The sequence below is a fragment of the Pimephales promelas genome, chromosome 1 (assembly GCF_988280905.1).
Source record: "Pimephales promelas chromosome 1, fPimPro1.hap1.1, whole genome shotgun sequence".
Taxonomy (NCBI): Eukaryota; Metazoa; Chordata; class Actinopteri; order Cypriniformes; family Leuciscidae; genus Pimephales; species Pimephales promelas.
The window spans coordinates 11,645,113-11,717,201 of NC_142769.1; the positions used below are offsets into that span (position 1 = coordinate 11,645,113).

The 72,089-nt window shown below is 39.8% G+C and overlaps 2 protein-coding genes across 2 annotated transcripts in view; both read left to right on the plus strand.

The window, feature by feature from the left end:
- The window catches only part of LOC148998345 (uncharacterized), a 3,655-nt gene extending 205 nt beyond the window's left edge, over nucleotides 1-3,450 (plus strand). The window contains exons 1-2 of the mRNA XM_089131869.1: nucleotides 1-247; nucleotides 524-3,450. The exon at nucleotides 1-247 is cut by the window's left edge and continues 205 nt beyond it. Of these exons, the coding sequence (XP_088987995.1) occupies nucleotides 1,507-3,450 (1,944 nt within the window). The 5' untranslated portion in view covers nucleotides 1-247; nucleotides 524-1,506. The remainder of the gene's footprint in view (nucleotides 248-523) is intronic.
- An 8,976-nt stretch (nucleotides 3,451-12,426) lies between these two features.
- LOC148998346 (uncharacterized) lies at nucleotides 12,427-15,159 on the plus strand. The gene is made up of 2 exons (XM_089127093.1): nucleotides 12,427-14,481; nucleotides 14,758-15,159. Exon 1 carries the CDS (start codon nucleotides 12,595-12,597, stop codon nucleotides 14,167-14,169), a length of 1,575 nt encoding a protein of 524 aa, XP_088983219.1. The 5' UTR covers nucleotides 12,427-12,594; the 3' UTR covers nucleotides 14,170-14,481; nucleotides 14,758-15,159.
- The last annotated feature ends 56,930 nt before the right edge of the window (nucleotides 15,160-72,089 follow it).

Sequence of the window (72,089 nt, forward strand, 5' to 3'; positions counted from 1 at the left end):
ATGGGCTCTTTAAGAGCTAGCAGCAGAGGAAGTGCGGGAGTGCGCTAAGCCCCGCCCATCTGTACTAGCGGGCGAGTGAGATGAGGCAGCTACACGGAGCGATCTTCAAGACCCCTTCATGAGCTGATGCCAGAGTAAGAGGCGGATGAGACGGAGGCTAGTGAAACAGATCGATGCAGATGGATGGAACATCAATGTGCCACAAATGAACTTCCTTGTAGGAAATATATATAAATTCATCGCCTTGGTGAGTTAAAACCCAAGCATTAACTTGACATTTATATAAAAATGTGCTGCGGATCTGATAGAGATTCAAAACAGTGTCATATAGACTGTGCGAGCCGAAGTGGATAGCACATGGGCTAAAGCTGACGCACGTGTGAGAATGCTAATGAGCTAATGAAGTACGCTATTAAGTGTTAAAGTGTTATGTTTAATGTGTTGATTGAAGTGCATACATGTGTTTTGACGATGATATTGTTTAACTGTGGATTAATTATTGTTCTGCCTTGTGTTTTACAAGGCTGGGTTTTTTTGTGAGATTCAAGTTCTCCTGTGATGGTTCCCTGATTCGTGCTGGACGCACGAGGTGCAGATTGTAAATGGCGAGCCACCGGAACCATATTTTCTGTTGAACTGTGTTTTTTGAGCCATCAAACTGGTAGGAGAATTCTTTCTTTTACTATTGGACAAACGGGACTTGGACTCATTGAGATCATCTTGCTTCCATTTTTTCCTTTTGATTTTCCAACAAAAGACATTGATTGTAATTCTGATTCATTCTAAAAGAATCAACAGTTCTCTGAACCCATCGACCGAGTTACGAACTCTGGTTAACCGAATCTGATTGTCAAATCTTGAGTCTCTGATTCACATTGGACAGACTATTAAGTTTAAAGAGAAAGTAATTTGTTTGTAACTGAAAGTGAAATTTCTGAATTTCATTCTGTGAACTGAATCAAACTGATTGTTCATTTGATTTGATTTTGAAGTATTTGAACTACTGATTGCAATACTTTGTGTGGAAGCATTATCCATTGTTATTTACTTTTATTGTATTACAAGGAATTTGACACAGAGGTTTATTTTATTTCTTTTATTGTTTTTCATCAATATGTGAGAGTCTGGTTCAATAGAGTACTGTCCAAAACTGAGTCCACGTATCTGGAAAAAAACAAGAGTGTGAATATTGTCATTTACCATATTTGATTTGTTATCTTTGTAATCCACACATTTTATGTAAAAGTATATTTCCTCTTAATACAAAACCCAAACTGAATCATAAAGAAGTCTTTGTATTGATTGTTCACTCACCTGTTGTGCTGTCTTCCTCTCTCCAGTAGTCGCACTTTTCTTCTGATCATTTGGCCTATTGAATGTTACGCTAGTAAGACGCGCTAACCACGTGTCACACGCTACAGTTTGGCGAGCCAGCCAGGAGAGAGGACGCAGTTTCTGCTGAGGTGAATAATCAATTTAAATAGCGCATACAGTGAATCAGACAAAATGGATGTTGTAGAACGAGAAAATGTCAATGTGCAAAATGCAGTAATTGTCAGTGGCATAACACTAACTGAACTAGATGAGGCTCTTGAGGCTTATTTGCAGAAGTTTGGCTCTATTCGACAAAACGTACTAATTGATGATGCATGCTCTGAGTTTCATCATAATGCAGTAATAGAGTTCTCATCCAATTCCGCCATGTCCAACCTCAAGCCTCAGCTACCCGCAACCATCGTAAGTCCCACTGATGCGGACACAGTGTTTCATGTGCGCGCCTTGAGTAGCGTATACACCCCTACCGCTACTAGCGCCACCGCAGGATATTTGGCGAAGTTACAGGCAATAGCAAATGCCAGTGGAGAATCCCTTCAGGACGTGCTCCAACGAGAATTGAATAAGATAAGTGAGATTAGAACTCCAGTTGACGCGTCGTCCAGAACAGAGCCTGAAATAGAGCACCATCCTGGTAAATCGAGTTTTCCGACACATGCCACCAGCACTCCTCAGCATCCAGTGTGTGAATCGCTACCTCTACGGAGAACGGAATTCGCTGCGGAGACATTGACTTGCCCTTTGAAGAATGATGAACTCAAAAACCCAGTCAAGGAAGCCATGAGCGCTACATCACCGCATTGCTCAAGAGATCTCGACGACAGCACTACTGAGACGGTATCACTGAAACTCCCTATGACTGCTGTACACCCTCCAGGTATCCAGAAAGTGGTGATGGAACACATTGTAAGAACGAGTGACTCCTTGTCCCCACACAATACTCCGTTTCGCCTAAGAGCTTTCTCTGGGAGGAGCCCCCGCCCAAGCAATGAGCCTGATTTTGACACCTGGCGAGCAAGTGTTGACTACCTGTTGAACGATCCATCCCTTCCAGAGTCACACAAGACACGGAGAATTCTAGATAGCCTGTTACCACCAGCTTCCGACATCATTAAACATGTGAATCCAACAGCTCCATCGTCAGAGTGCCTTAAGCTGCTAGAGTCCGTCTATGGTTCGGTGGAGGATGGAGACGAATTATTGGCTAAGTTCATCAGCACCCTGCAAAATCCAGGTGAGAAATCATCTGCCTACCTCCACAGATTGCATGTGATCCTGAGTGCTACCATCAGACGTGAAGGTGTTGCGGAAGGTGAACGAGACCGTTGTTTGTTGAAGCAGTTCTGCCGTGGCTGTTGGGACAACACCCTTATAGCTGACCTGGAGCTTGAAAAGAGGAAGGTAGACCCACCTCCTTTTGCTGAATTAGCGACACTCATTCGCACAGCTGAGGACAAACAGGCCTCTAAGGAGGAGAGAATGAGGAAGCACTTGGGTGTGAGCAAGTATCCATCAGCTCCCCTCAAACTGAGAACGGCTTCGCACCAACAGTCTGTTTACCCATTCAGCACATTTTTAGAGGATGTTGCAGAGACCTCAGATCCTAAAAATGCAGAGCAGAAGGCACCTAAGCAGAAAGGCAAAGTCCAGTGTCCTGACGTGTCGGAAGTGAGTATCTTAAGGAAAGAAATTGCCGGCCTTCAAAGGCAAATCGCCGCCATGAAAGCAGACACTAAGAAGAAAGAAGGGGCATGTACTGAGACAAATGAGTTTGAAGAGTTGAAAAGCCAGATAAAGGAGCTTAAAGTTCAGGTTGCTGCCTCTAGTACACAGACGAACCAACCTGTAAGATTCCCTCACCTCGGAAGTAGTCTCAGCAGATCGAAGTCCAGTGAAGTCAGCAGAAAGGAGAATGAAGGACCGAAGTACACTGAGATGAGATCCAATCGTCCTCGACCATGGTACTGTTTTCGCTGTGGAGATGATGGTCACCGAGCTGCTGATTGTGAGAACGCACCCAACCCACCTAGAGTTGAGGAGAAGAGGCGGAAGCTGAAGGAGAGACAAGCTGAGTGGGACTTTCAAAATGGAACCGTGACGGCGCCTTTAAACTAAAATCAGTCTCTGTCGCAGGGCGGATGGGGACTAGAAGTCAGAAACAAAGCCCTAAGCAGCAACCAGTGACTAATGTCGACACCGGAAATTCTTTGAAGCTACCAGATGGATTAATAGGAATGAGGTGCACAGCGCAAGTCCGAGTCGAAGGGAAGGAAGTAAACTGCCTGTTAGATACAGGGTCTCAGGTCACGACAATCCCTCTGTCCTTCTACAACAGTTACTTGTCGCACCACCCCCTGCAGCCATTGAATCGCCTGTTGGAAGTCGAAGGGGCAAACGGCCAGGCTGTTCCTTACCTGGGATACGTTGAATTAGCTCTGAAGTTTCCTCAAGAGTTCTTAGGAGCAGAAGCTGAAGTTCCAACATTGGCCTTAGTAGTTCCAGACCTGACACATGTGCCCCAGATCCTCATTGGCACTAACACTCTGGATGTCTTATATGCTGATTACCTGCAAGAAACTACACACAAAGCCAAGTCATGCTACCATGGATATCGAGCTGTTATAAGAATCTGTTACAACCCCTTGGCTCAAGGAGCAGCAACATGAATGGAGAGGCCATACAACGTAATCAAATTTGCACAAATTTGATATTTAATCAAAACAAGAACATTAAAGTATACCATAAAACATAAAGTTAACAAACAACATCATCAAGCCTTGGACTGGAGAGGGTGAGCAAGTCAGGACAACCAAGCAGCAAGACCAAACTCCAAGCCGCCCCAGCAGCTATCCTCCAGCTTCTTATGAGCAGCATGGTAAATCACCATCAATTCTCCACACCTGTTTCACAGCAATTAACCTGAGGACACAAAAAGTGTTACCCAGAGACACCTACTGGAAAAATAAAGTAGTACACCCCATGATCCATCACACCTCCCTCCTAAAAACAGAGGCCCTTTTACAAAAAGGTACTCTGTAAACAATACATAAAAACACATACAAAGAACAGATTTCACCAGAAACATTTTTTCCAGATTTAGAAATTCTACAAAATTATGGGTTAGACTCACCCTCTCCTTCACCACCTACCCCCTTATTTCTTCACCTCCTAATGCTCTCAGGCGCCTTGAGAACATGGAGATGAGGTGAAAGAAAGGAAAAACCCACAAAAATGTAATACAGCACTAGTTCGGTGGAGCTCGTGACAAGGTATCCGCCATAATATTATCTACCCCTCTAATATGGCGAATATCCAGGCTGTAAGACTGCAAGAATAAAGCCCAGCGAATAAGTCGTTGATTTGGACTATGCAAGGACTGCAAGAAAGATAGTGGATTGTGGTCTGTAAATACTACCAAAGAGACCGAACCACCCCCCACATAAACATCGAAATGTTGTAAAGCCCAGATCAATGCCAGTAACTCCTTTTCAATGGTTGAATAATTTCTCTGACAAAAATTAAACTTCTTAGAAAAGAAGCCAATTGGTCGATCAATGCCGTTGTCATCCTTCTGCAATAATGCAGCTCCAGCACCCAGCCCACTCGCATCCACCTTTAAATGGAAAGGACGGTTCCAACGAGGTGCCGTTAACACGGGAGCAGAACTCAGCAAAAGTTTGGCATTATCAAAAGCATTTTGACAATCTGAGGACCATTCATATTTCCGTTTGCCTTTTAACAAATCTGTTAAAGGGGCAACCACTGTTGAGAAATTTTCACAGAATTTTCGATAATACCCAATCATTCCTAGAAATCTCATTAGCTCTTTCTTCGTAGAAGGAACTGGGAAATTATCAATGGCCTGGACTTTTGCCCTAACAGGACACACTTTACCTTGTCCTACCACATTTCCCAAATAAACCACAGTGGCACGTGCAAATTCGCATTTCGCTAAATTTATCGTCAACTTTGCTGCCTCAAGACGAATAAATAAAGCGCGCAATTGGCAAAGATGTTCCTCCTGGCTATACACCACCACATCATCTAGATAGACAGCACATCCCTCAAGCCCAGAGATTACCAAATTCATCAGGCGCTGGAATGTAGCGGGAGCGTTTCGAAGACCAAAACTCATACGTTTATAAGAATATAATCCCGAAGACGTAGTGAAAGCACAAACTTCCTGAGCACGAGAAGTTAGAGGTACCTGATAATATCCCTGAAGTAAATCAATCTTCGTAACAAACTCAGCTGACCCCACCGAATCAATGCAGTCTTCTATTCGTGGAAGTGGAAAAGAGTCAGATTTAGTAACAGAGTTCAACTTTCTATAATCGGTACAAAACCGAAAGGTTCCATCTGGTTTCGTAACTAGAAGACAAGGAGAAGCCCAACTGGAACTAGATCGTTCCGCAAGTCCATTCTCCAAAAGATACTTAACCTCTGATTCCAAAAGTTTTTGTTTTTCAGGAGACACACGATAGAATCGCTGTCGAATAGGCTGGGAGTCACCGACATCAATATCATGCTGAATCATGTCAGTGCACGAAGGTGTATCAGAAAAAAGCACTTGAAACTGTTATCAGATGTATTAATTCCTTCCCCTCATCTTGAGATAAATGCCCAAGCATAATCTCCAATCTCTTCAACTGTTCAGAAAGCTGTTCAAGCACAGTGTACGGTCCCGAAAATCTTGCAGCAAAAGTGGAACCAGTCATTGGAAGCATCACCAAAACCTGATCTCCCGAATTGAATTCCCTCTTTTCTGCCTTTTGATCAAACCAGGCTTTCATTTTAGATTGTGCCTTACCCAAATTTTCACGGGCTATTCTACCGGCCCTATACAACCTATATCGGAACCCGTTTACATAATCCAAAAGATTTACCGGCGGTTCAGTTTCCAACAAATCATCACACAAAAGTGCAAGCGGTCCCCTTACTTTATGTCCAAATACTAGATCATTTGGACTGAAACCCAAACTTTCTTGAGTGACCTCGCGAGCAGCAAGCATCAGCCAAGGTAGTCCCTCCTCCCAGTCTTTCATCAACTCAGTACAGTAAGTTCTCAATAACTGTTTTAGAGTTTGGTGAAAACGCTCGAGGGCACCTTGACTCTCAGGATGGTAAGCGCTGCTTTTTTGATGATCTACACGCAGCTGTTTTAAAATTTGGGCAAACATACGAGATGTGAAATTTGTTCCCCTGTCAGACTGAATAACTAGAGGAATTCCAAATATGGAAATAAATTGAGACAACGCTTTCACTACAGACTTGGTAGTAATATTTCGCAACGGATACGCAGCGGGGTATCGCGTAGTTTGGCACATTACTGTCAATATATAGATGGAACCCGTTCTAGAAGGAGGTAATGGTCCCACACAATCAATAGTTAGATGCTCAAAGGGATTTTTCACCACAGGTATAGGACACAACGGAGCGGGAGAGATCACTTCGTTCGGCTTTCCAACCAGCTGACAGACATGACAAGTTTTTATAAAAGCAGCCACATCTCGCTTTAATCTGGGCCAAAAAAAATAACGCATCACGCTGTGATAGGTTTTCTTCACTCCAAAATGACCAGCTATGTCACCGTGAGCAGTTTTCAAAACTAACTCCCGCAATCCCTTCGGTATCACTATTTGAAACACCGGTTGCCCCAGAAGCTTATCATAACACGGCGTCCATTTACGAAGTAGTAATCCGTTCTGTGTGAAATATCCACTAGCCAAACTTTTCATCTCATGTTCTGTTTTAACAGATTCAAACAATGTGTTTAGCTGCGCATCATTTTTTTGCTCTACTATCAAATCCTGTCGGGAAATAGATGGAACAAGCAAAGACAAATTCTTAGAAAGATCATTAGAAGATCCCTCTGGATCTTTATGCTCATCAATATCATTGTTCTTACTCATCGCTCGTGTTACGGCACAGGAACAGAAAACTTCAGGCAGTTCTTGCAAGCATTTGTCTGTCTCTACCGAGCAGCTCGGAGTGGTTTTAACAACGGGAAACACTTCCGTCCCCCAAATTTTTCTCCCAGCCAAATTATTTCCCAAATTCAAATCCACCCCCTCGATAGGCAAGACTGATCTTAATGCAATTTCTACCTCTCCTTTCACAATCTCCGAATCCAGTTGTACTCGATGCAAAGGAGCCGAAAAAATGTCTAATCCTATACCTTGAATTAGAACACTTTTACCCGTGTTGGTTTCGGTAGAAAACGGCAGTTTCGAATCCAATAAGAAGGATTCTGAAGATCCTGTATCACGTAATATCTTGACAGGTACCTTGCTCAAATCTTTCAAAGACACAGTCCCCATAGTTATAAACGGTTCGTATCCTGCCTGCAAAAGATCCTTCCTTCCGCAAGTCTTTATTTCTCCTGCATCTGATTTTAAACTCAATCCGGTAGTAGAGACGAGACCAACAGCTTTTGGAACCCCGGACTTGAACTTATTTCTTAATACAGGGCACTCTTTTTTCCAGTGACCCTTCTCCAAACAATACCTGCAACTCGACTCTGGATCCACTTTCCTAACATGTTCTGATTTGTTAGAACTCATCCTCACTGCATTTCCGCTGTTATTTGGCTTTTTATACAAATAGTCACTGGCGCTTTTATGAATTAGTACATATTCGTCCGCAAGAATGTCAGCCTCAGCAGCCGTTGTCACCTTATGTTCATTTACATACATCGCGACACGCTCTGGGATAATGTTTTTAAACTGCTCCAATACTATTAGATCAGAAAGCTGTTCAAATGTACTAACACACAATGATGTACGCCAACGATTAAAAAGGCTGGTCAATTCCCTTGCTACTTCAACGTGTGTTTTACGCTCATCCTTTTTCCATCCCCTAAAACGTCTCCGATACGCCTCCGGGACAAGTTCATATGCTTTTAACACCGCCTCTTTTACTACCTTATAGTTTTTCCGATTTTCAGAAGAAAGTGAGATGAAGGCTTCTTGAGCTTTACCTTCCAAAACACTTTGTAGTAAGAGCGTACATTCAGCATCGTTCCAACCCCTATCCTCAGCCAAGCCTTCGAACAGAGAAAAAAACACATCCGGATCCCGGTCATTAAATTTAGGCAAGAGTTTAATCATCTGCAGTAAACTGGTCATACGATTTCCACTCGCCCCCGCAAGTTCCTGCTCATCCAAGGAATCAACATTACCACCATAAAGCCTTCCTTGTCCGATCAATTTTAACCGTTCTGCATCCTGTTCTAATTTAGCTTCTTCCATTTTTTGTTGCATTCTAAAAGTCTCAAATTTTCGTTCTTGTTCTCGCTCTTGGATTTTCAATTTCTGCAATTCAAATTGTCTATCTAATTCACGTTCTTTATTTTGTATACTAAGGATTTCCAACTGTTGTTCAAATGTTAACTTGGTAGGCTCTAACAACGGCCGAGGTGTCGAATTTCCTGCAGGTGTCAACTCTTCGTCAGGTTGTGTCTCTGAAGTTAACATCAATATCTCCCTCAACTTCTCCTCTACAGCCTCTCGAAGAGGTTGAATCTTTGTACTTTTTGTTAAAGCTAATTCAAGATCAAAATGTTCAGCTACTTTAAATAATTGCGCTTTTGAAAGACGCTCTAATTTTCCCATCGTAGGAGCAGTTAAAAAATCCTGTAACAAGTCCATTTTTTTCTTAGTTTGTTGTTACTAAAACTTTTGAACAACCAAATAAATAGACAACTCACCAAATCCGACTGATCACACTTCCACTGCAAGAGGAAAAGCCACCCCGTATCTAACTAATACATAAACAACTAATTATCTCAACCCTAGTCTTCAGTACGTCCACATGCAGCTCAACTGCTAACCAGTCTACCCGCGTCCGACGTACCAAACACAACAAACTAAAATAAAAAAAAGCGTTAAGCGCTCTTCAGCCTAACACGGGGTTATATGGCTTATTGCAGTCTAAACCGCAACCTCCAAGCAAGTCAGTGCGACTATAAGTTGGTTTTTCTCTCTCTCCAGTCCAAAACCACTAATCAAAATAAACAAACAAAACTTTTTGTATGACACTCTCCAACTTGTTTGTCCAAAAAAAATAATCCAATCCAATTTCCTCAAACCAAATATTCTATTTAAAGAATTTACCAAACCATAATTCTAAAAGAATTAACCAATCATAATTCCACTTAAAGAATTAACCAAAACATAATCCTAATTCAAGAATTAACCAAATCAAGGACGAGCCCCCATATGTTACAACCCCTTGGCTCAAGGAGCAGCAACATGAATGGAGAGGCCATACAACGTAATCAAATTTGCACAAATTTGATATTTAATCAAAACAAGAACATTAAAGTATACCATAAAACATAAAGTTAACAAACAACATCATCAAGCCTTGGACTGGAGAGGGTGAGCAAGTCAGGACAACCAAGCAGCAAGACCAAACTCCAAGCCGCCCCAGCAGCTATCCTCCAGCTTCTTATGAGCAGCATGGTAAATCACCATCAATTCTCCACACCTGTTTCACAGCAATTAACCTGAGGACACAAAAAGTGTTACCCAGAGACACCTACTGGAAAAATAAAGTAGTACACCCCGTGATCCATCACAAATCCTAGAAGCAAGACGGCAACAAGCTGGTGTGAGTGTCTTAGGCCAAGTGAAAGTGAAAGGAGAAATGCCTGAAGTGGTTGCTGCTGGAAGCACAGTGGTTCTAAACGGCTGTGTCAATATTGTCGGGCCAGTGTCAGAGACTTGGGTAACCGTGGAGCCATCAGCATCATCGTCTTTGCCTGGCGGACTGTTAGTGGCTAGTTGTTTGCATTCCCTACCTCCAAAGCGCAACATCCAGGTTCCAGTAGTGTTGAAAAATGAGACTCAGGTTGACTTAACAATTCCTCCTAGAGCAGTATTGGCTGAAGTGCACACTGTCCAAAGTGTGATTGAGGGAAGAAACCCTGTGAATTCTCCTGTGTGTGAAGTTGTGAGACCTGCACAAGCAAAGATTGTCCCTGACTTTGGAGACTCTCCTTTATCAAGTGAATGGAGGGAAAGAATAACTGATCTAGTCAGCTCCATGTCAGATGTATTCGCACTGCACGATTTGGATTACGGTCGGACCGATAAGGTGAAACACCACATCAATCTCAGTGACAATACACCCTTTAAGCAAAGGTCTAGGCCTATCCATCCTCAAGATGTCGATGCAGTGAGAAGGCATCTCAAAGAACTCCTCGATGCAGGTGTCATTCGAGAATCGGAATCACCCTTTGCCTCTCCGATAGTAGTGGTAAAGAAGAAGAACAATGATGTACGTCTCTGCATTGACTTTAGGAAATTGAATTCACAGACCATAAAGGACGCGTACGCTCTGCCAAATTTGGAAGAAGCCTTCTCAGCTCTAACTGGCTCCAAATGGTTTTCAGTTCTCGACTTGAAATCAGGCTTCTATCAGATTGAGATGGAAGAGGCGGATAAACACAAAACGGCATTCGTCTGTCCTTTAGGCTTCTATGAATTCAACCGAATGCCACAAGGGGTCACGAATGCGCCGAGCTCATTTCAAAGACTAATGGAGCGGTGCATGGGCGATCTTAACAGGAGGGAAGTGTTGGTCTTCGTTGACGACCTCATAGTTTTCTCTAAAACTTTAGAGGAGCACGAAACCAGACTCTTGCAAGTATTGAAGCGGTTGAGAGAGTATGGACTGAAACTTTCGCCCACGAAATGCAAGTTCTTTCAGACGTCAGTCCGATATCTAGGCCATATAGTATCTCAGAACGGAGTCGAGACGGATCCGGCCAAGACTGAGGCTCTCAAGACCTGGCCAAGGCCCAGAAATCTCAAAGAACTCAAATGTTTTCTTGGGTTTGCGGGATATTACCGAAGGTTCGTTAAAGACTTCTCTAAGATCATAAGACCTCTTAATGACCTTACCATTGGATATCCCCCTCTGCAGAAAAACCAAAGGCAAGACCCAAAGAAAAGTGTGCAGTACCGGGATCCCAAGGAGCAGTTTGGGGACCGGTGGACCCATGCATGCCAGCAGGCGTTTGATAGCATCATAGAGAACCTGACTTCAGCGCCAGTCCTTGGATTTGCTGATCCCAGACTTCCGTACGTGTTGACTACTGATGCAAGTATGACAGGACTTGGGGCTGCCCTATATCAAGAGCAGGAGGGTCAAATGAGAGTTATTGCTTTTGCGAGCAGGGGCCTAACCAAGAGTGAGACAAAGTACCCTGCGCACAAATTGGAGTTCCTCGCGCTCAAGTGGGCGGTCACTCAAAAATTCAGTGACTATCTGTATGGAGGAGAGTTTGTTGTAGCAACGGACAGCAACCCGCTCACCTACATCCTAACATCTGCCAAACTTGACGCGACCAGTTATAGGTGGTTGTCCGCCCTGTCTACCTTCAATTTCAAGATCCAATATCGTGCAGGCAAACAAAACTTGGACGCTGATGGACTCTCCAGACGTCCTCATGGAAGGCCCGTGGATGACCTTACCTCCCAAAAAGAGCGTGAAAGAATTAAACAATTCACTCTTCACCATTTAGCGGAATCGGAGCAGCCAACAATTCTCCCAGCAGCAGTGAAAGCCCTCTGTGAGAGACACCAAGTCTATCAGAACTGTGATGATCCTGACTTGTCATGTTTCCAACCCACTGTGTTTGAGTCACTGTGTATTAATACTAATGCAGTACCACTGGAGTTCCAGCAAGAAGATACCCACGGCCTTCCGATCCTTTCCCAAATGTCTGAAGAAGAGTTGAGAGAACGTCAAAGGGCTGATCCAGAACTCAAAGAAGTCATTAAGTACCTTGAATGCGGGCAAAAATCTGAAGGAAAGCTTGTACCTGTAAAGATAGCCTTATGGCTGAGAGAGTGGAACAGATTGGAGTTCAGGAATGGTGTGTTATTTAGAAGGAGACAAGATCGAGGAGATGTGCTGTATCAGTTGGCGTTACCTGTGGATCTGCGGGAGACGGTCTTGACAAGCCTGCACAACGACATGGGCCATCTCGGAATTGAAAGGACTCTGGATCTGGCTAGGTCCCGTTTTTACTGGCCAAGGATGGCAATGACTGTGGAGGAGAAGATAAAAGCCTGTGAGCGTTGTGTGAGACGGAAGACCCTTCCCGAGCGTGCCGCACCCTTGGTGAACATAGCAACCAGCAGACCTCTCGAGCTAGTCTGCATAGACTACTTGTCGCTGGAGCCTGATTGCAGCAATATTAAGGATATTTTAGTGATAACTGATCACTTCACCAAGTATTCCGTGGCAATGCCCACTAGGAACCAGAAGGCTCAAACTGTGGCCAAATGCCTGTGGGATAACTTCTTCATCCACTACGGGTTTCCAGAGAAAATCCTCAGTGACCAGGGACCCGACTTTGAGTCAAAGTTGATAAAGGAACTATGTGGAATAGCAGGAATCCGTAAAGTAAGGACAACACCTTACCATCCCCGGGGCAACCCAGTTGAGCGCTTTAACAGGACGCTGCTCCAGATGCTAGGAACCCTGGATGAGAAGGGGAAGACCTGTTGGAAAGACCATGTGAAACCGTTAGTCCATGCATACAATTGCACTCGTAACGACTCGACGGGATTCTCACCTTATGAGTTAATGTTCGGGAGGCAGCCTCGGCTACCGGTTGATCTGGCCTTCGGTTTACCTGCCAAGTCGTTCCCATCTCATTCAAGTTATGTCAAAAATTTGAAAGATCGCTTGCAGGAGAGCTACAAAGTAGCAAGTGAGAACGCCTCAAAAGTGGCAAGACGCAATAAGAGGAGATTCGACGAGCGAGTGGTCGCCTCATCCCTTGAAATTGGAGATCGGGTCCTGGTAAGAAACGTCAAGTTGAGGGGAAAGCATAAGTTGGCAGATAAGTGGGAGAAAGAGGTATACATTGTGATCGAGAAAGCCGTTGACTTGCCAGTCTATACCGTTCAATCAGAGGGCAAAGATGGGCCGCTTCGCACATTGCACCGAGATTTGCTATTACCCTGTGGATACTTGCGAGAAAACACACCTGAGGAACCAGTAAGACCAAAGATACCCCGGAAGCCTAGAACTCGAGCAAACCCTGGTACAGAAGATCCCGAAAGTGTGACTGAGGACTCTGAATCAGAAAATGATTGTATGGATTATTATGCACCCAGGCACTTGCAAAGTGTTGGAAACAGAATTCTCTCCAATTCCAGACCTCAAAAGCAGTCAATTGGTGGAGAGACGGCAGAAGCTTCTCCTGAAATGAGAACTGTGATTAATACAGACCCTGAGCAACCTACTCCAGTGAAATTGCAAGTGAGCTTGCCTAACCTACCTGACGCTGGGGAGGGAATTCCACTGGATGAACCTGAGAGAGAGGATGTGCGGGTGATGGATCCCGTAACAGCAGATATGTTGAGTGACTTACCTGTTAGAGATGACCCAGGACTGGTAGAGCAGAGAAAGGAGTCAGATGAGTCGGCACCTAAGATCTCCACGGAGGATAATAGGACTGATGTCCTGCCGCAAGACATTGTAGACGATCGGGCAAACCCTCAGAGTGATCAGGCAGTAGTTGACCAGGCTGGAGAAAGTATCCTAAGGCGTTCGCAGAGACTCCATGAGCCACCAAAAAGGCTACAGTACCCTCAATTAGGGAATCCCCTTTCCTTGGTCATGCAATCTTTACTGCGGGGACTCAGTACAGCGTTCACAGCATCACTGGAGGAGTCTGACTGTCTTTGGGAAACCCCTCAAGGAATAAAAGCTGGATCTCCCTCTGCTGTAATTGCACAGCCCGGACGATGCAGTGGGACCTGCATATCTTCAAGGCGGGGAGAGTGTAACCCGGGTAATCCAGGCTACTAAAAAAATAATATGGAAGCAGAAAATAAGTAAGAAAGAAACAAAGAAATCACATATCAAATGAGGTGATGGGCTCTTTAAGAGCTAGCAGCAGAGGAAGTGCGGGAGTGCGCTAAGCCCCGCCCATCTGTACTAGCGGGCGAGTGAGATGAGGCAGCTACACGGAGCGATCTTCAAGACCCCTTCATGAGCTGATGCCAGAGTAAGACGCGGATGAGACGGAGGCTAGTGAAACAGATCGATGCAGATGGATGGAACATCAATGTGCCACAAATGAACTTCCTTGTAGGAAATATATATAAATTCATCGCCTTGGTGAGTTAAAACCCAAGCATTAACTTGACATTTATATAAAAATGTGCTGCGGATCTGATAGAGATTCAAAACAGTGTCATATAGACTGTGCGAGCCGAAGTGGATAGCACATGGGCTAAAGCTGACGCACGTGTGAGAATGCTAATGAGCTAATGAAGTACGCTATTAAGTGTTAAAGTGTTATGTTTAATGTGTTGATTGAAGTGCATACATGTGTTTTGACGATGATATTGTTTAACTGTGGATTAATTATTGTTCTGCCTTGTGTTTTACAAGGCTGGGTTTTTTTGTGAGATTCAAGTTCTCCTGTGATGGTTCCCTGATTCGTGCTGGACGCACGAGGTGCAGATTGTAAATGGCGAGCCACCGGAACCATATTTTCTGTTGAACTGTGTTTTTTGAGCCATCAAACTGGTAGGAGAATTCTTTCTTTTACTATTGGACAAACGGGACTTGGACTCATTGAGATCATCTTGCTTCCATTTTTTCCTTTTGATTTTCCAACAAAAGACATTGATTGTAATTCTGATTCATTCTAAAAGAATCAACAGTTCTCTGAACCCATCGACCGAGTTACGAACTCTGGTTAACCGAATCTGATTGTCAAATCTTGAGTCTCTGATTCACATTGGACAGACTATTAAAGGGTTAGTTCACCCAAAAATGAAAATTCTGTCAGTATTTACTCACCCTCATGTTGTTCCAACCCCGTAAGACCTTCGTTCATCTTCGGATCACAAATTAAGATATTTAGGATATTAAAATCGCTCCTGCATACAGTCCATAGGCTTCTTGAGGGACTGGCTCTTGCTGTCCTCGAAAAGTAATTGAAGACATCGTTAAAATAGTCCAAGTGACTACAGGGGCTCAATCTTAAGTTTATCAAACGACGAGAACACTTTTGTGCGCAAAAAAACAACAAAAATAACGACTTTATTTCAACTATTCACTTCCTTCTCCATAAGCCTATAGTCCGTTAACGTAGTGTGATTGCGTAGAGCTACGTCACACGTAGGCTCACTATTGGTCGACGCTGGTCATGTGTGTGTGATGCGTGTGACGTACAATAACAGAAGCTTACGCTATTAAACTAGTTAGCTGACTCGCGCAGAGGGAGAAATAAACGAATAGTTGAAATAAAGTCGTTATTTTTGTTGTTTTTTTGCGCACAAAAGTGTTCTCGTCGTTTGATAAACTTAAGATTGAGCCCCTGTAGTCACTTGGACTATTTTAACGATGTCTTTTATGACTTTTCGGGGACGGCAAGAGCCAGTCCCTCGAGAAGCCTATGGACTGTATGCAGGAGCGATTTTAATATCTTAAATATCTTAATTCGTTTTCCGAAGATGAACGAAGGTCTTACGGGGTTGGAACAACATGAGGGTGAGTAAATACTGACAGAATTTTCATTTTTGGGTGAACTAACCATTTAAGTTTAAAGAGAAAGTAATTTGTTTGTAACTGAAAGTGAAATTTCTGAATTTCATTCTGTGAACTGAATCAAACTGATTGTTCATTTGATTTGATTTTGAAGTATTTGAACTACTGATTGCAATACTTTGTGTGGAAGCATTATCCATTGTTATTTACTTGTATTGTATTACAAGGAATTTGACACAGAGGTTTATTTTATTTCTTTTATTGTTTTTCATCAATATGTGAGAGTCTGGTTCAATAGAGTACTGTCCAAAACTGAGTCCACGTATCTGGAAAAAAAACAAGAGTGTGAATATTGTCATTTACCATATTTGATTTGTTATCTTTGTAATCCACACATTTTATGTAAAAGTATATTTCCTCTTAATACAAAACCCAAACTGAATCATAAAGAAGTCTTTGTATTGATTGTTCACTCACCTGTTGTGCTGTCTTCCTCTCTCCAGTAGTCGCACTTTTCTTCTGATCATTTGGCCTATTGAATGTTACGCTAGTAAGACGCGCTAACCACGTGTCACACGCTACACACAGTTAACAACATACTCTGCCTATAAAAAATCTAAATGTGGAGTTTTTATATTTTAACATACACTCACCAGCCACTTAATTAGGTACACCTGTCCAACTGCTGGTTAACACTTAATTTCTAAGCAGCCAATCACATGGCGGCAACTCAGTGCATTTAGGCATGTAGACATGGTCAAGACAATCTCCTGCAGTTCAAACCGAGCATCAGTATGGGGAAGAAAGGTGATTTGAGTGACATTGAACGTGGCATGATTGTTGGTGCCAGAAGGGCTGGTCTGAGTATTTCAGAAACTGCTAATCTACTGGGATTTTCACGCACAACCATCTCTAGGGTTTACAGAGAATGGTCCAAAAAAGAAAAAACATCCAGTGAGCGGCAGTTCTGTGGGCGGAAATGCCTTGTTGATGCCAGAGGTCAGAGGAGAATGGCCAGACTGGTTCGAGCTGATAGAAGGGCAACAGTGACTCAAATAACCACCCGTTACAACCAAGGTGGGCAGAAGAGCATCTCTGAACGCACAGTATGTCGAACTTTGAGGCAGATGGGCTACAGCAGCAGAAGACCACACCGGGTGCCACTCCTTTCAGCTAAGAACAGGAAACTGAGTCTACAATTTGCACAAGCTCATCGAAATTAGACAATAGAAGATTGGAAAAACGTTGCCTGGTCTGATGAGTCTCGATTTCTGCTGCGACATTCGGATGGTAGGGTCAGAATTTGGCGTCTACAACATGAAAGCATGGATCCATCCTGCCTTGTATCAACGGTTCAGGCTGGTGGTGGTGGTGTCATGGTGTGGGGAATATTTTCTTGGCACCCTTGGTACCAATTGAGCATCGTTGCAACGCCACAGCCTACCTGAGTATTGTTGCTGACCATGTCCATCCCTTTATGACCACAATGTACCCAACTTCTGATGGCTACTTTCAGCAGGATAATGCGCCATGTCATAAAGCTGGAATCATCTCAGACTGGTTTCTTGAACATGACAATGTGTTCGCTGTACTCAAATGGCCTCCACAGTCACCAGATCTCAATCCAATAGCATCTTTGGGATGTGGTGAAACGGGAAATTCGCATCATGGATGTGCAGCCAACAAATCTGCGGCAACTGTGTGATGCCATCATGTCAATATGGACCAAACTCCCTGAGGAATGCTTCCAGCACCTTGTTGAATCTATGCCACGAAGAATTGAGGCAGTTCTGAAGGCAAAAGGGGGTCCAACCCGTTACTAGCATGGGGTACCTAATAAAGTGGCCGGTGAGTGTATGTTAAGCACTAAGCAGCCTCAATTATTTTTCCTGAATACCATCACGATTGAAAAAGTGACATTGATTTCCTACAACAGTTCAATAAACAGTTAAGATTAAGTCACTTACTGTTTATAAGCAATATTGGGTGTTTTTGTTCCATTTCAGCAGCGAAAATAGTTCCAAAGAAAAGTCACAGCAGAACCACGAAGCATCTCACAGGAACTCATCCTGTTTTCATTACTGAATGATTCAGCATTTTGAACGAATCGGTTGAGTCAAGGATTCAATGACCCATTCATAAACATCAACTGTCTCATTCTTGAATGAATCAACCGTTTGAACGAAACGTTTGAATTAATGAATCAATAACTCACTCATTTATACGGCCGCCTGCCGCCACCTATTGGCAGTTTAGTGTTATGTTTATAAGTAGCCTAGTATAATTCTTTTCAATATTTCTTATTTGCACATTTAAATCAATTTCATAACATTATTTTATGAAATTGTAATTTTTCAGTGTAAATGATTTAATTTCATCAGCCCTACCTAGGGTAACAGTATGCTTCATCTTTCATTTTAAATTCCTAAATTTGATCAATAAATTCAATTATTTAGAATAATAAGACACTATAGGGCATTTAATAATATTGGTGGATGGGGATGCCCTTAAAGGTGCATATATTACAATTTGCCTTTTTAAATATCAAAGCTGATTGAACACTGATGAGAATATTGCTTCAGAATAAAAAAATAAATACATTTTAAAAATCCGGACAAGCAACTTTTTTACTCGGACAAGTGATTGACAGATTTACTTACTTGTCCGGAGGACAAGCACGTGAAAAGGCTTAAGGGGATAGTTTACTTTCAAATTAATTTTTGATATGTTTTAGCTTAACTCAAGGGCATCCAAGATGTAGGTGTCTTTGTTTCCACAGTAGTTTCAATTTTGATATTTTTAGGTTTGACTATCCCTTTAATGTCGAGCCCTGAATAATTTCCTACCCATCCCTTGCTGCCACTGAAAAAAAAAAAAAAAAAATTACCTACCGACCCATGACCTCAACTGACAACCAACCGGAACCAATTTTTTTTTTTAGGCCTCGTACACCAAACGTCTGTACTCTGTATTGAGCTGCTTCATGTCAATCACTGTATGCTGTATGCTTTCGAATCAGTACTGTGATGTCATACACCAATCGTCTGTACTCTGTACTGAGCTGCTTCATGTCAATCACTGTATGATGTATGCTTTCGAATCAGTACTGTGATGTCATACAATCGTCTGTACTCTGTACTGAGCTGCTTCATGTCAATCACTGCATGCTGTATGCTTTCGAATCAGTACTATGACGTCATACACCAATCGTCTGTACTCTGTAACAGGCGCGGATTTATGGGCGGCCAGATTGACAGGTGGCCCACCCAAACAGATTATTAAAAACAATTTAAATTTTTAATTTTCATAATAATAATGAATTAAGTTTGGCCTTACGGCCCCCCAACACTTTATATGATATGACAAGCGCTGAGCGCGTCCATCTCTGGCTCAGCGCCAGCGAGCGCACAGTTTGAATCTGGCAGTGATGTCATGTCACTGTACATATTTTGTCCAGACTTCGACACCCTTGCAAGGAGAGTAGACGAGGCTCATTGTTCACATTGGTAAGACAAAGAATAGGGCCCGTCCACAGATTGCGCACTCAATTTTGTAATTTCAAATGTACGTTCATAATGGAAGCAACGTTGTCGCGCGGTCTGGCGTCTGATTGACTTGTCAAACGCGTGCGTTTCGACAGTCAAGGGACGCGCGATTTGCCATAAAATATAATATCTTGACGACATTTATAAAATATAACATCTTGACCATATTTAATGTTAACATATATTGCATAAATATTTTTATGTATAAGTATGTGTGGATATGACAAATATTATGCCCAGAGCTTTCAATCATTTTTTCATGTATTCTTCGGATGTTCATGCCTATTCCACTAGGCGTTGTAAAGATTTGTATCTTGCCTTTTGTAGAACTACAGCTAATCAATCTACACTGAAATACAGAGGGAATTCCCTCTGGAATCATTTGGACCCTGTTTTAAAGACTACAATCACTATAAACACTTTTAAAAGAGAGCTGAAAAAAATGTTAACATATAATTAAGTTTATTTTTTTAATTTATTGTATTAACATGATTGATGTATTGATTATATTGTCTTGCTTGATCATGTAATTTTATGTCCATTTTAATGAGATTTTGGGGAAGTGGTTTTATAAGACCTCATGTCTTCTCACTTTCTGCCGCACAGTTTTTTTTTTTTTTTTTTTTTTTCCGTTAATGGACTTGTAAAGTTGTATTTTAAATGTTATATGCGCAAATAAATAAAATCTAAAAGCTCGCATTCTTAACGTGTGCTTTGTGGTCACGGAAAATGCGCATGAGAAACTCCCGGGTTTGCAGCAAAACGTGTGTCCTCGACGTGTGATCTGCTATTTAAACGAGATTGTTTCTGTCTGCAGGTGTTTTAGGTTAACAGCCATATATTGTCTTATTATTTGAAATAATTGAATTTATTGATCGAATTTAGGAATTTAAAATGAAAGATGAAGCATACATTTAATTATATTGGGGGATGGATGCCCTTTAACGTGCAGAAATTACAATATGGTGATTTAAATATCAAAGCTGATTGATCACTCATGAGAATATTGTTTCAGAGTAAAAAATAAAAAAATAAAAAAAATGCTTTCAAATCAGTACTGATGTCATACACCAATCGTCTGTACTCTGTACTGAGCTGCTTCATGTCAATCACTGTATGATGTATGCTTTCGAATCAGTACTGTGATGTCATAATCGTCTGTACTCTGTACTGAGCTGCTTCTTGTCAATCACTGCATGCTGTATGCTTTCGAATCAGTACTGTGACATCATACACCAATCGTCTGTACTCTGTAGAGAGCTGTTTCAAGTCAATCCCTGTGTGCTGTATGCTTTCGAATCAGTACTGTGACGTCATACACCAATCGTCTGTACTCTGTAACAGGCGCGGATTTATGGGCGGCCAGAGTGACAGGTGTCCCACCCAAACAGATTAATAAAAACAATTTAAATGTTTAATTTTCATAATAATAATGAATTAAGTTTGGCCATACGGCCCGCCCAACACTTTATATGATATGACAAGCGCTGAGCGCATCCATCTCTGGCTCAGCGCCAGCGAGCGCACAGTTTGAATCTGGCAGTGATGTCATGTCACTGTACATATTTTGTCCAGACTTCGACACCCTTGCAAGGAGAGTAGACGAGGCTCATTGTTCGCATGAACACCATTACTTGGTAAGACAAAGAATAGGGCCCGTTCACAGATCGCTTCTTTTGCGCACTCAAGTTTGTCATTTCAAATGTACGTTCTCATAATGGAAGCAACGTTGTCGCGCGGTCAGGCGTCTGATTGACTCGTCAAACGCGTGCGTTTCGACAGCCAAGGGACGCGCGATTTGCCATAAAATATAACATCTTGACCATATTTAATGTTAACATATATTGCATAAATATTTGTATGTGTGAATATGACAAATATTATGCCCAGAGCTTTCAATCATTTTTTCATGTATTCTTCGGATGTTCATGCCTATTCCAGGCGTTGTAAAGATTTGTATCTTGCCTTTTGTAGAACTACAGCTAATCAATCTACACTGAAATACAGAGGGAATTCCCTCTGGAATCATTTGGACCCTGTTTTAAAGACTAAAATCACTATAAACACTTTTAAAAGAGAGCTGAAAAAATGTTAACATATAATTAAGTTTATTTTGTTAATTTGTTGTATTAACATGATTGATGTATTGATTATATTGTCTTGCTTGATCATGTAATTTTATGTCCATTTTAATGAGATTTTGGGGATAAGACCTCATGGTCTTCTCACTTTCTCCCGCACAGTTTTTTTTTTTTTTCCGTTAATGGACTTGTAAAGTTGTATTTTAAATGTTATATGTGCAAATAAATAAAATCTAAAAGCTCGCGTTCTAAACGTGCGCTTTGTGGTCACGGAAAATGCGCATGAGAAACTCCCGGTTTTGCAGCAAAACGTGTGTCCTCGACGTGTGATCTGATATTTAAACGAGATTGTTTCTGTCTGCAGGTGTTTTATGCTATATTAACAGCCAGTGTCTTATTATTCGAATTAATTGAATTTATTGATCGAGTTTAGGAATTTAAAATGAAAGATGAAGCATACATTTAATAATATTGGGGGATGGATGCCCTTTAACTGTGCAGAAATTACAATATTGTCAAGTCCACTCCAGTTCAAGTTCCAAAGGACACAAGGACAACTCAAATTTCCAACTCAATCACTTTTATTTTGGCTTTATCAGGTGATTGTTCTGTTCAGCAAATTAGGTTGTAAACCTTTAAGACAGAACAAAAGTTACAATTTTAAACATTTTTTTTAACAACACAATGAAGAAAAATATGATTTCATGAATCTTCCAAATTTGTTTGAAAAGTCACCATTTTTAACTTTATACCATCCTTTTGCATCTTATACTGTTCATTTTTACAAACTCAAAATCTAATATTTTAGCACAAACACAAAATAAATGAAGGCAAAATAAATGGTGTTACTTAAACATCTACATAGCAGTTAAACATAGCTCGAAAATATCAAGCACCATTTTAAACACCATGAAAGTAAATAAACATTTTACAGACCATTGGCGTCTTTGGACTGAACATATGAGTAACTTGGAGCCTCTTCTCTCTGAAGTTTGTTTTCCTGACAGACTGAGAATCTCCATGCCTTTTCAGGTGTTCCAAATCAGTGTTAATGACGATCAGGTGACAAGCAGCCGGTTTGCTGCTGCTGCTGGTGGTGCACTCTGGGAAGTGTAGTTCTTTGATTATCACTCCTGAGATTCAGCTCAACACCTCCCACTTGAGCTCCTGGTTTTTTCAAACCCAGAGAGGTCACACAAGCCCTTCACACCCCACTTGTTCTTCAATGGGAAGTAGAATGACGAGTCGTCTGACATCCCTATGAAGAATTGTGGCTGGGATTTTGGTTTGAAGCCTCTTAATTCTTTCACTGTTAGCTCTTGTGATGTGAACAGGATAACTGGGAAAAGTCTTCACAAACGCATCTCTTACAATGCCTTTGCAGTCAGAATTTACACTGACTACTCTAGCGAGTTTGTACTGCCCCCTCAGGGCGTTTTGGTCAGCCACCCAGACCACATCTCCAACAGCAACATTTCGCTCTTTGGTGTGCCATTTGCTTCTTATGAACAGATTAGGTCCAGCCAGTTGGCTCCACTTCCTCCAGAAATTGTTTACCTCTGCTTGAATATGTTTAAGCCTTTTATAGGGGTAGCCATTAAACTGGAAATCCCCAGGGTCTCCCTTTGCATTGGCACGTCCTAAAAGCAGAGAATTTGGGGTGATGTACTCTACACAGTCTTCTCTGCTTTGAGTTCTTGCATCGATAGGTCTTTCGTTTGCAAGGTTAGCTGCCATGAAGAGAAAGGTTTGGAATTCTCCCCATGTGAAGACACCATCTCCACCAAGGTTGCTCAACGCCCGCTTCACTACTTTAACAGCTGCCTCTGCTGCACCATTCCTATGGGGAGAGTCTGCAGGATGGATCTTCCACGACCATTCTGTACCATGCTTAGCAGCTGTATCTTCAAGTTTAGACTTGTCTAGTTGGTTCAGAAATCTATGAAGCTTCTCCAGTGCAGGTCTGGCTCCCACAAAGTTTGTGCCAGGGTCTGACCAGAGTTTCCTGGGGTGTCCTCTCAGTGAAGTGAACCTTTGATAGGCTAGCAGGAATCCTCCAGATGACATGTCACTCACCACTTCAGTGTGTATGGCTCGGGAAGCCATGCAGCAGAAGACTATTCCCCATACTTTGAGTCTAGTTCTCTTCTTGACCTCGTCCTTTACTTCATAAGGGCCGAACAAGTCCATGGTGGTGAATTCAAAGGGTGCAGCTGGACCTGTTCGCTCTAGAGGCAGGTCAGCCATGATTTGTTGACACTGTTTTGCCTTGTTTTTCCTGCAGACCACACAGCTGTAAACCATTTTCTTGGCAAGTCTACGGCCTTTTATTACCCAGGCTTTCTTCCTCATCCGGAGAAGGGTTCCTGCAACTCCCTCATGGTTTGCTTTGTGGGATTCTTGTGCCAGCAGTGTTGACACCCATGCTTCAAATGGTAAAACTGGCACTGCTGTCTTATCTTCGTTGAACGACTGAATTCTGCCTCCACAAACTAGCAGTCCAGAGTTCACATCTTTGTATACTGCCAGTCTGTTCAGAGTTGTGTCTGAAAATACTGTACCTTTTTGAGCTGCGAGGAAGAGGTCTTTGAGTGCATCTTCATGTTCCTTGACTGTCAGCACAGCTTGCTTGGGTGATTTTACCTCCCACTTTGACTGTTTAGGGGGCCGGCACTTCCTCTTCAGCCACTGTTTGGCAGCTAGACAAACCCAGGCAACGACTCTCACCAATTTAAACAGGCTACTGAATCGTCTTACTTGCACAAGGTCTTTAACCCAGCCCGTGGGTTTCTTTCTTAGAAGAAGATTTGGATTTACCACAGGTATTCTCTCTTGAGATTCACTCTTTGGACTTTCCTGAGTGCCTTGTAAGTCTTCTTTCTGCTGACTCCTTGCTTGAGCTCTTGTTAATGCACCTGAGAATGCCTTCCTCTGGAGCTTGTCTACACTTTCTCTGGAATGAGCTGCAACCTCTCCAGCTGATTTTATAGGCCATTTCTCCACTGGCCACTTCAGGAACTCTGGTCCATTTTGCCATGTGGAATTTTCCTTTAAATCTCCAGGAGAGCCCCCTCTTGTTATGATGTCAGCTATGTTTAGATCTCCACGGATCCACCACCAGTCTTGCACTTGTCCAGCCTTCTGGATTTCACCCACTCTATTTGCAAAGAAGGTTTTATATCCATAACTGACTCTTTGAATGGCTCCCAAGACCGTCTGACTGTCAAGTAGATGGAACCATCTCTCGATCTTCAATTGTGCATGCTTTTCCACATACTTCCTGATCCTGGCAGCAAAAACAGCACCACAGATCTCAGCTTTTACAGCTTCTCCCTTTTGATCCAGGGGTGTCAATTTGGCTTTTGATTCAACTAATCGAACTACAGTGCCTTGACTTGTCTCCCATCTTAAGTACATCACAGCTCCATAGGTTTTGTCACTTCCATCAGAGAATGTGATGCCCCAAGGTTTCCCTTCCCAGCCAGCTGGTGTGAGGCTCCTTGGGAATCTCACCTGACCAAGCTGCACATATTCTTCAAAAAGTTGTATGGCTTCTTCTCTGAGGCTTTCTGAGAGAGGTTGGTCCCAGGTTTCTTGGGTTAGTTTCCCACCCCCTCCCTCTTGGAATGCTTTTCTAACAAGAATTGCTCCCTTCTGTTTGGTAGGTGTAACTAAGCCAATTGGGTCGTACAGTCCGGAAAAGTTAACTGAGGTTAATATGTAGAGCTCGTCTTCATCCATTTGGTAGCCGATACCCAAGGCTTTGTTGTCTTCGTCTCTCATTTGATTTGGAAGAATTAAGGTTTTACTTTGTGTCTCTGTTAGAACCTCAGTCTCCATTCCTTGCCTCCCACTTTGCCCTGACCGGATCCATGGTTTGAGGAAAAAACCTCCAGCTTTCAAGATCTCTTCAACATTTGCGGTAATTCTGTCAAGTTTATTTCGGTCATTTTGGGAGGTTAAGAGGTCGTCCACATAACTGTCCTCTTCAATGACTCTGCGTTCATCCTCCAAGTGAAGAAAGTTGGGCAGGCATGCGGTTTCCCTCATAGCCACCTGAGCAATGCAACCAGCAGGTCTGTCCCCAATGTTGACTCTGGTAACTGCATATTCACTTATCTCTTCATCTGGGCTGTCCCTCCAGAGGAACCTGTGAAGATGCATCTCACGCTCCTCCAACCATACAGAGTTGTACATATTCCTGATGTCTCCTAGAGCTGCATACATCCCTTCTCTGAACCTCAGCAGGACAGCTCTGATAGGGTTGAGAACGTCTGGTCCCTTCAGAAGAAGATCATTCATACTCACGCCTTTGTATTTCTGGCTACTATTCCATACAATACGAACTGGTGTTGTCACCGAATGAGGGTTTGGCGCTACCAGGTGGCTTACATACCACACTGGTCCGTTCCACTCATCAATGATTTTGTTGGTGAGTTTTATGGCTGCCCCTCGCTCGACCATTTCATGGATCTGGGTAGCATATGCGACTTTCCAGTCTGGCTCTCTGTTTAGTTGCTTTTCCATCCTTAAGAAATAAGCCTGGACTGCACCTTTGTTGTTTGGGAGAGAGGCTGGATCTACTGTCCAAGGATACTTTGCATCCCAATGTGGAGCTGGTGTGTGAGCATCCCCCTCCTTGTAGGTGATGCCCCCTTTAATGATCTCCAGCTCCCTCTCTTCTGCCAGGGTCATTTCTTTTCCTCCTGGTGGACAGTTTCCACATCGGCATCCTCCACATCTTGGCTCACATGCAGCCCCGATGCTGTCCCAGTGCCACCACTCAAGGAACTCATGGTTACTGGCAGCTGTAAATTTGGTCTGAGCCACATCCTCCTGCTGTAACTGGGCTGTCTCCATTGTTGGACTTGTGATTTCTTGATATTTAACAGCTGCTGTCCTCATGGAGCGAGCAAAGTGTGTTTTGGACTCATATATTGCAACCTCCACTTCTTCAAATAAGTCGGGATGTGCTCCACCCACTGTCTTCCCCAATGGACCCTCCCACAAGACGAGGTCTCCGATGATTTTTACCCACTGAGGAGCGAGTCTTCCCTCTCGGTGGCTAATTAGAAGTTCAACCTCTCCTGGCCTTTCCAATTCTTTAAGTTTGACTTCTGGGAAGAATTTTCTCAACTTCTCAGGTTCAATTACTTGATGCACTCTGGCGATTTCGTCCAAGCCATAGCAGACCATTTCATGAGCTCTCTCTGTTCCTTTAGGTGTCTTGACTCTGACTTTGAGGAGATACCTTTGTGTGTTCACCTCCATGGTCATACCACCATCCCCATGCACAACTAAAGTTATCTTCTCATGTCTCAACCCCAGTCTTTCAGCAGCCTTATGGGTAATGTAGTTGGTGTCTGAAGCAAGATCAATTAAAGTTCCAATCTTCTGCTCTGCGTTTGCAGTGACTTGCATCAGCATCATGATGACAGGGAGTTCAGAGAGCCCATTACTTTGCAGTAGCTCAGACTGGCCTGAAGCATCGAGTGTCACTGCAGTTTTGTTGGTGAAAGCCTTTCTGCATCGATCTGCCATTTCTGGGGAGAGTTCAGCCAAGATTTCCTCCTGTTTCTCCATTAGTTTGCTTTCACCTTTGCGGTCTTTTCCACTCTTTCTCTCCTCCCCTCTTTTGACTTCTTTTGGGCAGAGAAAAAAATGGTGGTCTGGGGCACCACCTTCCCTTTTACAGTCTTTATTTCTGCATAGGAAAGTGTCTCTGCAATATCCATCTTTATCATGGCATCCAAGACATCTTCTGCATGCCCCCAGTTTTCTCAATACAGCTTTCTTTTCAGGTAGCTTAAGTCTTTTGAACTTTCTACAAAAGAAGATTTTGTTGTTGTGCCCACTCTCACCACAGACACCACATACCTCATCAATCTCTTCTTTCTTTGTGGATTTTGTTGAGGAAATCTTTTTTTCATACCTCTTTTCTGAGCGATCTGATCTCTCCACCTCCTCCACAGTTTTGAGCTGTTCGAGTTTTTCTAATATTTCTTCTTGGCTTTTCAAGAACTTCAAGAGCATGATGAAGTGGTTGTCAGGTGTGACATTGTTTTTGGGCTCAACCATGAACATCACCCAATCTCTTTTAATTAAGTCAGGCAACTTGCTTTCAATGGTTTTAATTACCAGAGGGTTATTAATGGCTCCAGAGTTTCCTAACTCTGTGAGATCCGCTAGGGCCTTTTCTACTGACTGTATGAGGTCAATTACCTTTCTTGGCTGGTTCCCTTTCACATGTGGCATCTTCTCTAGCTCTTCAAGGATTTCCACTGTGATGGTTGACTTATTTCCATATCTGTTTTCCAGGACTCTGAACATGTCATTGGCACTGGTGTAGGTTGAAAGTCTGAGGTCTTTTGAGATTTTGTCATCCACACTCTCCAAGAGTTGAATTTTCTTAACTTCAGATGAACCGGATGGCTCTCCCTGCTTTTGCAGGCTTTCCCAGTCTTTCTTCCATCTGTGATATTCTCTCTTTCTTCCATTGAATACAGGTAGAGAGGTTGGCTTGATTTTCACTATTGGTGTGGATGGTGCAGGTTGGGGTTGTCTCAGTCCTGTGCCTTGCCCAATGATCGTCTGTGCAGTGGCAAATTCAGCCTTCCTTAAGTCAAGTCTGTAGTAGGATGCTTTTATGTCCTTGACTCTTCCATCCAATTCGTCCTTCAATCCTACAGGGATCCATCTCTCCCATGTTGACATTGCTGATATGGCCTCTTTTATTCTCTTGTCCAAGAGAGCGAGGTGCACTTCATAGCCCTCTAAATTGACACTTTCCACAGGTACATCAGCCGCTTTATCATTGGCTTTCTCTGCTTCCAGAATTCCATCAAGAAGTTCACTCTTTCCATACCTCGACCACAGGTTTGTTTGAACAAGTTCTTTTATTTCTCTCAACTTCGTCTCACCTTCATTTACAGATCTGTCAATGTCGGCCTCTTGCTGTTCATCAAGACTTGCTTCCTCATCCTCAGTCTTAATGTCCGCTTCCAGTCCAATCCTGTAGTCATCATTGGCATCGAGCATCTTTCTGAAACATTCTGAAAGCTTTGTGAATTCCTCCTCTAACTCCATTTGAAGCATGCTGCTTGCTCCTCTTGAAATAAAGTTGGCTTGCCTGGTGAAGCTGCTTTTTGCAGTGGTCCTCTCCTTTTTGAGCTGCTGGACCGACTTCCCCAGGACATCTTCCGCCATCTTGACTTCCTCTGCGTCAACAGCTTATTTCTGGACCTGAAGCCGTTTATCCTCAGGGCCAGGCCGCTCCGCGTGGTTTACAACTGTCAAGTCCACTCCAGTTCAAGTTCCAAAGGACACAAGGACAACTCAAATTTCCAACTCAATCACTTTTATTTTGGCTTTATCAGGTGATTGTTCTGTTCAGCAAATTAGGTTGTAAACCTTTAAGACAGAACAAAAGTTACAATTTTAAACATTTTTTTTAACAACACAATGAAGAAAAATATGATTTCATGAATCTTCCAAATTTGTTTGAAAAGTCACCATTTTTAACTTTATACCATCCTTTTGCATCTTATACTGTTCATTTTTACAAACTCAAAATCTAATATTTTAGCACAAACACAAAATAAATGAAGGCAAAATAAATGGTGTTACTTAAACATCTACATAGCAGTTAAACATAGCTCGAAAATATCAAGCACCATTTTAAACACCATGAAAGTAAATAAACATTTTACAGACCATTGGCGTCTTTGGACTGAACATATGAGTAACTTGGAGCCTCTTCTCTCTGAAGTTTGTTTTCCTGACAGACTGAGAATCTCCATGCCTTTTCAGGTGTTCCAAATCAGTGTTAATGACGATCAGGTGACAAGCAGCCGGTTTGCTGCTGCTGCTGGTGGTGCACTCTGGGAAGTGTAGTTCTTTGATTATCACTCCTGAGATTCAGCTCAACAAATATGGTGATTTAAATATCAAAGCTGATTGATCACTCATGAGAATATTGTTTTCGACCCTGTCAATTTATGTGCGACCCCAAATTATTTTATGAGCTTGGGGAAGAAATAATAAAAATTAAATAAATACACAAATAAAAAACTCTGAGGCGAAATATTAATTTACGTTTTTGTACAGCTCCGTCTTTTTATAGCACGCGATGTAAGATGCATCTTGTTCTACCCTATCTCACGACCAATTCGTACGAATTCGTACGATTGATTCAAAAGTGGCTAATTCGTACTAATTCATACGACCTCACTCGTACAAATTTGTACGATTTGTCTAAACCCACGTGACGGTTATGTTTAGGGGCGGGGTCAGGGTTAGGTCATTCGTACGAATTCATACGAATTGGCTAATTCGTAAAATATGTACGATTTAGCTAAATCGTACTAATTCGTACGAGTGAGGTCGTAAAAATTGTTACGAATTAGCCACCTCGTAAAATTCGTACGAATTCCCGTGAGATCGGGTTGTCTTGTCCTCCAGCAATCTATTAACAAACGAGGCAGATATCGTTCGTCAAACTGAACTATAATACATATTATACAAGTCTTTTTTTGTAATTTAGGATATTTTTATTCATATTCGCACACATACAAATACATGCATTCATAGGCATGCACACACCACATACTAATACCTCCATCCGCCTATAGTTTTATAAAAAATCATCCTATCATGATCCAATCATGATCCCAATCACATCTTCTGCTGTCTAGCACTTCTTTCGCCATGTATTTGTTCGTTTCTTTCATTATTTTATGCAATCCAAAACACTCTAACCTGCCGCGGTTCGTATCTCTAGAGCCCGTCTAACTTGACCGCTTTTCCGGGACAAATGGATTTTTGAAGGACAAGTAAAGGAGAATTTTACTCGCCTCAACGGACAAGTAGCCTGAACATCAATAACAAACAAAAAAATAACTAGGGAATCACTAAACCGAGAGAATGATTCTGATTTTATTACATTTATTGCAAGTTGCGATCGATTGTGGATAATAAATGTAGCAGGCCTACTGTATTACTGATGGTAAGGTTGCGCTGTTGACGCTCGCGCAGAGAAATCTACACACATGAGCGGAGCACACACACAGTTAACAACATACTCTGCCTATAAAAAATCTAAATGTGGAGTTTTTATATTTTAACATATGTTAAGCACTAAGCAGCCTCAATTATTTTTCCTGAATACCATCACGATTGAAAAAGTGACATTGATTTCCTACAACAGTTCAATATACAGTTAAGATTAAGTCACTTACTGTTTATAAGCAATATTGGGTGTTTTTGTTCCATTTCAGCAGCGAAAATAGTTCCAAAGAAAAGTCACAGCAGAACCACGACGCATCTCACAGGAACTCAGCCTGTTTTCATTACTGAATGATTCAGCATTTTGAACGAATCGGTTGAGTCAAGGATTCAATGACCCATTCATAAACATCAACTGTCTCATTCTTGAATGAATCAACCGTTTGAACGAATCGTTTGAATTAATGAATCAATAACTCACTCATTTATACGGCCGCCTGCCGCCACCTATTGGCAGTTTAGTGTTATGTTTATAAGTAGCCTAGTATAATTCTTTTCAATATTTCTTATTTGCACATTTAAATCAATTTCATAACATTATTTTATGAAATTGTAATTTTTCAGTGTAAATGATTTAATTTCATCAGCCCTACCTAGGGTAACAGTATGCTTCATCTTTCATTTTAAATTCCTAAATTTGATCATTAAATTCAATTATTTAGAATAATAAGACACTATAGGGCATTTAATAATATTGGTGGATGGGGATGCCCTTAAAGGTGCATATATTACAATTTGCCTTTTTAAATATCAAAGCTGATTGAACACTGATGAGAATATTGCTTCAGAATAAAAAATAAATACATTTTAAAAATCCGGACAAGCAACTTTTTTACTCGGACAAGTGATTGACAGATTTACTTACTTGTCCGGAGGACAAGCACGTGAAAAGGCTTAAGGGGATAGTTCACTTTGAAATTAATTTTTGATATGTTTTAGCTTAACTCAAGGGCATCCAAGATGTAGGTGTCTTTGTTTCCACAGTAGTTTCAATTTTGATATTTTTAGGTTTGACTATCCCTTTAATGTCGAGCCCTGAATAATTTCCTACCCATCCCTTGCTGCCACTGAAAAAAAAAAAAATAATTACCTACCGACCCATGACCTCAACTGACAACCAACCGGAACCAAATTTTTTTTTTTTTAGGCCTCATACACCAAACGTCTGTACTCTGTATTGAGCTGCTTCATGTCAATCACTGTATGCTGTATGCTTTCGAATCAGTACTGTGATGTCACACACCAATCGTCTGTACTCTGTACTGAGCTGCTTCATGTCAATCACTGTATGATGTATGCTTTCGAATCAGTACTGTGATGTCATACAATCGTCTGTACTCTGTACTGAGCTGCTTCATGTCAATCACTGCATGCTGTATGCTTTCGAATCAGTACTATGACGTCATACACCAATCGTCGGTACTCTGTAACAGGCGCGGATTTATGGGCGGCCAGATTGACAGGTGGCCCACCCAAACAGATTATTAAAAACAATTTAAATTTTTAATTTTCATAATAATAATGAATTAAGTTTGGCCTTACGGCCCCCCAACACTTTATATGATATGACAAGCGCTGAGCGCGTCCATCTCTGGCTCAGCGCCAGCGAGCGCACAGTTTGAATCTGGCAGTGATGTCATGTCACTGTACATATTTTGTCCAGACTTCGACACCCTTGCAAGGAGAGTAGACGAGGCTCATTGTTCACATAAGACAAAGAATAGGGCCCGTTCACTGATTGCGCACTCAATTTTGTAATTTCAAATGTACATTCATAATGGAAGCAACGTTGTCGCGGTCTGGCGTCTGATTGACTTGTCAAACGCGTGCGTTTCGACAGTCAAGGGACGCGCGATTTGCCATAAAATATAATATCTTGACGACATTTATAAAATATAACATCTTGACCATATTTAATGTTAACATATATTGCATAAATATTTTTATGTACAAGTATGTGTGAATATGGCAAATATTATGCCCAGAGCTTTCAATCATTTTTTCATGTATTCTTCGGATGTTCATGCCTATTCCAGTAGGCGTTGTAAAGATTTGTATCTTGCCTTTTGTAGAACTACAGCTAATCAATCTACACTGAAATACAGAGGGAATTCCCTCTGGAATCATTTGGACCCTGTTTTAAAGACTACAATCACTATAAACACTTTTAAAAGAGAGCTGAAAAAAATGTTAACATATAATTAAGTTTATTTTGTTAATTTATTGTATTAACATGATTGATGTATTGATTATATTGTCTTGCTTGATCATGTAATTTTATGTCCATTTTAATGAGATTTTGGGGAAGTGGTTTTATAAGACCTCATGTCTTCTCACTTTCTGCCGCACAGTTTTTTTTTTTTTTTCGTTAATGGACTTGTAAAGTTGTATTTTAAATGTTATATGTGCAAATAAATAAAATCTAAAAGCTCGCATTCTTAACGTGTGCTTTGTGGTCACGGAAAATGCGCATGAGAAACTCCCGGGTTTGCAGCAAAACGTGTGTCCTCGACGTGTGATCTGCTATTTAAACGAGATTGTTTCTGTCTGCAGGTGTTTTAGGTTAACAGCCATATATTGTCTTATTATTCGAAATAATTGAATTTATTGATCGAATTTAGGAATTTAAAATGAAAGATGAAGCATACATTTAATTATATTGGGGGATGGATGCCCTTTAACGGTGCAGAAATTACAATATGGTGATTTAAATATCAAAGCTGATTGATCACTCATGAGAATATTGTTTCAGAGTAAAAAAAAAATAAATAAAAAAAATGCTTTCAAATCAGTACTGATGTCATACACCAATCGTCTGTACTCTGTACTGAGCTGCTTCATGTCAATCACTGTATGATGTATGCTTTCGAATCAGTACTGTGATGTCATAATCGTCTGTACTCTGTACTGAGCTGCTTCTTGTCAATCACTGCATGCTGTATGCTTTCGAATCAGTACTGTGACATCATACACCAATCGTCTGTACTCTGTAGAGAGCTGTTTCAAGTCAATCACTGTGTGCTGTATGCTTTCGAATCAGTACTGTGACGTCATACACCAATCGTCTGTACTCTGTAACAGGCGCGGATTTATGGGCGGCCAGAGTGACAGGTGTCCCACCCAAACAGATTAATAAAAACAATTTAAATGTTTAATTTTCATAATAATAATGAATTAAGTTTGGCCATACGGCCCGCCCAACACTTTATATGATATGACAAGCGCTGAGCGCGTCCATCTCTGGCTCAGCGCCAGCGAGCGCACAGTTTGAATCTGGCAGTGATGTCATGTCACTGTACATATTTTGTCCAGACTTCGACACCCTTGCAAGGAGAGTAGACGAGGCTCATTGTTCACATGAACACCATGACTTGGTAAGACAAAGAATAGGGCCCGTTCACAGATCGCTTCTTTTGCGCACTCAAGTTTGTCATTTCAAATGTACGTTCTCATAATGGAAGCAACGTTGTCACGCGGTCAGGCGTCTGATTGACTCGTCAAACGCGTGCGTTTCGACAGCCAAGGGACGCGCGATTTGCCATAAAATATAACATCTTGACCATATTTAATGTTAACATATATTGCATAAATATTTGTATGTGTGAATATGACAAATATTATGCCCAGAGCTTTCAATCATTTTTTCATGTATTCTTCGGATGTTCATGCCTATTCCAGGCGTTGTAAAGATTTGTATCTTGCCTTTTGTAGAACTACAGCTAATCAATCTACACTGAAATACAGAGGGAATTCCCTCTGGAATCATTTGGACCCTGTTTTAAAGACTAAAATCACTATAAACACTTTTAAAAGAGAGCTGAAAAAATGTTAACATATAATTAAGTTTATTTTGTTAATTTGTTGTATTAACATGATTGATGTATTGATTATATTGTCTTGCTTGATCATGTAATTTTATGTCCATTTTAATGAGATTTTGGGGATAAGACCTCATGGTCTTCTCACTTTCTCCCGCACAGTTTTTTTTTTTTTTTTTTCGTTAATGGACTTGTAAAGTTGTATTTTAAATGTTATATGTGCAAATAAATAAAATCTAAAAGCTCGCGTTCTTAACGTGCGCTTTGTGGTCACGGAAAATGCGCATGAGAAACTCCCGGTTTTGCAGCAAAACGTGTGTCCTCGACGTGTGATCTGATATTTAAACGAGATTGTTTCTGTCTGCAGGTGTTTTATGCTATATTAACAGCCAGTGTCTTATTATTCGAATTAATTGAATTTATTGATCGAGTTTAGGAATTTAAAATGAAAGATGAAGCATACATTTAATAATATTGGGGGATGGATGCCCTTTAACGGTGCAGAAATTACAATATGGTGATTTAAATATCAAAGCTGATTGATCACTCATGAGAATATTGTTTCAGAATAAAAAAAATAAAATATAAAAAATGCTTTCAAATCAGTACTGATTTTTTTTCTTTTTTTTCTTCTTTCAAATCAGTACTGATGTCAGGCGTTAAAAAAATAAAAAAAATAAAAAATAAACTAAAAAAAAATGTGTTTGTTTCCGGTTTCCGACCGACCCTGTCAATTTATGTGCGACCCCAAATTATTTTATGAGCTTGGGGAAGAAATAATAAAAATTAAATAAATACACAAATAAAAAACTCTGAGGCGAACTATTAATTTACGTTTTTGTACAGCTCCGTCTTTTTATAGCACGCGATGTAAGATGCATCTTGTCCTCCAGCAATCTATTAACAAACGAGGCAGATATCGTTCGTCAAACTGAACTATAATACATATTATACAAGTCTTTTTTTGTAATTTAGGATATTTTTATTCATGTTCGCACACATACAAATACATGCATTCATATGCATGCACACACCACATACTAATACCTCCATCCGCCTATAGTTTTATAAAAAATCATCCTATCATGATCCAATCATGATCCCAATCACATCTTCTGCTGTCTAGCACTTCTTTCGCCATGTATTTGTTCGTTTCTTTCATTATTTTATGCAATCCAAAACACTCTAACCTGCCGCGGTTCGTATCTCTAGAGCCCGTCTAACTTGACCGCTTTTCCGGGACAAATGGATTTTTGAAGTACAAGTAAAAGAGAATTTTACTCGCCTCAACGGACAAGTAGCCTGAACATCAATAACAAACAAAAAAATAGCTAGGGAATCACTAAACCGAGAGAATGATTCTGATTTTATTACATTTATTGCAAGTTGCGATCGATTGTGGATAATAAATGTAGCAGGCCTACTGTATTACTGATGGTAAGGTTGCGCTGTTGACGCTCGCGCAGAGAAATCTACACACATGAGCGGAGCACACACACACACAGTTAACAACATACTCTGCCTATAAAAAATCTAAATGTGGAGTTTTTATATTTTAACATATGTTAAGCACTAAGCAGCCTCAATTATTTTTCCTGAATACCATCACGATTGAAAAAGTGACATTGATTTCCTACAACAGTTCAATAAACAGTTAAGATTAAGTCACTTACTGTTTATAAGCAATATTGGGTGTTTTTGTTCCATTTCAGCAGCGAAAATAGTTCCAAAGAAAAGTCACAGCAGAACCACGAAGCATCTCACAGGAACTCATCCTGTTTTCATTACTGAATGATTCAGCATTTTGAACGAATCGGTTGAGTCAAGGATTCAATGACCCATTCATAAACATCAACTGTCTCATTCTTGAATGAATCAACCGTTTGACCGATTAGTTTGAATTAATGAATCAATAACTCACTCATTTATACGGCCGCCTGCCGCCACCTATTGGCAGTTTAGTGTTATGTTTATAAGTAGCCTAGTATAATTCTTTTCAATATTTCTTATTTGCACATTTAAATCAATTTCATAACATTATTTTATGAAATTGTAATTTTTCAGTGTAAATGATTTAATTTCATCAGCCCTACCTAGGGTAACAGTATGCTTCATCTTTCATTTTAAATTCCTAAATTTGATCAATAAATTCAATTATTTAGAATAATAAGACACTATAGGGCATTTAATAATATTGGTGGATGGGGATGCTCTTAAAGGTGCATATATTACAATTTGCCTTTTTAAATATCAAAGCTGATTGAACACTGATGAGAATATTGCTTCAGAATAAAAAATAAATACATTTTAAAAATCCGGACAAGCAACTTTTTTACTCGGACAAGTGATTGACAGATTTACTTACTTGTCCGGAGGACAAGCACGTGAAAAGGCTTAAGGGGATAGTTTACTTTGAAATTAATTTTTGATATGTTTTAGCTTAACTCAAGGGCATCCAAGATGTAGGTGTCTTTGTTTCCACAGTAGTTTCAATTTTGATATTTTTAGGTTTGACTATCCCTTTAATGTCGAGCCCTGAATAATTTCCTACCCATCCCTTGCTGCCACTGAAAAAAAAAAAAAAAAAATACCTACCGACCCATGACCTCAACTGACAACCAACCGGAACCAAGTTTTTTTTTTTTTAGGCCTCGTACACCAAACGTCTGTACTCTGTATTGAGCTGCTTCATGTCAATCACTGTATGCTGTATGCTTTCGAATCAGTACTGTGATGTCATACACCAATCGTCTGTACTCTGTACTGAGCTGCTTCATGTCAATCACTGTATGATGTATGCTTTCGAATCAGTACTGTGATGTCATACAATCGTCTGTACTCTGTACTGAGCTGCTTCATGTCAATCACTGCATGCTGTATGCTTTCGAATCAGTACTATGACGTCATACACCAATCGTCTGTACTCTGTAACAGGCGCGGATTTATGGGCGGCCAGATTGACAGGTGGCCCACCCAAACAGATTATTAAAAACAATTTAAATTTTTAATTTTCATAATAATAATGAATTAAGTTTGGCCTTACGGCCCCCCAACACTTTATATGATATGACAAGCGCTGAGCGCGTCCATCTCTGGCTCAGCGCCAGCGAGCGCACAGTTTGAATCTGGCAGTGATGTCATGTCACTGTACATATTTTGTCCAGACTTCGACACCCTTGCAAGGAGAGTAGACGAGGCTCATTGTTCACATTGGTAAGACAAAGAATAGGGCCCGTCCACAGATTGCGCACTCAATTTTGTAATTTCAAATGTACGTTCATAATGGAAGCAACGTTGTCGCGCGGTCTGGCGTCTGATTGACTTGTCAAACGCGTGCGTTTCGACAGTCAAGGGACGCGCGATTTGCCATAAAATATAATATCTTGACGACATTTATAAAATATAACATCTTGACCATATTTAATGTTAACATATATTGCATAAATATTTTTATGTATAAGTATGTGTGAATATGACAAATATTATGCCCAGAGCTTTCAATCATTTTTTCATGTATTCTTCGGATGTTCATGCCTATTCCACTAGGCGTTGTAAAGATTTGTATCTTGCCTTTTGTAGAACTACAGCTAATCAATCTACACTGAAATACAGAGGGAATTCCCTCTGGAATCATTTGGACCCTGTTTTAAAGACTACAATCACTATAAACACTTTTAAAAGAGAGCTGAAAAAAATGTTAACATATAATTAAGTTTATTTTGTTAATTTATTGTATTAACATGATTGATGTATTGATTATATTGTCTTGCTTGATCATGTAATTTTATGTCCATTTTAATGAGATTTTGGGGAAGTGCTTTTATAAGACCTCACGTCTTCTCACTTTCTGCCGCACAGTTTTTTTTTTTTTTTTCGTTAATGGACTTGTAAAGTTGTATTTTAAATGTTATATGTGCAAATAAATAAAATCTAAAAGCTCGCATTCTTAACGTGTGCTTTGTGGTCACGGAAAATGCGCATGAGAAACTCCCGGGTTTGCAGCAAAACGTGTGTCCTCGACGTGTGATCTGCTATTTAAACGAGATTGTTTCTGTCTGCAGGTGTTTTAGGTTAACAGCCATATATTGTCTTATTATTCGAAATAATTGAATTTATTGATCGAATTTAGGAATTTAAAATGAAAGATGAAGCATACATTTAATTATATTGGGGGATGGATGCCCTTTAACGGTGCAGAAATTACAATATGGTGATTTAAATATCAAAGCTGATTGATCACTCATGAGAATATTGTTTCAGAGTAAAAAAAAAATAAATAAAAAAAATGCTTTCAAATCAGTACTGATGTCATACACCAATCGTCTGTACTCTGTACTGAGCTGCTTCATGTCAATCACTGTATGATGTATGCTTTCGAATCAGTACTGTGATGTCATAATCGTCTGTACTCTGTACTGAGCTGCTTCTTGTCAATCACTGCATGCTGTATGCTTTCGAATCAGTACTGTGACATCATACACCAATCGTCTGTACTCTGTAGAGAGCTGTTTCAAGTCAATCACTGTGTGCTGTATGCTTTCGAATCAGTACTGTGACGTCATACACCAATCGTCTGTACTCTGTAACAGGCGCGGATTTATGGGCGGCCAGAGTGACAGGTGTCCCACCCAAACAGATTAATAAAAACAATTTAAATGTTTAATTTTCATAATAATAATGAATTAAGTTTGGCCATACGGCCCGCCCAACACTTTATATGATATGACAAGCGCTGAGCGCGTCCATCTCTGGCTCAGCGCCAGCGAGCGCACAGTTTGAATCTGGCAGTGATGTCATGTCACTGTACATATTTTGTCCAGACTTCGACACCCTTGCAAGGAGAGTAGACGAGGCTCATTGTTCACATGAACACCATGACTTGGTAAGACAAAGAATAGGGCCCGTTCACAGATCGCTTCTTTTGCGCACTCAAGTTTGTCATTTCAAATGTACGTTCTCATAATGGAAGCAACGTTGTCACGCGGTCAGGCGTCTGATTGACTCGTCAAACGCGTGCGTTTCGACAGCCAAGGGACGCGCGATTTGCCATAAAATATAACATCTTGACCATATTTAATGTTAACATATATTGCATAAATATTTGTATGTGTGAATATGACAAATATTATGCCCAGAGCTTTCAATCATTTTTTCATGTATTCTTCGGATGTTCATGCCTATTCCAGGCGTTGTAAAGATTTGTATCTTGCCTTTTGTAGAACTACAGCTAATCAATCTACACTGAAATACAGAGGGAATTCCCTCTGGAATCATTTGGACCCTGTTTTAAAGACTAAAATCACTATAAACACTTTTAAAAGAGAGCTGAAAAAATGTTAACATATAATTAAGTTTATTTTGTTAATTTGTTGTATTAACATGATTGATGTATTGATTATATTGTCTTGCTTGATCATGTAATTTTATGTCCATTTTAATGAGATTTTGGGGATAAGACCTCATGGTCTTCTCACTTTCTCCCGCACAGTTTTTTTTTTTTTTTTCCGTTAATGGACTTGTAAAGTTGTATTTTAAATGTTATATGTGCAAATAAATAAAATCTAAAAGCTCGCGTTCTTAACGTGCGCTTTGTGGTCACGGAAAATGCGCATGAGAAACTCCCGGTTTTGCAGCAAAACGTGTGTCCTCGACGTGTGATCTGATATTTAAACGAGATTGTTTCTGTCTGCAGGTGTTTTATGCTATATTAACAGCCAGTGTCTTATTATTCGAATTAATTGAATTTATTGATCGAGTTTAGGAATTTAAAATGAAAGATGAAGCATACATTTAATAATATTGGGGGATGGATGCCCTTTAACGGTGCAGAAATTACAATATGGTGATTTAAATATCAAAGCTGATTGATCACTCATGAGAATATTGTTTCAGAATAAAAAAAATAAAATATAAAAAATGCTTTCAAATCAGTACTGATTTTTTTTCTTTTTTTTCTTCTTTCAAATCAGTACTGATGTCAGGCGTTAAAAAAATAAAAAAATAAAAAATAAAAAATAAACTAAAAAAAAATGTGTTTGTTTCCGGTTTCCGACCGACCCTGTCAATTTATGTGCGACCCCAAATTATTTTATGAGCTTGGGGAAGAAATAATAAAAATTAAATAAATACACAAATAAAAAACTCTGAGGCGAACTATTAATTTACGTTTTTGTACAGCTCCGTCTTTTTATAGCACGCGATGTAAGATGCATCTTGTCCTCCAGCAATCTATTAACAAACGAGGCAGATATCGTTCGTCAAACTGAACTATAATACATATTATACAAGTCTTTTTTTGTAATTTAGGATATTTTTATTCATGTTCGCACACATACAAATACATGCATTCATATGCATGCACACACCACATACTAATACCTCCATCCGCCTATAGTTTTATAAAAAATCATCCTATCATGATCCAATCATGATCCCAATCACATCTTCTGCTGTCTACTAGCACTTCTTTCGCCATGTATTTGTTCGTTTCTTTCATTATTTTATGCAATCCAAAACACTCTAACCTGCCGCGGTTCGTATCTCTAGAGCCCGTCTAACTTGACCGCTTTTCCGGGACAAATGGATTTTTGAAGTACAAGTAAAAGAGAATTTTACTCGCCTCAACGGACAAGTAGCCTGAACATCAATAACAAACAAAAAAATAGCTAGGGAATCACTAAACCGAGAGAATGATTCTGATTTTATTACATTTATTGCAAGTTGCGATCGATTGTGGATAATAAATGTAGCAGGCCTACTGTATTACTGATGGTAAGGTTGCGCTGTTGACGCTCGCGCAGAGAAATCTACACACATGAGCGGAGCACACACACACACAGTTAACAACATACTCTGCCTATAAAAAATCTAAATGTGGAGTTTTTATATTTTAACATATGTTAAGCACTAAGCAGCCTCAATTATTTTTCCTGAATACCATCACGATTGAAAAAGTGACATTGATTTCCTACAACAGTTCAATAAACAGTTAAGATTAAGTCACTTACTGTTTATAAGCAATATTGGGTGTTTTTGTTCCATTTCAGCAGCGAAAATAGTTCCAAAGAAAAGTCACAGCAGAACCACGAAGCATCTCACAGGAACTCATCCTGTTTTCATTACTGAATGATTCAGCATTTTGAACGAATCGGTTGAGTCAAGGATTCAATGACCCATTCATAAACATCAACTGTCTCATTCTTGAATGAATCAACCGTTTGAACGAATCGTTTGAATTAATGAATCAATAACTCACTCATTTATACGGCCGCCTGCCGCCACCTATTGGCAGTTTAGTGTTATGTTTATAAGTAGCCTAGTATAATTCTTTTCAATATTTCTTATTTGCACATTTAAATCAATTTCATAACATTATTTTATGAAATTGTAATTTTTCAGTGTAAATGATTTAATTTCATCAGCCCTACCTAGGGTAACAGTATGCTTCATCTTTCATTTTAAATTCCTAAATTTGATCAATAAATTCAATTATTTAGAATAATAAGACACTATAGGGCATTTAATAATATTGGTGGATGGGGATGCCCTTAAAGGTGCATATATTACAATTTGCCTTTTTAAATATCAAAGCTGATTGAACACTGATGAGAATATTGCTTCAGAATAAAAAATAAATACATTTTAAAAATCCGGACAAGCAACTTTTTTACTCGGACAAGTGATTGACAGATTTACTTACTTGTCCGGAGGACAAGCACGTGAAAAGGCTTAAGGGGATAGTTTACTTTGAAATTAATTTTTGATATGTTTTAGCTTAACTCAAGGGCATCCAAGATGTAGGTGTCTTTGTTTCCACAGTAGTTTCAATTTTGATATTTTTAGGTTTGACTATCCCTTTAATGTCGAGCCCTGAATAATTTCCTACCCATCCCTTGCTGCCACTGAAAAAAAAAAAAAAAAAATTACCTACCGACCCATGACCTCAACTGACAACCAACCGGAACCAAGTTTTTTTTTTTTTAAGCCTCGTACACCAAACGTCTGTACTCTGTATTGAGCTGCTTCATGTCAATCACTGTATGCTGTATGCTTTCGAATCAGTACTGTGATGTCATACACCAATCGTCTGTACTCTGTACTGAGCTGCTTCATGTCAATCACTGTATGATGTTTGCTTTCGAATCAGTACTGTGATGTCATACAATCGTCTGTACTCTGTACTGAGCTGCTTCATGTCAATCACTGCATGCTGTATGCTTTCGAATCAGTACTATGACGTCATACACCAATCGTCTGTACTCTGTAACAGGCGCGGATTTATGGGCGGCCAGATTGACAGGTGGCCCACCCAAACAGATTATTAAAAACAATTTAAATTTTTAATTTTCATAATAATAATGAATTAAGTTTGGCCTTACGGCCCCCCAACACTTTATATGATATGACAAGCGCTGAGCGCGTCCATCTCTGGCTCAGCGCCAGCGAGCGCACAGTTTGAATCTGGCAGTGATGTCATGTCACTGTACATATTTTGTCCAGACTTCGACACCCTTGCAAGGAGAGTAGACGAGGCTCATTGTTCACATTGGTAAGACAAAGAATAGGGCCCGTCCACAGATTGCGCACTCAATTTTGTAATTTCAAATGTACGTTCATAATGGAAGCAACGTTGTCGCGCGGTCTGGCGTCTGATTGACTTGTCAAACGCGTGCGTTTCGACAGTCAAGGGACGCGCGATTTGCCATAAAATATAATATCTTGACGACATTTATAAAATATAACATCTTGACCATATTTAATGTTAACATATATTGCATAAATATTTTTATGTGTGTAATATGACAAATATTATGCCCAGAGCTTTCAATCATTTTTTCATGTATTCTTCGGATGTTCATGCCTATTCCACTAGGCGTTGTAAAGATTTGTATCTTGCCTTTTGTAGAACTACAGCTAATCAATCTACACTGAAATACAGAGGGAATTCCCTCTGGAATCATTTGGACCCTGTTTTAAAGACTACAATCACTATAAACACTTTTAAAAGAGAGCTGAAAAAAATGTTAACATATAATTAAGTTTATTTTGTTAATTTATTGTATTAACATGATTGATGTATTGATTATATTGTCTTGCTTGATCATGTAATTTTATGTCCATTTTAATGAGATTTTGGGGAAGTGGTTTTATAAGACCTCATGTCTTCTCACTTTCTGCCGCACAGTTTTTTTTTTTTTTTTTCGTTAATGGACTTGTAAAGTTGTATTTTAAATGTTATATGTGCAAATAAATAAAATCTAAAAGCTCGCATTCTTAACGTGTGCTTTGTGGTCACGGAAAATGCGCATGAGAAACTCCCGGGTTTGCAGCAAAACGTGTGTCCTCGACGTGTGATCTGCTATTTAAACGAGATTGTTTCTGTCTGCAGGTGTTTTAGGTTAACAGCCATATATTGTCTTATTATTCGAAATAATTGAATTTATTGATCGAATTTAGGAATTTAAAATGAAAGATGAAGCATACATTTAATTATATTGGGGGATGGATGCCCTTTAACGGTGCAGAAATTACAATATGGTGATTTAAATATCAAAGCTGATTGATCACTCATGAGAATATTGTTTCAGAGTAAAAAAAAAATAAATAAAAAAAATGCTTTCAAATCAGTACTGATGTCATACACCAATCGTCTGTACTCTGTACTGAGCTGCTTCATGTCAATCACTGTATGATGTATGCTTTCGAATCAGTACTGTGATGTCATAATCGTCTGTACTCTGTACTGAGCTGCTTCTTGTCAATCACTGCATGCTGTATGCTTTCGAATCAGTACTGTGACATCATACACCAATCGTCTGTACTCTGTAGAGAGCTGTTTCAAGTCAATCACTGTGTGCTGTATGCTTTCGAATCAGTACTGTGACGTCATACACCAATCGTCTGTACTCTGTAACAGGCGCGGATTTATGGGCGGCCAGAGTGACAGGTGTCCCACCCAAACAGATTAATAAAAACAATTTAAATGTTTAATTTTCATAATAATAATGAATTAAGTTTGGCCATACGGCCCGCCCAACACTTTATATGATATGACAAGCGCTGAGCGCGTCCATCTCTGGCTCAGCGCCAGCGAGCGCACAGTTTGAATCTGGCAGTGATGTCATGTCACTGTACATATTTTGTCCAGACTTCGACACCCTTGCAAGGAGAGTAGACGAGGCTCATTGTTCACATGAACACCATGACTTGGTAAGACAAAGAATAGGGCCCGTTCACAGATCGCTTCTTTTGCGCACTCAAGTTTGTCATTTCAAATGTACGTTCTCATAATGGAAGCAACGTTGTCACGCGGTCAGGCGTCTGATTGACTCGTCAAACGCGTGCGTTTCGACAGCCAAGGGACGCGCGATTTGCCATAAAATATAACATTTTGACCATATTTAATGTTAACATATATTGCATAAATATTTGTATGTGTGAATATGACAAATATTATGCCCAGAGCTTTCAATCATTTTTTCATGTATTCTTCGGATGTTCATGCCTATTCCAGGCGTTGTAAAGATTTGTATCTTGCCTTTTGTAGAACTACAGCTAATCAATCTACACTGAAATACAGAGGGAATTCCCTCTGGAATCATTTGGACCCTGTTTTAAAGACTAAAATCACTATAAACACTTTTAAAAGAGAGCTGAAAAAATGTTAACATATAATTAAGTTTATTTTGTTAATTTGTTGTATTAACATGATTGATGTATTGATTATATTGTCTTGCTTGATCATGTAATTTTATGTCCATTTTAATGAGATTTTGGGGATAAGACCTCATGGTCTTCTCACTTTCTCCCGCACAGTTTTTTTTTTTTTTTTCCGTTAATGGACTTGTAAAGTTGTATTTTAAATGTTATGTGCAAATAAATAAAATCTAAAAGCTCGCGTTCTTAACGTGCGCTTTGTGGTCACGGAAAATGCGCATGAGAAACTCCCGGTTTTGCAGCAAAACGTGTGTCCTCGACATGTGATCTGATATTTAAACGAGATTGTTTCTGTCTGCAGGTGTTTTATGCTATATTAACAGCCAGTGTCTTATTATTCGAATTAATTGAATTTATTGATCGAGTTTAGGAATTTAAAATGAAAGATGAAGCATACATTTAATAATATTGGGGGATGGATGCCCTTTAACGGTGCAGAAATTACAATATGGTGATTTAAATATCAAAGCTGATTGATCACTCATGAGAATATTGTTTCAGAATAAAAAAAATAAAATATAAAAAATGCTTTCAAATCAGTACTGATTTTTTTTCTTTTTTTTCTTCTTTCAAATCAGTACTGATGTCAGGCGTTAAAAAAATAAAAAAATAAAAAATAAAAAATAAACTAAAAAAAAATGTGTTTGTTTCCGGTTTCCGACCGACCCTGTCAATTTATGTGCGACCCCAAATTATTTTATGAGCTTGGGGAAGAAATAATAAAAATTAAATAAATACACAAATAAAAAACTCTGAGGCGAACTATTAATTTATGTTTTTGTACAGCTCCGTCTTTTTATAGCACGCGATGTAAGATGCATCTTGTCCTCCAGCAATCTATTAACAAACGAGGCAGATATCGTTCGTCAAACTGAACTATAATACATATTATACAAGTCTTTTTTTGTAATTTAGGATATTTTTATTCATGTTCGCACACATACAAATACATGCATTCATATGCATGCACACACCACATACTAATACCTCCATCCGCCTATAGTTTTATAAAAAATCATCCTATCATGATCCAATCATGATCCCAATCGCATCTTCTGCTGTCTAGCACTTCTTTCGCCATGTATTTGTTCGTTTCTTTCATTATTTTATGCAATCCAAAACACTCTAACCTGCCGCGGTTCGTATCTCTAGAGCCCGTCTAACTTGACCGCTTTTCCGGGACAAATGGATTTTTGAAGTACAAGTAAAAGAGAATTTTACTCGCCTCAACGGACAAGTAGCCTGAACATCAATAACAAACAAAAAAATAGCTAGGGAATCACTAAACCGAGAGAATGATTCTGATTTTATTACATTTATTGCAAGTTGCGATCGATTGTGGATAATAAATGTAGCAGGCCTACTGTATTACTGATGGTAAGGTTGCGCTGTTGACGCTCGCGCAGAGAAATCTACACACATGAGCGGAGCACACACACACACACACACACAGTTAACAACATACTCTGCCTATAAAAAATCTAAATGTGGAGTTTTTATATTTTAACATATGTTAAGCACTAAGCAGCCTCAATTATTTTTCCTGAATACCATCACGATTGAAAAAGTGACATTGATTTCCTACAACAGTTCAATAAACAGTTAAGATTAAGTCACTTACTGTTTATAAGCAATATTGGGTGTTTTTGTTCCATTTCAGCAGCGAAAATAGTTCCAAAGAAAAGTCACAGCAGAACCACGAAGCATCTCACAGGAACTCATCCTGTTTTCATTACTGAATGATTCAGCATTTTGAACGAATCGGTTGAGTCAAGGATTCAATGACCCATTCATAAACATCAACTGTCTCATTCTTGAATGAATCAACCGTTTGAACGAATCGTTTGAATTAATGAATCAATAACTCACTCATTTATACGGCCGCCTGCCGCCACCTATTGGCAGTTTAGTGTTATGTTTATAAGTAGCCTAGTATAATTCTTTTCAATATTTCTTATTTGCACATTTAAATCAATTTCATAACATTATTTTATGAAATTGTAATTTTTCAGTGTAAATGATTTAATTTCATCAGCCCTACCTAGGGTAACAGTATGCTTCATCTTTCATTTTAAATTCCTAAATTTGATCAATAAATTCAATTATTTAGAATAATAAGACACTATAGGGCATTTAATAATATTGGTGGATGGGGATGCCCTTAAAGGTGCATATATTACAATTTGCCTTTTTAAATATCAAAGCTGATTGAACACTGATGAGAATATTGCTTCAGAATAAAAAATAAATACATTTTAAAAATCCGGACAAGCAACTTTTTTACTCGGACAAGTGATTGACAGATTTACTTACTTGTCCGGAGGACAAGCACGTGAAAAGGCTTAAGGGGATAGTTTACTTTGAAATTAATTTTTGATATGTTTTAGCTTAACTCAAGGGCATCCAAGATGTAGGTGTCTTTGTTTCCACAGTAGTTTCAATTTTGATATTTTTAGGTTTGACTATCCCTTTAATGTCGAGCCCTGAATAATTTCCTACCCATCCCTTGCTGCCACTGAAAAAAAAAAAAAAAAAAAATTACCTACCGACCCATGACCTCAACTGACAACCAACCGGAACCAAGTTTTTTTTTTTTAGGCCTCGTACACCAAACGTCTGTACTCTGTATTGAGCTGCTTCATGTCAATCACTGTATGCTGTATGCTTTCGAATCAGTTCTGTGATGTCATACACCAATCGTCTGTACTCTGTACTGAGCTGCTTCATGTCAATCACTGTATGATGTATGCTTTCGAATCAGTACTGTGATGTCATACAATCGTCTGTACTCTGTACTGAGCTGCTTCATGTCAATCACTGCATGCTGTATGCTTTCGAATCAGTACTATGACGTCATACACCAATCGTCTGTACTCTGTAACAGGCGCGGATTTATGGGCGGCCAGATTGACAGGTGGCCCACCCAAACAGATTATTAAAAACAATTTAAATTTTTAATTTTCATAATAATAATGAATTAAGTTTGGCCTTACGGCCCCCCAACACTTTATATGATATGACAAGCGCTGAGCGCGTCCATCTCTGGCTCAGCGCCAGCGAGCGCACAGTTTGAATCTGGCAGTGATGTCATGTCACTGTACATATTTTGTCCAGACTTCGACACCCTTGCAAGGAGAGTAGACGAGGCTCATTGTTCACATTGGTAAGACAAAGAATAGGGCCCGTCCACAGATTGCGCACTCAATTTTGTAATTTCAAATGTATGTTCATAATGGAAGCAACGTTGTCGCGCGGTCTGGCGTCTGATTGACTTGTCAAACGCGTGCGTTTCGACAGTCAAGGGACGCGCGATTTGCCATAAAATATAATATCTTGACGACATTTATAAAATATAACATCTTGACCATATTTAATGTTAACATATATTGCATAAATATTTTTATGTATAAGTATGTGTGAATATGACAAATATTATGCCCAGAGCTTTCAATCATTTTTTCATGTATTCTTCGGATGTTCATGCCTATTCCACTAGGCGTTGTAAAGATTTGTATCTTGCCTTTTGTAGAACTACAGCTAATCCAACCCGATCTCACGGGAATTCGTACGAATTTTACGAGGTGGCTAATTCGTAACAATTCATACGACCTCAGTCGTACAAATTAGTACGATTTTTGCTAAATCGTACATATTTTACGAATTGGCCAATTCGTATGAATTCGTACGAATGACCTACCCCTGACCCCGCCCCTAAACATAACCGTCACGTGGGTTTAGCCAAATCGTATGAATTCGCACGAGTGAGGTCGTACGAATTAGTACGAATTAGCCACTTTTTAATCACTCGTACGAATTCGTACGAATTGGTCGTGAGATAGGGTAGGCTAATCAATCTACACTGAAATACAGAGGGAATTCCCTCTGGAATCATTTGGACCCTGTTTGAAAGACTACAATCACTATAAACACTTTTAAAAGAGAGCTGAAAAAAATGTTAACATATAATTAAGTTTATTTTGTTAATTTATTGTATTAACATGATTGATGTATTGATTATATTGTCTTGCTTGATCATGTAATTTTATGTCCATTTTAATGAGATTTTGGGGAAGTGGTTTTATAAGACCTCATGTCTTCTCACTTTCTGCCGCACAGTTTTTTTTTTTTTTTCGTTAATGGACTTGTAAAGTTGTATTTTAAATGTTATATGTGCAAATAAATAAAATCTAAAAGCTCGCATTCTTAACGTGTGCTTTGTGGTCACGGAAAATGCGCATGAGAAACTCCCGGGTTTGCAGCAAAACGTGTGTCCTCGACGTGTGATCTGCTATTTAAACGAGATTGTTTCTGTCTGCAGGTGTTTTAGGTTAACAGCCATATATTGTCTTATTATTCGAAATAATTGAATTTATTGATCGAATTTAGGAATTTAAAATGAAAGATGAAGCATACATTTAATTATATTGGGGGATGGATGCCCTTTAACGGTGCAGAAATTACAATATGGTGATTTAAATATCAAAGCTGATTGATCACTCATGAGAATATTGTTTCAGAGTAAAAAAAAAATAAATAAAAAAAATGCTTTCAAATCAGTACTGATGTCATACACCAATCGTCTGTACTCTGTACTGAGCTGCTTCATGTCAATCACTGTATGATGTATGCTTTCGAATCAGTACTGTGATGTCATAATCGTCTGTACTCTGTACTGAGCTGCTTCTTGTCAATCACTGCATGCTGTATGCTTTCGAATCAGTACTGTGACATCATACACCAATCGTCTGTACTCTGTAGAGAGCTGTTTCAAGTCAATCACTGTGTGCTGTATGCTTTCGAATCAGTACTGTGACGTCATACACCAATCGTCTGTACTCTGTAACAGGCGCGGATTTATGGGCGGCCAGAGTGACAGGTGTCCCACCCAAACAGATTAATAAAAACAATTTAAATGTTTAATTTTCATAATAATAATGAATTAAGTTTGGCCATACGGCCCGCCCAACACTTTATATGATATGACAAGCGCTGAGCGCGTCCATCTCTGGCTCAGCGCCAGCGAGCGCACAGTTTGAATCTGGCAGTGATGTCATGTCACTGTACATATTTTGTCCAGACTTCGACACCCTTGCAAGGAGAGTAGACGAGGCTCATTGTTCACATGAACACCATGACTTGGTAAGACAAAGAATAGGGCCCGTTCACAGATCGCTTCTTTTGCGCACTCAAGTTTGTCATTTCAAATGTACGTTCTCATAATGGAAGCAACGTTGTCACGCGGTCAGGCGTCTGATTGACTCGTCAAACGCGTGCGTTTCGACAGCCAAGGGACGCGCGATTTGCCATAAAATATAACATCTTGACCATATTTAATGTTAACATATATTGCATAAATATTTGTATGTGTGAATATGACAAATATTATGCCCAGAGCTTTCAATCATTTTTTCATGTATTCTTCGGATGTTCATGCCTATTCCAGGCGTTGTAAAGATTTGTATCTTGCCTTTTGTAGAACTACAGCTAATCAATCTACACTGAAATACAGAGGGAATTCCCTCTGGAATCATTTGGACCCTGTTTTAAAGACTAAAATCACTATAAACACTTTTAAAAGAGAGCTGAAAAAATGTTAACATATAATTAAGTTTATTTTGTTAATTTGTTGTATTAACATGATTGATGTATTGATTATATTGTCTTGCTTGATCATGTAATTTTATGTCCATTTTAATGAGATTTTGGGGATAAGACCTCATGGTCTTCTCACTTTCTCCCGCACAGTTTTTTTTTTTTTTTTCCGTTAATGGACTTGTAAAGTTGTATTTTAAATGTTATATGTGCAAATAAATAAAATCTAAAAGCTCGCGTTCTTAACGTGCGCTTTGTGGTCACGGAAAATGCGCATGAGAAACTCCCGGTTTTGCAGCAAAACGTGTGTCCTCGACGTGTGATCTGATATTTAAACGAGATTGTTTCTGTCTGCAGGTGTTTTATGCTATATTAACAGCCAGTGTCTTATTATTCGAATTAATTGAATTTATTGATCGAGTTTAGGAATTTAAAATGAAAGATGAAGCATACATTTAATAATATTGGGGGATGGATGCCCTTTAACGGTGCAGAAATTACAATATGGTGATTTAAATATCAAAGCTGATTGATCACTCATGAGAATATTGTTTCAGAATAAAAAAAATAAAATATAAAAAATGCTTTCAAATCAGTACTGATTTTTTTTCTTTTTTTTCTTCTTTCAAATCAGTACTGATGTCAGGCGTTAAAAAAATAAAAAAATAAAAAATAAAAAATAAACTAAAAAAAAATGTGTTTGTTTCCGGTTTCCGACCGACCCTGTCAATTTATGTGCGACCCCAAATTATTTTATGAGCTTGGGGAAGAAATAATAAAAATTAAATAAATACACAAATAAAAAACTCTGAGGCGAACTATTAATTTACGTTTTTGTACAGCTCCGTCTTTTTATAGCACGCGATGTAAGATGCATCTTGTCCTCCAGCAATCTATTAACAAACGAGGCAGATATCGTTCGTCAAACTGAACTATAATACATATTATACAAGTCTTTTTTTGTAATTTAGGATATTTTTATTCATGTTCGCACACATACAAATACATGCATTCATATGCATGCACACACCACATACTAATACCTCCATCCGCCTATAGTTTTATAAAAAATCATCCTATCATGATCCAATCATGATCCCAATCACATCTTCTGCTGTCTACTAGCACTTCTTTCGCCATGTATTTGTTCGTTTCTTTCATTATTTTATGCAATCCAAAACACTCTAACCTGCCGCGGTTCGTATCTCTAGAGCCCGTCTAACTTGACCGCTTTTCCGGGACAAATGGATTTTTGAAGTACAAGTAAAAGAGAATTTTACTCGCCTCAACGGACAAGTAGCCTGAACATCAATAACAAACAAAAAAATAGCTAGGGAATCACTAAACCGAGAGAATGATTCTGATTTTATTACATTTATTGCAAGTTGCGATCGATTGTGGATAATAAATGTAGCAGGCCTACTGTATTACTGATGGTAAGGTTGCGCTGTTGACGCTCGCGCAGAGAAATCTACACACATGAGCGGAGCACACACACACACAGTTAACAACATACTCTGCCTATAAAAAATCTAAATGTGGAGTTTTTATATTTTAACATATGTTAAGCACTAAGCAGCCTCAATTATTTTTCCTGAATACCATCACGATTGAAAAAGTGACATTGATTTCCTACAACAGTTCAATAAACAGTTAAGATTAAGTCACTTACTGTTTATAAGCAATATTGGGTGTTTTTGTTCCATTTCAGCAGCGAAAATAGTTCCAAAGAAAAGTCACAGCAGAACCACGAAGCATCTCACAGGAACTCATCCTGTTTTCATTACTGAATGATTCAGCATTTTGAACGAATCGGTTGAGTCAAGGATTCAATGACCCATTCATAAACATCAACTGTCTCATTCTTGAATGAATCAACCGTTTGAACGAATCGTTTGAATTAATGAATCAATAACTCACTCATTTATACGGCCGCCTGCCGCCACCTATTGGCAGTTTAGTGTTATGTTTATAAGTAGCCTAGTATAATTCTTTTCAATATTTCTTATTTGCACATTTAAATCAATTTCATAACATTATTTTATGAAATTGTAATTTTTCAGTGTAAATGATTTAATTTCATCAGCCCTACCTAGGGTAACAGTATGCTTCATCTTTCATTTTAAATTCCTAAATTTGATCAATAAATTCAATTATTTAGAATAATAAGACACTATAGGGCATTTAATAATATTGGTGGATGGGGATGCCCTTAAAGGTGCATATATTACAATTTGCCTTTTTAAATATCAAAGCTGATTGAACACTGATGAGAATATTGCTTCAGAATAAAAAATAAATACATTTTAAAAATCCGGACAAGCAACTTTTTTACTCGGACAAGTGATTGACAGATTTACTTACTTGTCCGGAGGACAAGCACGTGAAAAGGCTTAAGGGGATAGTTTACTTTGAAATTAATTTTTGATATGTTTTAGCTTAACTCAAGGGCATCCAAGATGTAGGTGTCTTTGTTTCCACAGTAGTTTCAATTTTGATATTTTTAGGTTTGACTATCCCTTTAATGTCGAGCCCTGAATAATTTCCTACCCATCCCTTGCTGCCACTGAAAAAAAAAAAAAAAAAATTACCTACCGACCCATGACCTCAACTGACAACCAACCGGAACCAAGTTTTTTTTTTTTTAAGCCTCGTACACCAAACGTCTGTACTCTGTATTGAGCTGCTTCATGTCAATCACTGTATGCTGTATGCTTTCGAATCAGTACTGTGATGTCATACACCAATCGTCTGTACTCTGTACTGAGCTGCTTCATGTCAATCACTGTATGATGTTTGCTTTCGAATCAGTACTGTGATGTCATACAATCGTCTGTACTCTGTACTGAGCTGCTTCATGTCAATCACTGCATGCTGTATGCTTTCGAATCAGTACTATGACGTCATACACCAATCGTCTGTACTCTGTAACAGGCGCGGATTTATGGGCGGCCAGATTGACAGGTGGCCCACCCAAACAGATTATTAAAAACAATTTAAATTTTTAATTTTCATAATAATAATGAATTAAGTTTGGCCTTACGGCCCCCCAACACTTTATATGATATGACAAGCGCTGAGCGCGTCCATCTCTGGCTCAGCGCCAGCGAGCGCACAGCAGTTTGAATCTGGCAGTGATGTCATGTCACTGTACATATTTTGTCCAGACTTCGACACCCTTGCAAGGAGAGTAGACGAGGCTCATTGTTCACATTGGTAAGACAAAGAATAGGGCCCGTCCACAGATTGCGCACTCAATTTTGTAATTTCAAATGTACGTTCATAATGGAAGCAACGTTGTCGCGCGGTCTGGCGTCTGATTGACTTGTCAAACGCGTGCGTTTCGACAGTCAAGGGACGCGCGATTTGCCATAAAATATAATATCTTGACGACATTTATAAAATATAACATCTTGACCATATTTAATGTTAACATATATTGCATAAATATTTTTATGTATAAGTATGTGTAATATGACAAATATTATGCCCAGAGCTTTCAATCATTTTTTCATGTATTCTTCGGATGTTCATGCCTATTCCACTAGGCGTTGTAAAGATTTGTATCTTGCCTTTTGTAGAACTACAGCTAATCAATCTACACTGAAATACAGAGGGAATTCCCTCTGGAATCATTTGGACCCTGTTTTAAAGACTACAATCACTATAAACACTTTTAAAAGAGAGCTGAAAAAAATGTTAACATATAATTAAGTTTATTTTGTTAATTTATTGTATTAACATGATTGATGTATTGATTATATTGTCTTGCTTGATCATGTAATTTTATGTCCATTTTAATGAGATTTTGGGGAAGTGGTTTTATAAGACCTCATGTCTTCTCACTTTCTGCCGCACAGTTTTTTTTTTTTTTTTCGTTAATGGACTTGTAAAGTTGTATTTTAAATGTTATATGTGCAAATAAATAAAATCTAAAAGCTCGCATTCTTAACGTGTGCTTTGTGGTCACGGAAAATGCGCATGAGAAACTCCCGGGTTTGCAGCAAAACGTGTGTCCTCGACGTGTGATCTGCTATTTAAACGAGATTGTTTCTGTCTGCAGGTGTTTTAGGTTAACAGCCATATATTGTCTTATTATTCGAAATAATTGAATTTATTGATCGAATTTAGGAATTTAAAATGAAAGATGAAGCATACATTTAATTATATTGGGGGATGGATGCCCTTTAACGGTGCAGAAATTACAATATGGTGATTTAAATATCAAAGCTGATTGATCACTCATGAGAATATTGTTTCAGAGTAAAAAAAAAAATAAATAAAAAAAATGCTTTCAAATCAGTACTGATGTCATACACCAATCGTCTGTACTCTGTACTGAGCTGCTTCATGTCAATCACTGTATGATGTATGCTTTCGAATCAGTACTGTGATGTCATAATCGTCTGTACTCTGTACTGAGCTGCTTCTTGTCAATCACTGCATGCTGTATGCTTTCGAATCAGTACTGTGACATCATACACCAATCGTCTGTACTCTGTAGAGAGCTGTTTCAAGTCAATCACTGTGTGCTGTATGCTTTCGAATCAGTACTGTGACGTCATACACCAATCGTCTGTACTCTGTAACAGGCGCGGATTTATGGGCGGCCAGAGTGACAGGTGTCCCACCCAAACAGATTTATAAAAACAATTTAAATGTTTAATTTTCATAATAATAATGAATTAAGTTTGGCCATACGGCCCGCCCAACACTTTATATGATATGACAAGCGCTGAGCGCGTCCATCTCTGGCTCAGCGCCAGCGAGCGCACAGTTTGAATCTGGCAGTGATGTCATGTCACTGTACATATTTTGTCCAGACTTGTACACCCTTGCGAGGAGTGTAGACGAGGCTCATTGTTCACATGAACACCATGACTTGGTAAGACAAAGAATAGGGCCCGTTCACAGATCGCTTCTTTTGCGCACTCAAGTTTGTCATTTCAAATGTACGTTCTCATAATGGAAGCAACGTTGTCACGCGGTCAGGCGTCTGATTGACTCGTCAAACGCGTGCGTTTCGACAGCCAAGGGACGCGCGATTTGCCATAAAATATAACATCTTGACCATATTTAATGTTAACATATATTGCATAAATATTTGTATGTGTGAATATGACAAATATTATGCCCAGAGCTTTCAATCATTTTTTCATGTATTCTTCGGATGTTCATGCCTATTCCAGGCGTTGTAAAGATTTGTATCTTGCCTTTTGTAGAACTACAGCTAATCAATCTACACTGAAATACAGAGGGAATTCCCTCTGGAATCATTTGGACCCTGTTTTAAAGACTAAAATCACTATAAACACTTTTAAAAGAGAGCTGAAAAAATGTTAACATATAATTAAGTTTATTTTGTTAATTTGTTGTATTAACATGATTGATGTATTGATTATATTGTCTTGCTTGATCATGTAATTTTATGTCCATTTTAATGAGATTTTGGGGATAAGACCTCATGGTCTTCTCACTTTCTCCCGCACAGTTTTTTTTTTTTTTCCGTTAATGGACTTGTAAAGTTGTATTTTAAATGTTATATGTGCAAATAAATAAAATCTAAAAGCTCGCGTTCTTAACGTGCGCTTTGTGGTCACGGAAAATGCGCATGAGAAACTCCCGGTTTTGCAGCAAAACGTGTGTCCTCGACGTGTGATCTGCTATTTAAACGAGATTGTTTCTGTCTGCAGGTGTTTTATGCTATATTAACAGCCAGTGTCTTATTATTCGAATTAATTGAATTTATTGATCGAGTTTAGGAATTTAAAATGAAAGATGAAGCATACATTTAATAATATTGGGGGATGGATGCCCTTTAACTGTGCAGAAATTACAATATGGTGATTTAAATATCAAAGCTGATTGATCACTCATGAGAATATTGTTTCAGAATAAAAAAAATAAAATATAAAAAATGCTTTCAAATCAGTACTGATTTTTTTTCTTTTTTTTCTTCTTTCAAATCAGTACTGATGTCAGGCGTTAAAAAAATAAAAAAATAAAAAATAAAAAATAAACTAAAAAAAAATGTGTTTGTTTCCGGTTTCCGACCGACCCTGTCAATTTATGTGCGACCCCAAATTATTTTATGAGCTTGGGGAAGAAATAATAAAAATTAAATATATACACAAATAAAAAACTCTGAGGCGAACTATTAATTTACGTTTTTGTACAGCTCCGTCTTTTTATAGCACGCGATGTAAGATGCATCTTGTCCTCCAGCAATCTATTAACAAACGAGGCAGATATCGTTCGTCAAACTGAACTATAATACATATTATACAAGTCTTTTTTTGTAATTTAGGATATTTTTATTCATGTTCGCACACATACAAATACATGCATTCATATGCATGCACACACCACATACTAATACCTCCATCCGCCTATAGTTTTATAAAAAATCATCCTATCATGATCCAATCATGATCCCAATCACATCTTCTGCTGTCTAGCACTTCTTTCGCCATGTATTTGTTCGTTTCTTTCATTATTTTATGCAATCCAAAACACTCTAACCTGCCGCGGTTTGTATCTCTAGAGCCCGTCTAACTTGACCGCTTTTCCGGGACAAATGGATTTTTGAAGTACAAGTAAAAGAGAATTTTACTCGCCTCAACGGACAAGTAGCCTGAACATCAATAACAAACAAAAAAATAGCTAGGGAATCACTAAACCGAGAGAATGATTCTGATTTTATTACATTTATTGCAAGTTGCGATCGATTGTGGATAATAAATGTAGCAGGCCTACTGTATTACTGATGGTAAGGTTGCGCTGTTGACGCTCGCGCAGAGAAATCTACACACATGAGCGGAGCACACACACACACAGTTAACAACATACTCTGCCTATAAAAAATCTAAATGTGGAGTTTTTATATTTTAACATATGTTAAGCACTAAGCAGCCTCAATTATTTTTCCTGAATACCATCACGATTGAAAAAGTGACATTGATTTCCTACAACAGTTCAATAAACAGTTAAGATTAAGTCACTTACTGTTTATAAGCAATATTGGGTGTTTTTGTTCCATTTCAGCAGCGAAAATAGTTCCAAAGAAAAGTCACAGCAGAACCACGAAGCATCTCACAGGAACTCATCCTGTTTTCATTACTGAATGATTCAGCATTTTGAACGAATCGGTTGAGTCAAGGATTCAATGACCCATTCATAAACATCAACTGTCTCATTCTTGAATGAATCAACCGTTTGAACGAATCGTTTGAATTAATGAATCAATAACTCACTCATTTATACGGCCGCCTGCCGCCACCTATTGGCAGTTTAGTGTTATGTTTATAAGTAGCCTAGTATAATTCTTTTCAATATTTCTTATTTGCACATTTAAATCAATTTCATAACATTATTTTATGAAATTGTAATTTTTCAGTGTAAATGATTTAATTTCATCAGCCCTACCTAGGGTAACAGTATGCTTCATCTTTCATTTTAAATTCCTAAATTTGATCAATAAATTCAATTATTTAGAATAATAAGACACTATAGGGCATTTAATAATATTGGTGGATGGGGATGCCCTTAAAGGTGCATATATTACAATTTGCCTTTTTAAATATCAAAGCTGATTGAACACTGATGAGAATATTGCTTCAGAATAAAAAATAAATACATTTTAAAAATCCGGACAAGCAACTTTTTTACTCGGACAAGTGATTGACAGATTTACTTACTTGTCCGGAGGACAAGCACGTGAAAAGGCTTAAGGGGATAGTTTACTTTGAAATTAATTTTTGATATGTTTTAGCTTAACTCAAGGGCATCCAAGATGTAGGTGTCTTTGTTTCCACAGTAGTTTCAATTTTGATATTTTTAGGTTTGACTATCCCTTTAATGTCGAGCCCTGAATAATTTCCTACCCATCCCTTGCTGCCACTGAAAAAAAAAAAAAAAAAATTACCTACCGACCCATGACCTCAACTGACAACCAACCGGAACCAAGTTTTTTTTTTTTTAAGCCTCGTACACCAAACGTCTGTACTCTGTATTGAGCTGCTTCATGTCAATCACTGTATGCTGTATGCTTTCGAATCAGTACTGTGATGTCATACACCAATCGTCTGTACTCTGTACTGAGCTGCTTCATGTCAATCACTTTATGATGTTTGCTTTCGAATCAGTACTGTGATGTCATACAATCGTCTGTACTCTGTACTGAGCTGCTTCATGTCAATCACTGCATGCTGTATGCTTTCGAATCAGTACTATGACGTCATACACCAATCGTCTGTACTCTGTAACAGGCGCGGATTTATGGGCGGCCAGATTGACAGGTGGCCCACCCAAACAGATTATTAAAAACAATTTAAATTTTTAATTTTCATAATAATAATGAATTAAGTTTGGCCTTACGGCCCCCCAACACTTTATATGATATGACAAGCGCTGAGCGCGTCCATCTCTGGCTCAGCGCCAGCGAGCGCACAGTTTGAATCTGGCAGTGATGTCATGTCACTGTACATATTTTGTCCAGACTTCGACACCCTTGCAAGGAGAGTAGACGAGGCTCATTGTTCACATTGGTAAGACAAAGAATAGGGCCCGTCCACAGATTGCGCACTCAATTTTGTAATTTCAAATGTACGTTCATAATGGAAGCAACGTTGTCGCGCGGTCTGGCGTCTGATTGACTTGTCAAACGCGTGCGTTTCGACAGTCAAGGGACGCGCGATTTGCCATAAAATATAATATCTTGACGACATTTATAAAATATAACATCTTGACCATATTTAATGTTAACATATATTGCATAAATATTTTTATGTGTGTAATATGACAAATATTATGCCCAGAGCTTTCAATCATTTTTTCATGTATTCTTCGGATGTTCATGCCTATTCCACTAGGCGTTGTAAAGATTTGTATCTTGCCTTTTGTAGAACTACAGCTAATCAATCTACACTGAAATACAGAGGGAATTCCCTCTGGAATCATTTGGACCCTGTTTTAAAGACTACAATCACTATAAACACTTTTAAAAGAGAGCTGAAAAAAATGTTAACATATAATTAAGTTTATTTTGTTAATTTATTGTATTAACATGATTGATGTATTGATTATATTGTCTTGCTTGATCATGTAATTTTATGTCCATTTTAATGAGATTTTGGGGAAGTGGTTTTATAAGACCTCATGTCTTCTCACTTTCTGCCGCACAGTTTTTTTTTTTTTTTTTCGTTAATGGACTTGTAAAGTTGTATTTTAAATGTTATATGTGCAAATAAATAAAATCTAAAAGCTCGCATTCTTAACGTGTGCTTTGTGGTCACGGAAAATGCGCATGAGAAACTCCCGGGTTTGCAGCAAAACGTGTGTCCTCGACGTGTGATCTGCTATTTAAACGAGATTGTTTCTGTCTGCAGGTGTTTTAGGTTAACAGCCATATATTGTCTTATTATTCGAAATAATTGAATTTATTGATCGAATTTAGGAATTTAAAATGAAAGATGAAGCATACATTTAATTATATTGGGGGATGGATGCCCTTTAACGGTGCAGAAATTACAATATGGTGATTTAAATATCAAAGCTGATTGATCACTCATGAGAATATTGTTTCAGAGTAAAAAAAAAATAAATAAAAAAAATGCTTTCAAATCAGTACTGATGTCATACACCAATCGTCTGTACTCTGTACTGAGCTGCTTCATGTCAATCACTGTATGATGTATGCTTTCGAATCAGTACTGTGATGTCATAATCGTCTGTACTCTGTACTGAGCTGCTTCTTGTCAATCACTGCATGCTGTATGCTTTCGAATCAGTACTGTGACATCATACACCAATCGTCTGTACTCTGTAGAGAGCTGTTTCAAGTCAATCACTGTGTGCTGTATGCTTTCGAATCAGTACTGTGACGTCATACACCAATCGTCTGTACTCTGTAACAGGCGCGGATTTATGGGCGGCCAGAGTGACAGGTGTCCCACCCAAACAGATTAATAAAAACAATTTAAATGTTTAATTTTCATAATAATAATGAATTAAGTTTGGCCATACGGCCCGCCCAACACTTTATATGATATGACAAGCGCTGAGCGCGTCCATCTCTGGCTCAGCGCCAGCGAGCGCACAGTTTGAATCTGGCAGTGATGTCATGTCACTGTACATATTTTGTCCAGACTTCGACACCCTTGCAAGGAGAGTAGACGAGGCTCATTGTTCACATGAACACCATGACTTGGTAAGACAAAGAATAGGGCCCGTTCACAGATCGCTTCTTTTGCGCACTCAAGTTTGTCATTTCAAATGTACGTTCTCATAATGGAAGCAACGTTGTCACGCGGTCAGGCGTCTGATTGACTCGTCAAACGCGTGCGTTTCGACAGCCAAGGGACGCGCGATTTGCCATAAAATATAACATCTTGACCATATTTAATGTTAACATATATTGCATAAATATTTGTATGTGTGAATATGACAAATATTATGCCCAGAGCTTTCAATCATTTTTTCATGTATTCTTCGGATGTTCATGCCTATTCCAGGCGTTGTAAAGATTTGTATCTTGCCTTTTGTAGAACTACAGCTAATCAATCTACACTGAAATACAGAGGGAATTCCCTCTGGAATCATTTGGACCCTGTTTTAAAGACTAAAATCACTATAAACACTTTTAAAAGAGAGCTGAAAAAATGTTAACATATAATTAAGTTTATTTTGTTAATTTGTTGTATTAACATGATTGATGTATTGATTATATTGTCTTGCTTGATCATGTAATTTTATGTCCATTTTAATGAGATTTTGGGGATAAGACCTCATGGTCTTCTCACTTTCTCCCGCACAGTTTTTTTTTTTTTTTTCCGTTAATGGACTTGTAAAGTTGTATTTTAAATGTTATGTGCAAATAAATAAAATCTAAAAGCTCGCGTTCTTAACGTGCGCTTTGTGGTCACGGAAAATGCGCATGAGAAACTCCCGGTTTTGCAGCAAAACGTGTGTCCTCGACATGTGATCTGATATTTAAACGAGATTGTTTCTGTCTGCAGGTGTTTTATGCTATATTAACAGCCAGTGTCTTATTATTCGAATTAATTGAATTTATTGATCGAGTTTAGGAATTTAAAATGAAAGATGAAGCATACATTTAATAATATTGGGGGATGGATGCCCTTTAACGGTGCAGAAATTACAATATGGTGATTTAAATATCAAAGCTGATTGATCACTCATGAGAATATTGTTTCAGAATAAAAAAAATAAAATATAAAAAATGCTTTCAAATCAGTACTGATTTTTTTTCTTTTTTTTCTTCTTTCAAATCAGTACTGATGTCAGGCGTTAAAAAAATAAAAAAATAAAAAATAAAAAATAAACTAAAAAAAAATGTGTTTGTTTCCGGTTTCCGACCGACCCTGTCAATTTATGTGCGACCCCAAATTATTTTATGAGCTTGGGGAAGAAATAATAAAAATTAAATAAATACACAAATAAAAAACTCTGAGGCGAACTATTAATTTATGTTTTTGTACAGCTCCGTCTTTTTATAGCACGCGATGTAAGATGCATCTTGTCCTCCAGCAATCTATTAACAAACGAGGCAGATATCGTTCGTCAAACTGAACTATAATACATATTATACAAGTCTTTTTTTGTAATTTAGGATATTTTTATTCATGTTCGCACACATACAAATACATGCATTCATATGCATGCACACACCACATACTAATACCTCCATCCGCCTATAGTTTTATAAAAAATCATCCTATCATGATCCAATCATGATCCCAATCGCATCTTCTGCTGTCTAGCACTTCTTTCGCCATGTATTTGTTCGTTTCTTTCATTATTTTATGCAATCCAAAACACTCTAACCTGCCGCGGTTCGTATCTCTAGAGCCCGTCTAACTTGACCGCTTTTCCGGGACAAATGGATTTTTGAAGTACAAGTAAAAGAGAATTTTACTCGCCTCAACGGACAAGTAGCCTGAACATCAATAACAAACAAAAAAATAGCTAGGGAATCACTAAACCGAGAGAATGATTCTGATTTTATTACATTTATTGCAAGTTGCGATCGATTGTGGATAATAAATGTAGCAGGCCTACTGTATTACTGATGGTAAGGTTGCGCTGTTGACGCTCGCGCAGAGAAATCTACACACATGAGCGGAGCACACACACACACACACACAGTTAACAACATACTCTGCCTATAAAAAATCTAAATGTGGAGTTTTTATATTTTAACATATGTTAAGCACTAAGCAGCCTCAATTATTTTTCCTGAATACCATCACGATTGAAAAAGTGACATTGATTTCCTACAACAGTTCAATAAACAGTTAAGATTAAGTCACTTACTGTTTATAAGCAATATTGGGTGTTTTTGTTCCATTTCAGCAGCGAAAATAGTTCCAAAGAAAAGTCACAGCAGAACCACGAAGCATCTCACAGGAACTCATCCTGTTTTCATTACTGAATGATTCAGCATTTTGAACGAATCGGTTGAGTCAAGGATTCAATGACCCATTCATAAACATCAACTGTCTCATTCTTGAATGAATCAACCGTTTGAACGAATCGTTTGAATTAATGAATCAATAACTCACTCATTTATACGGCCGCCTGCCGCCACCTATTGGCAGTTTAGTGTTATGTTTATAAGTAGCCTAGTATAATTCTTTTCAATATTTCTTATTTGCACATTTAAATCAATTTCATAACATTATTTTATGAAATTGTAATTTTTCAGTGTAAATGATTTAATTTCATCAGCCCTACCTAGGGTAACAGTATGCTTCATCTTTCATTTTAAATTCCTAAATTTGATCAATAAATTCAATTATTTAGAATAATAAGACACTATAGGGCATTTAATAATATTGGTGGATGGGGATGCCCTTAAAGGTGCATATATTACAATTTGCCTTTTTAAATATCAAAGCTGATTGAACACTGATGAGAATATTGCTTCAGAATAAAAAATAAATACATTTTAAAAATCCGGACAAGCAACTTTTTTACTCGGACAAGTGATTGACAGATTTACTTACTTGTCCGGAGGACAAGCACGTGAAAAGGCTTAAGGGGATAGTTTACTTTGAAATTAATTTTTGATATGTTTTAGCTTAACTCAAGGGCATCCAAGATGTAGGTGTCTTTGTTTCCACAGTAGTTTCAATTTTGATATTTTTAGGTTTGACTATCCCTTTAATGTCGAGCCCTGAATAATTTCCTACCCATCCCTTGCTGCCACTGAAAAAAAAAAAAAAAAAAATTACCTACCGACCCATGACCTCAACTGACAACCAACCGGAACCAAGTTTTTTTTTTTTAGGCCTCGTACACCAAACGTCTGTACTCTGTATTGAGCTGCTTCATGTCAATCACTGTATGCTGTATGCTTTCGAATCAGTTCTGTGATGTCATACACCAATCGTCTGTACTCTGTACTGAGCTGCTTCATGTCAATCACTGTATGATGTATGCTTTCGAATCAGTACTGTGATGTCATACAATCGTCTGTACTCTGTACTGAGCTGCTTCATGTCAATCACTGCATGCTGTATGCTTTCGAATCAGTACTATGACGTCATACACCAATCGTCTGTACTCTGTAACAGGCGCGGATTTATGGGCGGCCAGATTGACAGGTGGCCCACCCAAACAGATTATTAAAAACAATTTAAATTTTTAATTTTCATAATAATAATGAATTAAGTTTGGCCTTACGGCCCCCCAACACTTTATATGATATGACAAGCGCTGAGCGCGTCCATCTCTGGCTCAGCGCCAGCGAGCGCACAGTTTGAATCTGGCAGTGATGTCATGTCACTGTACATATTTTGTCCAGACTTCGACACCCTTGCAAGGAGAGTAGACGAGGCTCATTGTTCACATTGGTAAGACAAAGAATAGGGCCCGTCCACAGATTGCGCACTCAATTTTGTAATTTCAAATGTACGTTCATAATGGAAGCAACGTTGTCGCGCGGTCTGGCGTCTGATTGACTTGTCAAACGCGTGCGTTTCGACAGTCAAGGGACGCGCGATTTGCCATAAAATATAATATCTTGACGACATTTATAAAATATAACATCTTGACCATATTTAATGTTAACATATATTGCATAAATATTTTTATGTATAAGTATGTGTGAATATGACAAATATTATGCCCAGAGCTTTCAATCATTTTTTCATGTATTCTTCGGATGTTCATGCCTATTCCACTAGGCGTTGTAAAGATTTGTATCTTGCCTTTTGTAGAACTACAGCTAATCCAACCCGATCTCACGGGAATTCGTACGAATTTTACGAGGTGGCTAATTCGTAACAATTCATACGACCTCAGTCGTACAAATTAGTACGATTTTTGCTAAATCGTACATATTTTACGAATTGGCCAATTCGTATGAATTCGTACGAATGACCTACCCCTGACCCCGCCCCTAAACATAACCGTCACGTGGGTTTAGCCAAATCGTATGAATTCGCACGAGTGAGGTCGTACGAATTAGTACGAATTAGCCACTTTTTAATCACTCGTACGAATTCGTACGAATTGGTCGTGAGATAGGGTAGGCTAATCAATCTACACTGAAATACAGAGGGAATTCCCTCTGGAATCATTTGGACCCTGTTTTAAAGACTACAATCACTATAAACACTTTTAAAAGAGAGCTGAAAAAAATGTTAACATATAATTAAGTTTATTTTGTTAATTTATTGTATTAACATGATTGATGTATTGATTATATTGTCTTGCTTGATCATGTAATTTTATGTCCATTTTAATGAGATTTTGGGGAAGTGGTTTTATAAGACCTCATGTCTTCTCACTTTCTGCCGCACAGTTTTTTTTTTTTTTTCGTTAATGGACTTGTAAAGTTGTATTTTAAATGTTATATGTGCAAATAAATAAAATCTAAAAGCTCGCATTCTTAACGTGTGCTTTGTGGTCACGGAAAATGCGCATGAGAAACTCCCGGGTTTGCAGCAAAACGTGTGTCCTCGACGTGTGATCTGCTATTTAAACGAGATTGTTTCTGTCTGCAGGTGTTTTAGGTTAACAGCCATATATTGTCTTATTATTCGAAATAATTGAATTTATTGATCGAATTTAGGAATTTAAAATGAAAGATGAAGCATACATTTAATTATATTGGGGGATGGATGCCCTTTAACGGTGCAGAAATTACAATATGGTGATTTAAATATCAAAGCTGATTGATCACTCATGAGAATATTGTTTCAGAGTAAAAAAAAAATAAATAAAAAAAATGCTTTCAAATCAGTACTGATGTCATACACCAATCGTCTGTACTCTGTACTGAGCTGCTTCATGTCAATCACTGTATGATGTATGCTTTCGAATCAGTACTGTGATGTCATAATCGTCTGTACTCTGTACTGAGCTGCTTCTTGTCAATCACTGCATGCTGTATGCTTTCGAATCAGTACTGTGACATCATACACCAATCGTCTGTACTCTGTAGAGAGCTGTTTCAAGTCAATCACTGTGTGCTGTATGCTTTCGAATCAGTACTGTGACGTCATACACCAATCGTCTGTACTCTGTAACAGGCGCGGATTTATGGGCGGCCAGAGTGACAGGTGTCCCACCCAAACAGATTAATAAAAACAATTTAAATGTTTAATCATCATAATAATAATGAATTAAGTTTGGCCATACGGCCCGCCCAACACTTTATATGATATGACAAGCGCTGAGCGCGTCCATCTCTGGCTCAGCGCCAGCGAGCGCACAGTTTGAATCTGGCAGTGATGTCATGTCACTGTACATATTTTGTCCAGACTTCGACACCCTTGCAAGGAGAGTAGACGAGGCTCATTGTTCACATGAACACCATGACTTGGTAAGACAAAGAATAGGGCCCGTTCACAGATCGCTTCTTTTGCGCACTCAAGTTTGTCATTTCAAATGTACGTTCTCATAATGGAAGCAACGTTGTCACGCGGTCAGGCGTCTGATTGACTCGTCAAACGCGTGCGTTTCGACAGCCAAGGGACGCGCGATTTGCCATAAAATATAACATCTTGACCATATTTAATGTTAACATATATTGCATAAATATTTGTATGTGTGAATATGACAAATATTATGCCCAGAGCTTTCAATCATTTTTTCATGTATTCTTCGGATGTTCATGCCTATTCCAGGCGTTGTAAAGATTTGTATCTTGCCTTTTGTAGAACTACAGCTAATCAATCTACACTGAAATACAGAGGGAATTCCCTCTGGAATCATTTGGACCCTGTTTTAAAGACTAAAATCACTATAAACACTTTTAAAAGAGAGCTGAAAAAATGTTAACATATAATTAAGTTTATTTTGTTAATTTGTTGTATTAACATGATTGATGTATTGATTATATTGTCTTGCTTGATCATGTAATTTTATGTCCATTTTAATGAGATTTTGGGGATAAGACCTCATGGTCTTCTCACTTTCTCCCGCACAGTTTTTTTTTTTTTTCCGTTAATGGACTTGTAAAGTTGTATTTTAAATGTTATATGTGCAAATAAATAAAATCTAAAAGCTCGCGTTCTTAACGTGCGCTTTGTGGTCACGGAAAATGCGCATGAGAAACTCCCGGTTTTGCAGCAAAACGTGTGTCCTCGACGTGTGATCTGATATTTAAACGAGATTGTTTCTGTCTGCAGGTGTTTTATGCTATATTAACAGCCAGTGTCTTATTATTCGAATTAATTGAATTTATTGATCGAGTTTAGGAATTTAAAATGAAAGATGAAGCATACATTTAATAATATTGGGGGATGGATGCCCTTTAACGGTGCAGAAATTACAATATGGTGATTTAAATATCAAAGCTGATTGATCACTCATGAGAATATTGTTTCAGAATAAAAAAAATAAAATATAAAAAATGCTTTCAAATCAGTACTGATTTTTTTTCTTTTTTTTCTTCTTTCAAATCAGTACTGATGTCAGGCGTTAAAAAAATAAAAAAATAAAAAATAAAAAATAAACTAAAAAAAAATGTGTTTGTTTCCGGTTTCCGACCGACCCTGTCAATTTATGTGCGACCCCAAATTATTTTATGAGCTTGGGGAAGAAATAATAAAAATTAAATAAATACACAAATAAAAAACTCTGAGGCGAACTATTAATTTACGTTTTTGTACAGCTCCGTCTTTTTATAGCACGCGATGTAAGATGCATCTTGTCCTCCAGCAATCTATTAACAAACGAGGCAGATATCGTTCGTCAAACTGAACTATAATACTGTCACGGGGTATGGTGCAGGAGAACAGGAGTGCAGACAGAATGAGCGGGAGGAATCCAGATAACCAAAGAAACGTATTTATTTTCCACATACAGGCAGGAGGACGGGGTTTCACAGAGGTAACATTCAACATCGACCGACAACCATTGAGTAAAACAGAGGAAACTAAATACACAGAATAATCAAACATAATGGGGTGAGAACAGGTGAAACAGATGACGATGACGAGGAACAGGTGGCTGATGAGGGAGTGACCACGGGATAGGGTGACGAGAGGATCCTGGGAAGTGTAGTGCTGAAGACAAGACAGACTGGTGCAGACGGAGGACTGTGACAGAACTCCCCCCTCCCGGGAGGCGTGACCTCACGCCGTGGAACAGAGGAAGGAGGGGGGACGAACTGGGGCCTGAGAGGGGCGTGGCCAGGGCGGAGCAGGCTGAGGGCGTGGCCAGGGCGGAGCAGGCTGAGGACGTGGCCAGGGCGGAGCAGGCTGAGGGCGTGGCCAGGGCGGAACAGGCTGAGGGCGTGGCCAGGGCGGAGCAGACTGAGGGCGTGGCCAGGGCGGAACAGGCTGAGGACGTGGCCAGGGCGGAGCAGGCTGAGGGCGTGGCCAGGGCGGAACAGGCTGAGGGCGTGGCCAGGGCGGAGCAGACTGAGGGAGTGGCCAGGGCGGAGCAGGCTGAGGGCGTGGCCAGGGCGGAACAGGCTGAGGGCATGGCCAGGGCGGAGCAGGCTGATGGCGTGGCCAGGGCGAAGCAGGCTGAGGGTGTGGCCAGGGCGGAGCAGGCTGAGGGCGAGACCAGGGCGAAGCAGGCTGAGGGTGTGGCCAGGGCGGAGCAGGCTGAGGGCGTGGCCAGGGCGGAACAGGCTGAGGGCATGGCCAGGGCGGAGCAGACTGAGGGTGTGGCCAGGGCGGAGCAGGCTGGACGGTCTCTGGGGCTGGGCTGGTCGGGCCCAGCGAAGAAGAGAGCTCGGGCTCGGAGGAACTGGACGGAACCAGCAGTGACGAGCGATCAGTCTCTGGAGGGCTGGGCGGAACCAGCAGTGATGAGCATACAGTCTCTGGATGGCTGGACGGAACCAGCAGTGAAGAGCATACAGTCTCTGGAGGACTGGACGGAACCAGCAGTGAAGAGCATTCAGTCTCTGGATGGCTGGACGGAACCAGCAGTGCTGAGCATACAGTCTCTGGAGAGCTGGACGGAACCAGCAGTGAAGAGCATTCAGTCTCTGGATGGCTGGACGGAATCAGTAGTGAAGAGCGTTCAGTCTCTGGATGGCTGGACGGAACCAGCAGTGAAGAGCATTCGGTCTCTGGAAAGCTGGACGGAACCAGCAGTGAAGAGCGTTCAGTCTCTGGATGGCTGGACGGAACCAGCAGTGAAGAGCATTCAGTCTCTGGAGAGCTGGACGGAACCAGCAGTGAAGAGCATTCATTCTCTGGAGGGCTGGACGGAACCAGCAGTGAAGAGCATACAGTCTTTAGAGGGCTGGACGGAACCAGCAGTGAAGAGCATACTGTCTCTGGAGGGCTGGACGGAACCAGCAGTGAAGAGCATTCATTCTCTGGTGAGTGGGACGGAACCAGCAGTGAAGAGCATTCATTCTCTGGTGAGTGGGACGGAACCAGCAGTGAAGAGCATTCATTCTCTGGAGGGCTGGACGGAACCAGCAGTGAAGAGCATACAGTCTTTAGAGGGCTGGACGGAACCAGCAGTGAAGAGCATTCTGTCTCTGGAGGGCTGGACGGAACCAGCAGTGAAGAGCATTCATTCTCTGGTGAGTGGGACGGAACCAGCAGTGAAGAGCATTCATTCTCTGGTGAGTGGGACGGAACCAGCAGTGAAGAGCATGCATTCTCTGGTGAGCTGGACGGAACCAGCAGTGAAGGGCATTCAGTCTCTGGTGGGCTGGACGGAACCAGCAGTGAAGAGCATTCATTCTCTGGTGATCTGGACGGAACCAGCAGTGAAGAGCATACTGTCTCTGGAGGACTGGACGGAACCAGCAGTGAAGAGCATACTGTCTCTGGAGGACTGGACGGAACCAGCAGTGAAGAGCATTCATTCTCTGGTGAGCTGGACGGAACCAGCAGTGAAGAGCATTCATTCTCTGGTGGGCTGGACGGAACCAGCAGTGAAGAGCATTCATTCTCTGGTGAGCTGGACGGAACCAGCAGTGAAGAGCATTCAGTCTCTGGTGCGCTGGACGGAACCAGCGGTGAAGAGTATTCAGTCTCTGGAGAGCTGGACGGAACCAGCGGTGAAGAGCATTCAATCTCTGGAGAGCTGGACGGAACCAGCGGTGAAGAGCATTCAATCTCTGGGGAGCTGGACGGAACCAGCGGTGAAGAGCATTCAATCTCTGGAGAGCTGGACGGAACCAGCGGTGAAGAGCATTCAATCTCTGGAGAGCTGGACGGAACCAGCGGTGAAGAGCATTCAATCTCTGGAGAGCTGGACGGAACCAGCGGGGAAGAGCATTCAGTCTCTGGAGAGCTGGACGGAACCAGCGGTGAAGAGCATTCAATCTCTGGAGAGCTGGACGGAACCAGCGGTGAAGAGCATTCAATCTCTGGAGAGCTGGACGGAACCAGCGGGGAAGAGTATTCAGTCTCTGGAGAGCTGGACGGAACCAGCGGTGAAGAGCATTCAATCTCTGGAGAGCTGGACGGAACCAGCGGTGAAGAGCATTCAATCTCTGGAGCGCTGGACGGAACCAGCGGGGAAGACTCGGGCTCGGGAGGGCTGACTGTGAGCGCAGGCTCGGCAGGGCTGACGGTGCGCGCAGGCTCGGCAGGGCTGACGGTGAGCGCAGGCTCGGCAGGGCTGACGGTGAGCGCAGACTCGGCAGGGCTGACGGTGAGCGCAGGCTCGGCAGGGCTGACGGTGAGCGCAGGCTCGGCAGGGCTGACGGTGAGCGCAGGCTCGGCAGGGCTGACGGTGAGCGCAGGCTCGGCAGGGCTGACGGTGAGCGCAGGCTCGGCAGGGCTGTCGGTGAGCGCAGACTCGGCAGGGCTGACGGTGAGCAGTGAAGATGAGGGCTCAGGTTTTGGAGTGGTGCTGGTGACTTCCCCCACGGAGAATGGGGATCCACAGCACGCCCGCACCCACTCCACACAGGCGAGGAAATTATCTTCTGGACCGCTCCCTGGGAGGCGTGCCCGGGACCGCTCGCTGAGGCCGGCGATGTAGAAAACACACAGCGATTGGTCCGAATAGTGAGTGAGGCACGCCAACTCCAGAAAGTCCCTGGTATGGGACTCCAGGGAGCGGTCTTCCTGGTGCAGACAGAGGAGGCGTACCGCTGGAAGGTCCATAATGCTCGGCTTTCTTTAGAGGTCGGTCGATCTGTCACGGGGTATGGTGCAGGAGAACAGGAGTGCAGACAGAATGAGCGGGAGGAATCCAGATAACCAAAGAAACGTATTTATTTTCCACATACAGGCAGGAGGACGGGGTTTCACAGAGGTAACATTCAACATCGACCGACAACCATTGAGTAAAACAGAGGAAACTAAATACACAGAATAATCAAACATAATGGGGTGAGAACAGGTGAAACAGATGACGATGACGAGGAACAGGTGGCTGATGAGGGAGTGACCACGGGATAGGGTGACGAGAGGATCCTGGGAAGTGTAGTGCTGAAGACAAGACAGACTGGTGCAGACGGAGGACTGTGACAAATACATATTATACAAGTCTTTTTTTGTAATTTAGGATATTTTTATTCATGTTCGCACACATACAAATACATGCATTCATATGCATGCACACACCACATACTAATACCTCCATCCGCCTATAGTTTTATAAAAAATCATCCTATCATGATCCAATCATGATCCCAATCACATCTTCTGCTGTCTACTAGCACTTCTTTCGCCATGTATTTGTTCGTTTCTTTCATTATTTTATGCAATCCAAAACACTCTAACCTGCCGCGGTTCGTATCTCTAGAGCCCGTCTAACTTGACCGCTTTTCCGGGACAAATGGATTTTTGAAGTACAAGTAAAAGAGAATTTTACTCGCCTCAACGGACAAGTAGCCTGAACATCAATAACAAACAAAAAAATAGCTAGGGAATCACTAAACCGAGAGAATGATTCTGATTTTATTACATTTATTGCAAGTTGCGATCGATTGTGGATAATAAATGTAGCAGGCC

What these genes read in the sequence shown, in the direction of transcription:
- LOC148998346 (XM_089127093.1), top strand. Translation starts at nt 12,595, where the DNA reads ATGCCCACTAGGAACCAGAAGGCTCAAACTGTGGCCAAATGCCTGTGG.